This window comes from Myotis daubentonii, chromosome X (assembly GCF_963259705.1).
Source record: "Myotis daubentonii chromosome X, mMyoDau2.1, whole genome shotgun sequence".
Lineage (NCBI taxonomy): Eukaryota > Metazoa > Chordata > Mammalia > Chiroptera > Vespertilionidae > Myotis > Myotis daubentonii.
In genome coordinates, this window is record NC_081861.1 from 31,302,784 (window position 1) to 31,363,731 (window position 60,948).

The window sequence follows — 60,948 nt, forward strand, 5'->3', positions numbered from 1 at the left end:
TATGAATGGACTTGGAAAGCATTATGCTAAGCGAAGTAAGTCAGTCAGAGAAAGATAAATATCACCTGATCTCACTCATTTGTAGAATATAATGAACAACATAAACTGATGAACAAAAACAGAGCCAGAGACAGAGAAGCATCGATCAGACCGTCAAACCTCAGCGGGAAGGCAGAGATCAACCAAAGTACTTGTATGCATGCATATAAGCATAACCAATGGACACAGACACTAGGGCAGTGATGGCGAACCTTTTGAGCTTGGCGTGTCAGCATTTTGAAAAACCCTAACTTAACTCTGGTGCCGTGTCACATATAGAAATACTAGGGGCCCGGTGCACGAAATTCGTGCACTGGGTGTGTGTGTGGGGGGGAGTGTCCCTCAGCCCAGCCTGCCCCCTCTCACATACTGGGAGCCCTCAGGCGTTGACCCCCATCACCCTCCAATCACAGGATAGGCCCCTTGCCCAGGCCTGCAGTGGCAGCGGGGGGTGGGGGGGGGCGCGATCGTGCGGGCTCCGCCCCTGCCTTTGCAGGATGCCTCTGGCCTAGGCGTCCGGCCCGGGCAGCGGGGACCCACAGCTGCAGCGGCCCCGCGATCGTGGGCTTCGCTTTAGGCCCAGGCAAGGGGTCCCTAGCTCCCGGGACTGCCAGCTTTGACCGTGCCCAGCTCCCATCGCTGGCTCCACCCCTACTTCCTGCTATCACTGGCCAGGGCGGAAAAGGCACCGATCATGGCTGGGGGGCAGGGCCCCCCAGCTCTTAGCTCCCCCCTGGGTTTCCGATCACTGTCAGTGGCAGGGGGCTTCTTCCTGCTTTCCCTTTCGCCTCCCTGCATTGTGCCTACATATGCAAATTAGCTGCCATCTTGTTGGCAGTTAACTGCCAATCTTAGTTGGCAGTTAATTTGCATATAGCCCTGATTAGCCAATGAAAAGGGTATCGTCGTACGCCAATTACCATTTTTCTCTTTTATTAGATAGGATTTTATATTTGCAACCATAGTAAAACAAAGACTTATATTTTTGATATTTATTTTATATATTTATATGCCATTTAACAAAGAAAAATCAACCAAAAAAATGAGTTCACGTGTCACCTCTGACATGCATGCCATAGGTTAGCCATCACTGCACTAGGGGGTTGAGGGCAGGAGTGGGTGGGCAATGGGGGGGATAAGGACACATATGTAATACCTTAATCAATAAAGAAAAAAAAAGGTTTGTCTCAGGTTTCTGCCCCTTCCCTCACCTGCTTGCCATCCTCATTATAGGCTTTAATGCAGATCTGGGCCTTCCTGCATTGGAAACATGGGGTAGTAATGGTGTCTGAATGGGTGTGGTTTGGCTGCCCCTCCCCATCCTTGCACTGGCCTCTGGCCTTGGCCCTGGCCACAGCATCATGCTGTCTCACTAGGGGGTTCTCTTCTCTGCTCCACCTCCTCATCCTAGCTGAACTGACCCCAAGTGGTCCTTAGAGGAATACAGATGACTGGCCTGTGGTGTTTATGGCTCCTCTGGTTGGAAAGGGTCACATTTGCCTCATTTCCAAGACAGCACGAAAAAGTAGGACCAAAACATCTGACTATGTTGTGCTATGTGCCCAGCTACAGTAGTGGAAATGACTGCCTGGCACTGAATTGCCACAAACTCTCCCCTGGGTCCTCCGTGTTAACTTACAAGCACACTGGCTGGCCAAGGGCTGGATCCACTCTGTTGCCCTCATTAGCCCAGACTTCTCCCTTAACCAATCAAAGGGATCCCGTGTTCTGGGATGTTACATTTATTTTTCAGCCTCTGCAAATGTGTAGATTATGCTTTCTATTCTGTTTATGAATTTTCTATTATTATTTTCTCTGCCTCCTCTCTCTACCCATAGCAGGGGCTGAGTATAAGGGAGACAGACAATGGAAGATGAGGGCCACTCCACCAAGGGCTGGTCACCCTTGTCCCTCTACCCATCTGTGGTGCCAGGATGCTGCATTGCACATTTTGGGGTGGGTGTGGCACCTATGTACAACATGATGGGTGCTGTGACTGCGTGTTTGTGTCCCCCTAAATAAATATGTTAAAAATATAATCCCAAAAGTGATGATGATAGGAGGTGGGACCTTTGGGAGGTGTGTAGGTTATGAGGGTGGAGCCCTCATGATGGGATTAGTGCCCTTGTAAGAAGAAGCTGGAGTTTGCTTCTTGTCCATAACCCTCTAGTCTCCAACATGTGAGGATACAACAAGAAGGCCTGAACTGCCAGCACCTTGATCTTGGGCTTCTGTGAAATATCAATGTTCATTGTTTAAGCTGATTCATCTGTGGCACTTCTTTTTATTTAAATATATTTTATTGATTTTTTACAGAGAGGAAGGGAGTGGGATAGAGAGCTAGAAACATCGATGAGAGAGAAACATCGATCAGCTGCCTCCTGCAAACTGCCTACTGGGTATGTGCCCGCAACCAAGGTACATGCACTTGACCAGAATTGAACCCGGGACCCTTGAGTCCGCAGGCTGACGCTCTATCCACTGAGCCAAACCGGTTAGGGCCATCTGTGGCATTTCTATTACAGAAGCCTGAACTAAGACAATTGGCCACCCAACCCAGTGGCCTTCGCAGCTGCCAGACTGACTATGCCTGGTTCTGATTTTTAAATGAGCCCCTCTGGAGTTTGGGTTCTCAACCAGAACCTGAGAAGGGGGTGGCAGCAGAGCATTGGTCTCCATTTCAAGATTCTTCTCTAATGTGCCATTTGGTAAAATGTCTCTCAGAAGCTCTTGGTCTGTCACGCAGTCAGCAAAGCCCACAAGTGGGTCATGCTTCCAAGCTCACTCTTGACTGTGAAGCAAATTGAAGTCTGACGGAGTCAAAATCCCATTCTCAGTTTGACTTGATTCTGTGTGATTTGACAAACGTTTACTAAAGGAGTCACTGCTCTAGGCTAGGCCGGGTGGCACTACCAGGTACAAAGATAAGTCTTGGTTCCTGTCCTCAGGGACCTTGCAGTTGAGATAGAGAGATGGGTAGGAGGGGCAGAGACCATTTCAGTCCAGCATAATAAGAGCACTAAGACCCCTTCACAAAGAGGTGATTCCTGGCCAGGCGTTTAAAGGCTCAATCATTTTTCCAGGTGGACAAAATGAGGAGGGTGACTCTGGGTGATAGAACATGAGCAAAGGTGTAAAAGCAAGAGTAGCCATGTGAGTTTGGGGACCTGCAGCTGTTTCAGCATACTTGTTTTACTTTTGCCTCCCAGTGCCTGGCACCTAGCTGGTGCTCAGATGTTGGGTGAATGACTGCTCCTCCTTGATCCTGGGATATTGCATGCATCTGTGGGAGTTCTGGTCCCATGCCCCTGCTAGACTGCAAGCTGGTTGAAGATGGGTCTGTGAGAGAAATGAACACAGGGTGACACAGAGGGTTGGGCAATGAGCTGGTCTAGAACGCAGGTCTCCTCACCTCCCAGCCAGTGCTATTTTCTCTCAGTCCATACCCATCTCTCCCCTCCCTGAGCCCCTTTCAGCATTTTGAGTCAGAGCCATGCACTCTCACACTATTCCTTGGGTTGTATATGAGCTGTTTCCAGTGTGCTCTGCTTGTCTCTCCAACTGGACTGTCAGGGCCTTCAAGGCAGAGACTGGGGCCTTTTCTCTTCTGTGTTCTCTACAGTGAGTGATAAGTGTACAAAAAGGGGAAAGAAGCCAGAGTTGAAGAAATGCAGAAAAGGTCATATTTTCTCCCCACCCCTCCACTCTCTTTCTCTCCCTCCACAGAGCTGTACGGGCTCATTTTTCAAGGGCTGGTTTACTCAAACTTAGGGATTGAAAACCTCTCTGTGTCCACACCTCTGGCCCTGTCCGTACCATTTGCAGGGAAATCCACCATGCTCTCTCTTGGGGAGTGTGCTGCCAAGAAAGAGAAGGAAAATGGCCACAAACATAGCAGAAAGGTGGATTTCTCTTATTTTGCGAAGTAAATGTGTTCCTGAAATGTGTGTGGGAGTGGAATCCTGTATTTAATACATTTTGGGGTAAATCACTAGTTGAGGAAATCCTATGATGAAAAATTTTAAACTAATGACATTGAATTTTTAAATTTCATTTTTCCATAATATCTTTTGTTTATTAGAGTCTGGACCTATTCAGTTACCAATTATCTAAGAAAAATCCACCCATCGAGCAAATACCAGCACAGAGGAACACACTAATTTATAAAAAGGAATACATGTATTTTACATGCAGTAACTTATTTTTCCAAGGGAGGAATCACACCTCAACAGACCTAGTGTGTTATACTAGAACTAGAAGCTGTGTACAAATAAAAGTAGTTTTCCTCACTGTTCTTGTCCAACAGATGGTTCTGGAAATGTACTTTTGATTTCTATTTAAATCTCATTGGGGTCTACTATCTGGAATCCACAGAGTATAGTACATCAGATAGACTACATTTGGATCTCACTATTGCCATTTTGTAAGTGACCTTGGCCAAGCGACTTAGCTTTTCAAGCCCTCAGTATATGGCTATAAAATAGGGACAATCATAGCAACTACCTCATAGGGTTGTGATGCAGATGATACGTGATACTGAATGTCAAGAGTGTGGATCAATTGAACTAGGTGAAGTTGGGACTATGAGATAGGGGAGTACTCCCTCCTTAAGGTGATCCTGATGCATAGTTCCACTACCCTAGGGGGTCACTTCTCCCCATCATGCATCTAACAGTATAAACAATTTTACCCATGTGAAGGCAGATAAGGGGAGGTAGGGCACATGCGAGTTTTGACAGGCCATTGACAGATTCTCCCATGCCACTGCTGTGGGCAAGGTGTCCTCTAGGGCTGGATGACAGTCTTAATCATAACTGTAAGTGAGAGCTTGCTTGGGCAGCTCATGAGCTCAAAATAGAATGGTAGAGATACCACTGACATGCAAACCTGGAAGGCTTCTGTAGCAGGTGATGATGATCTCCCTCCCTCCCCCATCTTAGCCTCCTCCTCGAGGTCACCTGCGGCTGCAGGAGAAGGCTCTTTCCAGCAGGCCCATGCTTCTCACATCCAGCGCCTGCAGCTTCTCTGCCAGAGAGAGGGCTTTCTCCAGCATTTGGGGAGCTAGGCCAGCTACACACAGAAACCCGATCCCAGGGCAGCTTTCAATGATGGGGAATGGAAATCAGTGGAGAAATGCCCTAGCCCCCCACCCCCACCCCAGCCAAGCAATCCAGAAGGACATTTCTGAGGAGTGTCCCCCTGCAGGATGGAGCCCTAGTTGCCCCCTGGCCACCTGCTGTTTAATGCCATTTTCTTTGTTTTTTCTCCCCTTTCTCCCTTTAGCTACTTCCACACGTGTGCCTCACGTGAGCACCTCCCCAATACAATAGCTAAACCTGAGTCCTTGTCTCCGGGTCTGTTTTTGAGGGGACTCAAACTAAAACATGTTTTCTATCTTCTATAGTTTGCACAAGAGCCAGGTGAATGGGAAAGAGGACCGTGAGAAAAACTCATTACAAAAGAAATGGAATAAGCCTACCGGACATCTGTTTTCAAAGCACTGTCTTTCACCTACATCATTGTTATTCAAAGCCCAGAGGAGCAGCTAGGGCATCACCCGAGAGCTTGTGAGAAATTCAGACCCAACCCAAGCTGACTAACTCAAATCTGCATTTTAACAAGCTCTCCAAGTGGGTGTGCGCAGAGTACTGTTTGAGAAGTCCTGCCCTACATTATCTTCCTGGGCTTGTAGTGAGTTCAATAGTGTCCACCCCCCAATTCATGTCCCCCGAGAACTTCAGAATGTGGCCTTATTTATTGATTGATTTCAGAGAGGAAGGGGGAAGAAAAGACAGAAACATCAATGATGAGAGAGAATCATTGATTGGCCACCTCCTGCACACCTCACACTGGGGATTGAGCCCAAAACCTGGGCATGTGCCCTGACCGGGAATCGAACCCTGACTTCCTGGTTCATAGGTTGACACTCAACCACTGAACCACACTGGCTGGGCCAGAATGTGGCTTTATTTAGACATAGGGTCTTTGCAGGTATAATTAGCTAAGACAAGGTCATATTGAGCAGGGTGGGCTCTACGTTCAATGACTGGTGTCCTTACAAGAAGAGAAGAGGACTCACAGAGACATACAGAGAGAAGAAGACCATGTGGCAGAGACTGGAGTTATGCTGCCTTAAGCTAAGGAACACCAGGAGCCACCTGGAGCTAGAAGAGGCAAGGAAGGATCCTCCACTAGAACCTTTAGAGCAGCGGTTCTCAACCTGTGGGTTGAGACCCCTTTGGCGGTCGAACAACCCTTTCACAGGGGTCGCCTAAGACCACCCTGCATATCAGATATTTACATTACGATTCATAACAGTAGCAACATTACAGTTATGAAGTAGCAACGAAAATAATTTTATGGTTGGGTCACAACATGAGGAACTGTATTTAAAGGGCCAGAAGGTTGAGAACCACTGATTTAGAGGAAGTGTGGCCCTGCAGATACTTTGGTTTTGAACTTCTAGCCTCCAGACTGTGAGAGAATACATTTCTGTTGTTTTAAGCCACCAAGTTTATGGTACTTTGATACCATGGCCCTAGGAAACTAATATACGGTATTATTATTCCCAATTTTGCAACCACAATAGTGGCAAAGCCAGGACTTGATCTGGGCACAGTTTGTATTGCTGATTCAACACCCCTCAATAGGTGCCAGGCCCAGGAGATCTCTGGCAGCATTTCCAGGGCCCTGTTATTAATACTACCCTTGCTCCTCGTTGTTATCCAGGTCTTGGAGGCAGGTGCAGGGACACATTGCTCAGGTGAGCAGATGACACGAGGCTGGGAGGGTTGGTTAATATACTGAATTGGGACTCAGCAAGATACAGACAGATTAGAACAAGGACCCAATAACATTAGATGATGGAACTACACAGGGATGAGGGGAAAGCTCCACACTTAGGTTACAAAGAGAAACCACACAGAAACAGGGCAGGGAAAGCTAGCTTGACAGATGTTCTGATGGCAACAAAACTTGGGGCTGGTGGGTGGGTAGTTTGAGTGATGTCAAGTTCAGCTGGAGCTGAGAGTGTGAGACAGCGACAAAGGAAAATGGCCTTCAGCTGCGTCAATAGAAATGGCATGCCCCCAATATGCAGTGACAGCATACTCAGTTTATACATTGAGCTGCTCTCACCACCCAGGAGGACTAGGTCAAGGGGGACCACTTTTATTTTCATATTTTATTTTTTTAATCTTCACCTAAGGCAGTGGTCGGCAAACTCATTAGTCAACAGAGCCAAATATCAACAGTACAACGATTGAAATTTCTTTTGAGAGCCAAATTTTTTAAACTTAAACTATATAGGTAGATACATTGTTATTAACTTAATTAGGGTGCTCCTAAGGCTTAGAAGAGCCACACTCAAGGGGCCAAAGAGCCGCATGTGGCTCGCAAGCTGCAGTTTGCCGACCACGGGCCTAAGGATGTGTTTTCATTGATTTTTAGAGAGAAGGGAAGGAGGAGGGAGGCGGGGGGGAACATTGATGTAAGAGAGAAACATTGGTCGGCTACCTTCCGTACACATCCCCGACCAGGGATGGAAACCACAACCTGGGAATGTGCCCTGACCAGGAATTGAACACATGACCTTCCAGTATACAGGACGATGCTCTACCAATTGAAGATTGGTGAAGATTCAAAAATGAAACAGTGATAATAGCTGCCATTTACTAAGTGTTTCCTGTGTACCAGACACAGGACTAGGTGAAGTGCATAAGACAGACATTATCCCTTTCCTTAGGAAGCTTACAGCCTACTGGGCAAAGACAAGCAGTATACCCCAAGGTAGAGAAACCCATATATTTATTAGAAAAACTACAAGTGCTGCAGAGGAGTGCAGGGCGCCATGAAAGGATTTACACACAGAACCTGACCCAGGCGGGGGATCAGAGAAGGTTGCCTTGGGGAAGCAGCATTATCAGCTTTGAGCCAAAGATGCAAGGTGACTAAATGTTGCCAAGGGAGCGATGGCATATTTTAAACAGAGGGCAGCAGGTTCAAAGGCCCTGGGGTGCAGTTGAAGAAGAGGGAGAAGAGTAGCATTAAAGGATGTGACTTGTTTAGATGAGGGTCTTGGAGACATTGTTTTGGCTATGTTGTGAGGGGCAAGAGTGGGTGCTGGGAGACCAATCAGGAAGGGGTCATGGTCATAGCCTCTTGTGTCGATTTCCTATGGCTGCTGTAACAAAGTACTGTAGTCCCGCCTTATCTGTGGGGCATATATTCCAAGACCCCCAGTGGATGCCTGAAACCACGGCTAGTATTAAACTCTACATATATATACTATGCTTTTTCATATACATACATACAGACAGACATACTTTTTCACTTACAGGAAGCACATTACAGCTTCTCTTTGTTATATCCAAGTTACCAGCATCCTTACTTTTGTGTTTGGGGGCCATTATTAAGTAAAATAAAGGTTACTTGAACACAAGCACTGTGATATCACTACAGTTGATCTGATAACCCTGATGGGTACTGAATAACAGGTGGGGGAGTGTATACAGTGTGGACTCTGGACAAAGGGATGATTCACATCCTGGGCAGAATAGAGCCAGACTGAGTGATAGTCATCACGCTACTCAGGAAGGCACACAATTTAAAACATTAATTTTTTCTTTCTGGAAATTTTTATTTAATATTTTCAGACCTAAGTTGACAGTGGGTAACTGAAACAGCGGAATATGAAATCACAGATAAGCCATAAACTTAGTGGCTTAAAACAACACACATATATCCTTTTACAATTGTGGAGATCAGAAGTCCAAAATGGGTCTCACTGGGCTAAAACCAAGATGTCAGAAGGGCTGTGTTCCTTCTGGAGGCCTATTTTGGCTTTTAGAGGTACCCACATTCCTTGGCTCATGACACCTTTCCATCTTCAAAGCCAGCAATGGCCTATCAAGTCTTTCTCATGCCCCATCATGCTGAATCTGACTCTCCTGCCTCCCTCTTTCACTTATAAGGACCCCCATGATTATATTGGGTCCATGCTCATTATCTGGGATAATGCCTAAATCTCCCTGTTTTAAGTCAGCTCATTAGCAACCATAAGTCCCCCTTGTCACATAACATGACACATTCACAGTTTCTAGGTATTACGATGTAAACATCTTTGGGGGGCATTGTTCTGCCACCCACACACCCCGATTTACATACATTACTACATTTACTCCTCCCCCAAGAGATTGTTATTATTAATCCCTTTTTTAAAAAAGTATTTTTATTGATTTCAGAGAGGGAGAGAGAGAGAGAGAGAGAGAGAGAGAGAGAGAGAGAAACATCAATGGTGAGAGAGAATCATTGATCGGCTGCCTCCTGCATGCTCCCCCCTGGGGACTGAGCCCTCAACCCAGGCATGTGCCCTGAACGAGAATTGAACCATGACCTCCTGGTACATAGGTCGATGCTCAATTGCTGAGCCATGCCGGCTGGGCCATTAGTTCCTTTTTACAGATATGACACTGAGGCTGGGAAGTGGCAGAGTCCAGAGTCAGCCTCCTGGCTACCTGGCTGCGGATCCTGTGATCCCAGCCCTGCCCCATACTGCTCCTCCATGTGCTATGAAGACAATGTGGAGGGCACAGGCAAGCTGATTTCTAATGTGTTTCTGGCTGTTCCTGTTACACACGGCCAAGTTGTGGGCGACTGCAGAAGACAGAATCAGGTCAATAATTATGAGGAAGTAAATTACAATTTTTAGTGACTCAGTGTTACAGCTGGAAGGGATCTGAGAGGTCAGCTAGTCCATTTTCTTCTAAGGAAACCAAGGCCCAGAGAAAGGAAATAATTGAACCAAGGCCACACAGCTAATTAGTAGCCTAATAAAGAACTTTCTATTACAGTTCTCCCAACAATGGTATAGGCTGCAGCATTATGTGAGGGACTCCTCGCCACTTGAGGGGTTTGATCATCTGATGGGGATCCCAGCACAGGTGTTGCTGGCTATTGTGAAGGGTGTTCAGAGCAATTTTTTTATTAACCATAAAATGCAAACGTTTGTGAATGGTTTACTTGCGTTAATAAGTCAGAACAGTTCTTTTTTTAAAAAATGTTGGTCATTTTATTTTTTCATTTTTAAAATATTATTGAAAGTATTACATATGTCCCCTTTTTTCTCCCACTGATGCCTTATGGCTTGGCCTGCCCCATGCCCCAGATCTCCAGCACCCTATTGTCTGAGTCCATGGGTTATGCATATATGCATACAAGCTCTTTGGTTGATCTCTTCCCACCCACCCTTGCCTTCCCTCTGAGATGCGACAGTCTGTTCCACGCTTCTATGCCAGTCTGTTCCATGCTTCTATGCCTCTGGATCTATTTTGTTCAACAGTTTATTTTGTTCATTAGATTCTACATGAGTGAGATCATGTGATACTTGTCTTTCTCCGCCTGGCTTATTTCACTTAGCATAATACTCTCCAGGTACCTCCAAGCTATTAGAGCAATTCTTTCTACAGTAGTATTACTCTCACTCATTTGTTCTCTGGTGTGTGGTTTTTATAAAAATTGGGTTTATTGTTACATTACAAACATGGAGATGGTTTTCTCTTACTGACAGGCACATACATCTAGAACCTGGAGGATGCCACCTCTGCTCTCTAGGATTTTAGTTTATAATAAAGGTTGATACTATAATGATAAAAAGGATGGCTTTATTAAAGCATAATTTACATACATTAAAATTCACCTTTTTATGTGTACAGTTCAAAGAATTTTAACAAATGTGTACAGTCATGTAATCACCACCACATTCTAGATAGGAAACATTTCCATCACCTCAAAAAATTCAAAAAGTTCTCTGAGCCTCCCCTTTCTTAAGTGTTTATTCTCAAATAACTATAGACTCACAAGAAGCTGCAAAAACTGTACAGAGAGGTCCCCTGTGCTCTTCACGCAGCTGTCCCCAGCACTAACATCTTACATAACCATAGCACAATATCAAAGCCAGTGAAATAACATGGGTGCAATACCATTAGCTGGACTGTATCCCTTAAGATTTCATGAAATTTTCCATGCACTCATTTGCGTGTGTATATTTGTGTGTACAGTCCCATGTAATTTTATCACATGTATGGTTTTGCATAACCACCACCATAAAGGAACTCCCTGGAGTTACTCCTTCAGCATCACACCCATCCTCTCACTCCTCCCATCCCTGATCCCTGGCAGCCACTAATCTGTTTGTGTCCCTTTCCATAGGCATTATTGTTAAATGGAATTTTAAATCAGAAAATACATTGTTGAATACATTCACATTGGGAAAATCCAAACTATCCAGATATTTTGGAAGAATTATTTGAGACTCCTTTCTCATTTCTGAATACAATCCCTTTCTCATTTCTGAAGACAGTCCCTTTTCTGAAGACAATCTGTTAGGGTTTTCGGTAACCTAAGCTTTTGTCTATGCAGTTGCATACTGTAATGGCTAATTAAAAAAAAAAACAAATATATATATATATATATATAATTGATTTCAGAGAAGAAGGGAGGAGAAAGAGATAGAAACATTAATGATGAGAGAGAATAATTGGTCTGCTCCTCCTGCACACTCCACACTGGGGATCGAGCCCACAACCAGGGCATATGCCCTGACTGGGAATCGAACAATGACCTATTGGTTCATAGTTCAATGCTCAACCACTGAGCTACACCAGCTGGGCATGGCTAATTTTATATGTCAACTTGACTGGGACACAGGGCACCCAGATTCAACATTACTTTTGGATGTGTCTGTGAGAGTGTTTCATTGGCATTTGAATTGGTGGACTCAGTAAAGTAGATTGCCCTCCCCAATCTGGATGGGCATCATCCAATCTGCTGAAGACCTATTTAGAACAAAAAGCAAAGGAAGAAACAGTTTGCTCCCTCCCTGCCTGCTTACTTGAGCTGGACATCAGTCTTCCTCTGTCCTCAGATTGGGACTTAGACCATCTGCATCCCTGGTTATCTGGCCTTCAGACTCAGACTAGAATTACATCACTGACTCTCTTGGATCTCCAGCTTGAAAATGGCAGATCATGGGACTTCTCAGCCTCCATAATAGCAAGAGCCATATAAATGTACATATCCATATATCTCCACCTCTATCTCTATATCTACATATTCTATTGGTTTATTTCTCTGGAGAAGTCTAACACGCATACAGTACATACCTTACATGCATATGTAACAACCTACAGAAAAAGATTGTTATGTGTGTGTATATGTGTTTAACATATATTGTATCATGCATATTGTTCCACAGCTTGGTTCTTTTCATTTAACTATATACTTTGAATAACTTTCTATATCCACATATTCATGCCTCCTGCATTTAAGAAGAAAATCTCTGCATAGCATTTTGTATTATGGATGCCCCATAACTTAAATAAATTAATCCCCTTCTGGTGGACATTTAAGTTGCTTTTGGATTTTCTCTATTACAAGCAATGCTGCAATGACCAGATTTTGTGTACATGCACAAAACTAGAGAGGGGTGATATGATTTCTAGAGTGGGAGAAAAGGGGTGAATAAAGTTCAGGCTGACAGAGAATTGCCCCAAACACTGGAGTGGCAGTGGGTCCCCCATGTGAGCATCATCTTGGGCTGTTCATTCTGGAGGATGATAACCACTGGGCTTGAGGATTTTGGCAGTGCCTTTTAGCCCCAGAGTTTTGAGATCCTCTGACTCAGGCAAGGTCACATCACAGGACCAGAATTGCCTCTCTGGTCTACTAACTCCTGGGCCCAAACTCTCCTTAGCTAGCTCTTAGATCCCATGATATGAAGATCTAGGGGGCTCCCCTTATTTGGAGGAAACCATGGATTTTTTTATGAAGGCTGTTTTGAATTAATGTGCTCCAGCCCCAGAGACACCACATGCCATACTCCTGCACAGTAGATACAATGGAACCAAGAAATCATCAAGCTCTTCTCCAGCAGCAGGGGTGGTGATGAATCCCTTTACTTATAAGAAAACTAAGGCCCAGAGAGGGGAACTAATTTACCCAAGACCACACAGATAAATTAGTAGCCTAACAGAGAACTTTCTCCCTGGAGGTTGTAGGGGGTGCCTTTCAGACTATTTGTGTTCCCTGGGAGCATGAATAGGCTGGGAATGTTGTAGCAGGTCACAGTGGACTTATTAGCTCTGTGTTAAACCCTTTGCTCAGCTTTAGCTCCTGACCAGGGTGAGTCTTTTAAAAACTTGGGAATGGTTATATTGCAATGCTCTGCCTGCCTGACCCCTACCATATATGCCAAGGGAAAAACTGTTGGCCAGTGCCGTCTCCATAACCACTTATTACCAACTCACCACTCCTTGGAGTCTCCATGTTGGTGAGGAAGGCAGTGATAATTGAGGGAAGAAACAAGTACAAGAATGATTAGCATTCTAAAAGCATTTTCTGCTCTCAGAGGGTTGTTCTCATCTCCTTACTGGTTCATCACACAGATAAGAAGGGCAAGCTTTAGGTTTCATATTGCAGAGGTAGGGAAACTGAGGCCCACTGAAAGAGAGAGAGTAGTTTGCCTCAGGTCATGCATACCTCAAATTGGCCAGAGAGCTGGTGCAGGCACACTTGTTTCCTGATTCCCAGCCAAAGGCTCTTGCCAATACATTTTACTGCCACCCCTCATCTGATTGCCAGGGCCTTGTGCTCAGAGCCCAGTCTCCTGTGCCCAACTCAGAAGAGACACTGTACTATGATCACCGCTCTGTCCTGCCCTTTATGGCCAGAAGCCATGTGGACCTCTGTGACCCTGGAAGAATGAGGAAAACAGTTCAGCCAATAGAATCCAGATGTGGATTGGGGCCCATGTGTGGAAACCCACAGACTGCCCTGACCAAGTGTGGAGCAAGTCTTCGACCTATTAAACATGCAAGTGTCTGTATGCGTTGATGAGAGGGAAATTGCTGTGTGTGGTACTCATGGGAGTCTGTAGGGAATTTTAAGGAAAGCACTGGAGAGAGGAAGGCACCCTGGGCAGGAGTCTGGTGGTAGGCAAACTGAAAAAGCAAGACAGCAGAAGGCTTGACTGAAAGGCCTGGAGCAGCCCTGTTGGCCAAAGCAGAAATTTCACATGAAGGAAAAGGGGGAAGTAAGATTGGGGTAGGAGATAATTTTCCTACCCCAAGATGGCTACAAAACGATCTCCTACCTCACATGCGCTTCTGCCAATGTGGCTTCAAAATGCAGGGGCTATCTATGGTCCTCCCTCCTCCCCTGAAGCTTGGCAGGCTTGTGGCTATAGCAGAAGTAAAGCTAGGTGACTTTGGAAGCTAGGTCATAAAAGAAAATATGGCTTCCACTTTGTTTGCTGGAACACTCATTCTTTTTTAAAAAATTATTTTTACTTTTTTAATTACATCTTACATTCAATATAATTTTGCATTAGTTTTAGGTGTAGAGAATAGTGGTTAGACAATCATATACTTTACAAAGTATTCCCCTGGAAATATCAGAAGGAGCACGCACTCTTGAAGCCTCGCCCTCTCACTATGCTGTGAGGAAGCCCAAACTAACTCACATGGAAATATCACATGAAGAGTCTCAGGACTACATGGAGGGAGAGATGCCTGGCCGGTTCCCAGCTGCTGCAGCCCCATCTTCACTCCCCCTACAGTTCCAGCTCCAGTCACTCTCCGACTGCAGCCTTGGAGGGACCGTGAGCCTGGGCTGCCCAGCTGAGCCCTTCCCCAATTCCTGACCCACAGGAACCATGATATGTAATAAACTTATTGCTGTTGTCATAAGCCACTGAGGTTTAAGGTGATTTTTACACAGCAACAGACAAATGAGGGTAGTGTTGTACAAAGTGCTCTGATTTGGGAATCAGAAGACCTGGGTTCCTGGATCTACTCTTGCCAATTACTTGCTGTGTGGCCTATGGCAGTAATCTTTTCCTCTCTGAGCCTCAATTTCATTATTTGTATAAACAAGATGTTAGGAGAGGAGAAACCAAGATGGCGGCATAGGTAAACACCTGAAATTGCTGCCTCGCACAACCACTTCAAAAATACAACTAAAAGACAAAACAGACGTCACCCAGAACCACAGGAAGGCTGGCTGAGTGCAAATTCTACAACTAGAAGGAAAGAGAAAAGCACACTGAGACTCAGAGGAGGTGCGGAAGTAAAGTGCAGAGGTACGGAGGCGCACGCAGAAAGGGCTGGCAACTGAGGACTCGGTTGTCTTTTTCAATCGGGAGGGAGTCACAAGCTCCCGACTGCTCTAAACTCCAGTTCCGGGCGAGTCTCTGGGGACACAGACTGATACAGGGAGAAACTGGACTGTCTGGCATCGGGCGGAACTTGAGGGTGGCTTTCTCTCAGAGGTGCTTGCAGCGATTACCGTGGGACACTGAGACCCTGGGCCTCTTAGGGCAGGGCTGAGGATCAGCCATAGCTGTTTTCTCAGCCCTGTTGATTCCCTGAGACCCACCCCACCCAAGCTGTGAGCAGAGGCTTTTGCATATGAATGGCCTGGCCCTTTGCAATCTAAAATTACCTAACAAACTGCAGCTGGGTCAGAAAGACCCAGAACATCCAAAAGAAGGCCCAAGGCCCCACAGCAGCTTGCACTGCTTCACAGCTGGGCCTCATCTGGGCACCTCCAAACCACAAACAAAGAAGAGGAATCTGCAGATCTCTCCCATAGCTTCTGCTGGGTAGCCTCAGGCAGAGGCTAAATTAGCACCTCCTTAGAGATCCAAGCGCCAGTGTACCCAGTGGTCAGAGTGGGACCATCCAGATTACAACTCCTCAGATCCATAAGGGACACACTCAGGGGGCAGACTCAGTGAGCACCAAAGCCCCACTGAAGCTAGTCTTACCCCAGAAGGTGTCTCCAGCACAGAAGTTCTCCCACCATAGACACAGCTCATTTTCACAGCCAATTGGCCTGGAGGTCAATTCCTCCCAGTGATATCTACAACAATAAAGGCTTAACTACAACAAGACTGTGCACACAGCTCACAAAGGGGTGCACCAAGAGTGTCCACCTCAGGGAATTGGGGAGGCTGAGCCACTGGGCCCTATAGGATACCTAGCACATAAAGCCACTCTACCAACACAGGGAAGCATAAAAAATGTGGAGACAAAGAAACAGGTCACAAATGACAGAAATGGAGGAAAGCAAACTACTGGATATAGAGTTCAAAACCACGGTTATAAGGTTTTTCAAGAATTTTCTAGAAACCGCTAATAATTTAGTGAGACCCTTGATAAGTCTAGTAAGACCCTCGAGGATATGAAAAAGGACCAACTAGAAATTAAGCATACACTGACTGAAATAAAGAATATTATACAGAGATCCAACAGCAGACTAGAGGATTGCAAGAATCAAATCAGAGATTTGAAATATGAAGAAGCAGAAAACACCCAACCTGAAAAACAAAAAAGAAAAATGAATACAAAAATATGAAGATAGTGTAAGGAGCCTCTGGGACAACTTCAAGCATACCAACATCCGAATTATGGGGGTGCCAGAAGAAGAGAGAGAGCAAGATATTGAAAACCTATTTGAAGAAATAATGACAGAAAACTTCCCCTACCTGGTGAAAGAAATAGACTTACAAGTCCAGGAAGTGCAGAGAACCCCAAACAAAAGGAATCCAAAGAGGACCACACCAAGACACATCATAATTAAAATGCCAAGAGCCAAAGACAAAGAGAGAATCTTAAAAGCAGCAATAGAAAAACAATTAGTTACCTACAAGGGAGTACCCATAAGAGTGTCAGCTGATTTCTCAATAGAAACTATGCAGGCCAGAAGGGAGTGGCAAGAAATATTCAAAGTGATGAATAGCAAGAACCTACAACCAAGATTAGTCTACCCAGCAAAGCTATCATTCAGAATGGAAGGTCAGATAAAGAGCTTCACAGATAAGAAAAAGCTAAAGGAGTTCATCACCACCAAACCAGTATTATATGAAATGCTGAAAGGTATCTTTTAAGAAGAGGAAGAAGAAGAAAAAGGTAATGATAAAAATTATGAACAACAAATATATATCTATCAACAAGTGAATCTAAAAATCAAGTGAATAATCTGATGAACAGAATAAACTGGTGAATATAATAGAACCAGGGGCATAGAAAGGGAGTGGACTGACAATTCTTGGGGGGAAAGGGGTGTGGGGGGTGCAGGAAGTGACTGGACAAAAATCGTACACCTATGGATGAGGACAGTGAGGGAGGTAAGGGCTGAGGGTGGGGTGGGAACCGGGTGAAGGGGAGCTATGGGGGGGAAAAAGAGGACAACTGTAATAATGTGAACAATAAAGATTTAATTTCAGAAAACAAAATGTTAGGATACATTGATTTAGAAAGCCCTTTCTAGTTCTAAAAATTCTCTTGTGGTGATAAGCCTCTGAGAAGCTGGAGCTTTAATCATTGAGCAGAAGACAACATGCTGAGAGAGGGTTGTAGCGATTAGAATGTGTGGATGAAGATGGAGCTGGGGAATCACTGAGGTGATGAGAAACCCCCAAAGGAGATATCCGACAAGAGGAGGGAGTGGGGGTTGGGTAAGTCAGAGGCAGGCAGTCTACTGGCCAGGAGCAGAGGAAAAGCTTCAAGGGTACCAAAGAAGTTCTTCTGTTTGGAGAAAGGACCCCTCCAAGCCTTTCTATACCACACCCATCCATCCCTGTCTGCCTGAAGGACCATTTGTTTTTGAAATCTCTGCTCTGTCTCTCTGGTGGGAGAAATCCACAGGCTCACCACTTTGCTCAACTGGAACTTATATTAGATTCACTTGGTGCTCATTGCTCAGATGTCAGGGCCTTGAGCAGTATCCACCAAAGGTAGCCAAGCACAGGGGAAGATCCAGGCCAAATGCTTTTGGTGACTTCCTTTGGACCCGTTATGTTTCTGCCAGGGATACCTGATCTGGGCCCTGTTCTAGAGTCTTTAGCTGTGGAGAATTTGGGTTATATGATGCTCCCACTGCAATGGCACCTCCTGTTTGCCATTTCTGTGAAACAGAGGAAGCTCTAGCTCTTGGCTTGGGATGGTCACTTAGGAAAACAATGGGCAGGCTGGTGCCAGTGGAGATGGGGTAGGTTTGCTTCTTAGCAACAAAGGGAGCATTTGAATGGAAAAGTAGCCCCGGGTCCTTCTAGGACTGTGTCAGTTGGTTATTTCTCTCTGCTCTTAGACAGACTTCAGGCACTATTTTGCCTGTAGCCTGTGGCTAACACCTCCCCCAGAGTGAAAAGGGGCTACATTTCTGCATCTCTTGAGTGGAGGAGCTGGCATTTTCCACACTAACCCTGGCAAAGGCTCACAAGCTATTCATAGAGTTGCAGAAACTGGAAGGCTGCAGCTGGGGAGGATTATGAAGGTAGGAAGGAGAGTGTTGGGAGAGTAGAACCACTGGAAATGGGCTCCACTGTCCAGCCAGGGCTGAACACTATCTTCTCTAGAGGGGGATCAAGGACACAGCTGAAGCCTATTTGCAGCCCCCTCCCTTCTACATCCTCACATTTACTGAGCCCTTAGGATGAGCCAGGCACTGTTCTCAGCCTTCTCCATGGATTACCTCATTTAATCCTGCACAACAGCCCTGTGAGGTAGGTCTATTATTATATTTAGAGATTAAATAATAATACTTTAAAAAACTCTGAGGTACATAGAAGTTAACTAAGCTAGTAAGTGGCTCAGCCAGGATTATGAACCCAGACAGTTTGGCTCAAGAGGGCCACACCTAACTACTAGGCATTACTGCCTGTCACATGACAGCCTGGTCACATTGTCCCACCCTCTGGGGTTGCCCTCTGAGGGGTCCCTTCAAGGGTGCTTCAAATATGATAGCAGTCACTAATTTACTGAGTACTTACAATGCACTTTACGTGGCTTATCTATCTATATAAAAGGCTAATATGCTAAGCGTCCGACTGTCTGACCAGTTGCTATGACATGCACTGACCACCAGGGGGCAGACACTCAACACAGGACCTGCCATGATGCACACTGGCCATTTACAGAGAAACGGCAGTGAGGACCTGGCGCTGACAAAGCAACACTCTGCTTCCCCCAAGTGGGACACAGGTCCCACTACCACACCAGAGTGACAGCCCACCAAATCGCAGCCGACACTGCCGAGAACCCATGGCCCAAAATGCAGCCCACAGCCCAGCCCAGCCCAGAAACGTTGGCTGTGGGCACCTGGTAATGATGTCACATAGCAACATCTGGCTTCTTCTCCCTAGCAACTATCCTTGGAGTTTCTTCAGCCCAGGAACACAACTTGCTTTATAGCCAGGTGTAAATATTTTTACACTCTAACCAAATGTTTGTGAAGTGTTTTCCCGTGCCTCATCTCATTTGATCCTCACAGGAGTCCTGGATTAGGTAGATAGGAGACTCAGTGGAATCCTATTTTCTTTTCATTAGCTGGAAAATGAAGATTTAGAAACTTGACCCAACTGAAAAGAAGTAAGAAATGGTGGGCCTTGAAAATGACTTCAGGTTTTCTCACTGCACAGAATATGGTCAAACACTGCCACAGTTAAATATTTTACCCTTTGTTCTCCCTGTGTGATCTACAATAATAATCTGCTTCGTGTTGATATTTACTGCTGTGTTGCTGACAATAACCTGAAAGTGAAATTGGGGTGCTTCACTGGGCTGGAAAAAGTTTAGCTACATCAGAAAGCAGGTTTAATTAAGAAAGTTTAATATATATATAATATATATATATATGCCCGGTGCACAAAAATTTGTGCACTCGGGAGGAAGGGGGGGTCCCTCAGCCTGGCCTGTGCCCTCTCGCAGTCTGGGACCCCTCGGGAGATAACGCCCTGCTGGCTTAGGCCTGCTCCCGGGTGGCAGAGGGCAGGCCCAATCCCTAGGTGCAGCCCCTGGTGGGGCTCAGAGCAGGGCCGATTGGGGGGTTGGGGCACCGCCCCCTGTCACACTCAAGGCAGGGTCGATGGGGAGGTTGTGGCACCACCCCATCACGCACAGAGCAGGGCCAATCTGGGGGTTGGGGCGCTGCCCCCTGTCACGCACAGAGTAGGGCCGATAGGGGAGTTGGGGCACCACCCCCTCTCACACAAAGAGCAGGCGGATCAGGGGGTTGGGGCACCACCCTCTACCACCCACAGAGCAGGGCCGATCAGGGGGTTGGGGCACCGCCACTCTCACACTCAGGGCAGGGCCGATGGGGAGGTTATGGCTCTACCCTGTCACACACAGAGCAGGGCCGATCAGGGGGTTGGGGTGCCACACCCTGTCACACACAGAGCAGGGCCGATCAGGGGGTTGGGGCACTGCACCCTGTCACACACAGAGCCGCAGGGCGATCAGGGGGTTGGGGAGCTCCCCCCGTATCAGGCACAGAGCAGGGCTGATCAGGAGGTTGGAGCACCTTCCCCTGTCACGAACAGAGTAGGGCAGATAGGGAGGTTGTGGCCCCACCCCCTGTCACACACAGAGCCGCAGGGCGATCAGGGGGTTTGGGTGCTGCCCCCTGTCACACTGATCCTGGTGCCGGGAGGCCTCTTGGCTCCGCTGATCCCGGTGCTGGGAGGCCTTGCGGCTCCGCTGATCCCGGTGCTGGGAGGCATATTACCCTTTTACTATATAGGATAGAGGCCCAGTGCATGGGTGGGGCTGTCTGGTTTGCCCTGAAGGGTGTCCTGGATCAGGTTGGGGGTCCCCACTGGGGTGCTTGGCCAGCCTGGGTGAGGGGATGATGGCTGTTTGCAGCTGGTCACACACCCTTCAGGGTGGGGGTCCCCACTGGGGTGCCTGGCCAGTCTGGGTGAGGGGCTGAGGGCTGAAGCTCCCAACTGCTCCTGTTTTTCTTTTTCTTTTTTATTCTGGGCCAGCTTTAGCTCTGGCTCCAGCTCTGAGGCCTCTGCTGCTGAAAGCAGGTATCTGGTTTGTTTGGGTTCTATAATCAAAACAATGTATAACTCCAGCTCTGAGATCCTGGCTCGCTGAAAGCAGGTTTCTGGGGTTTTGTTTAGCTTCTATATTTGTTACAATGTTTCAAACTGCAGGCTCAAAGGCCGGCAAGGCAGGCAGGGAATGTTGGTTTCCTCCGTCACTGAAGCAAGCAAGCCTCATGTTAGTTTCAAGCTGCCTGGCTGCCGGCCGCCATCTTGGCTGGCAGTTAATTTGCATATCACCCTGATTAGCCAATGGGAAGGGTAGCGGTCGTATGGTAATTACCATGTTTCTCTTTTATTAGATAGGATATATATATATATAGCTAAGTTGACTCGCACATGCACAATACATATAAAGCTCTTGCTGGTGCCAATCACACCCGTGTGTTTTGATCTGTCATTACTGATCATGAATTTGGTTGACACTTCTATTATAGAGAAAGGGTGAATAGTGATATTAAAATATTTCTTCTAATTAATTGCCTTTCAATGTGCACAAATCTGTGCACCAGGTCACAAGTTTAGTATAACATTTGTGACGACCTTATGGAATAGGTATTGTTGCTGTCTTCATTCTATAGATGAGGAAACTGAGACTCCAGAAGGTTTAATAAGTACTTCAACATCAAGCTAGTAAGTAGCAGAACCAAGATTTAAATTTGAACCCAAGCCTGTCTGATTTCAAAACTCTAAGAACACATTTTACTTATTAATTAATTCATTCAACCAACCAAAATTTTTTAGACTACATGCCATATGCCAGACACTGAGCTTGGCACAGGTGGGTATACATGGTGACAATATTTCTGAATCTATCCCTCCTCCATCTTAGATTCTATCTCTTCTCTGGCTTAGCCTGCTCTGTAAAACTGTAGAATCATGAATCTAACTGCCTGGTTGACATGACTATCTCAAACAGACATGTTCAAAACAACTCTTGACTCTTCCTCCAAAGTCGCTTGTCCAAAGCCTTCCTCAGGCCCAGGGGTGGGCAAATTTTTTGACTCGAGGGCCACAATGGGTTCTTAAACTGGACCGGAGGGCCGGAACAAAAGCATGGATGGAGTGTTTGGATTCGGCCCGCGGGCTGCAGTTTGCCCACGGCTGCTCAGGCCTCTAAATGGCATCACCATTCATGCAGCTGCTCAAGCCAAAAAGTTAGAGGCTATCTCAGTATCTCCAAATGTATCCTAAGTCTTTTCACTTTTCTTCATTCCTTCTTTCCCCACCAATCCATACTCCTTCACAATAGCCCTATAAGATATGATGTCAGCATGTTCTTAAATCATCAGTCAAATCGTTGCCTTTCCTTGCTTCAAACACTCCAGTGGATTCCCAGGTGCTCATAACCCACAGGGCTCTGCCCCTGAACTGGCTCCTGTGCTGCCTCTGGGTATCCTGCCCTCTCCCTGCAACACAACCCATGCTCCTGCCCTATGTTCCTCTAATATGCTAAGCTCCTTTCTACCTTAGCTTTTACTCACATAGCTCCCTCTGCCTGGAATGTTCTTCCCCACATCTCAATTTATTTATTTATTTTTAAATATATTTTTATTGATTTCAGAAAGGAAGGGAGAGGGAGAGAGAGATAGAAACATCAACGATGAAAGAGTCATTGATTGGCTGCCTCCTGCACGCCCCCTACTGGGGATCAAGCCTGCAACCCAGGCATGTGCCCTTGACCAGAATCGAACCTGGGACCCTTCAGTCTGCAGGCCGACGCTCTATCCACTGAGTCAAACCAGCTAGATTCCCCACATCTCAATTTAAATGTTACCTCCACAGAGAGGCCTCTCATACCCAGCTTCTATAACGTAGCCACTCTTCTCTCTGCATTTCTTTTTTTTAATTTCCTACATACCTGTTTCCCCCACCCACTAGAATAAAAGTTCCATGAGAGCAAGGAGCTGACTTCTCTTATTCATCAATTTATTCACAGCATCTAAAACAGTAGCTGGCACACAGGTGCTCAATGAGAAAGAGGCAGAAGTTAGTGGATACAGCAAGGAGGGGATACACAAGGTAGTGTACAATCCTTGGGTAATGACAAAGGAACAGAAGGTAGTAAGAAACATGCTGGCCCTCCTCTGAGTGTGAGACTAGGGAGGAGGAGGTATGGGGTCCCCAAGTTTCCACTCATTAGCCAAGTCACTTAGCTGTTCTGAGCTGTAGTTCCCTCATTTAAAAATGGGAATAATGGTACTGTCACCTAACAGTGTTGTTGGGGGACTCTGCTCAAACCCTCTATGGCTTCCCATCTCCCTCTGGGTAAAAGCCAAGATTACTACAATGGCCTCCATGGTCCTGCACCTTCTGGTACCCCTCCTCCCACTTGCCCTCTGCCCTCATCTCTTACTATTATTCCTCTCACTCCTTTCTGCCAGCCTTGCCAACCTCCTCCATGTTCTGGCCTCAGGGTCTTCACCCAGATGTCCTCTTTGCCTAGAACAGCGGTTCTCAACCTGTGGGTCGCGACCCATTTGGCGGTCGAACGACCCTTTCACAGGGATCACCTAAGACCATCCTGCATATCAGATATTTACATTATGATTCATAACAGTAGCAACATTACAATTATGAAGTAGCAAAGAAAATAATTTTATGGTTGGGTCACAACATGAGGAACTGTATTTAAAGGGCCAGAAGGTTGAGAACCACTGGCCTAGAATGTTCTTCCCCCAAATACCTACAAAGGCTCAACCCTCAATTCCTTTGGGCCTAGTCTCAAATGCCCATCTCCTCAGTGAGACCTTCCATGGTCACCCCATTTGACACTGCACCCACCTGAGTACTCTTTCTCCCCCTTCTGTTTTGTTTTTCTTCATAGCACTTTCCATAGGCTGGCAGACTACCATTTACCTATTTACTTTGTGTACCTGTGTCCTCCCCAGTAGGAAACTGCTGAGTGGACACAGAAGTCACCTGCAAGCCTTCAGACCAGCCTGCAACCTCAGGCTGAGCAGCAGTGAACTTGGGAGCGGGAGCAGTCCATTCACCCTGAAATTCCTCCTTGCTCACAGCCGTTTCAGCAGCAGCCTGCTCTTCCTTTACAATCTCTTCAGGATCTCTGTAGAAGAAATAGGTTTCAGGCATGACCTCCCATGGGTGTTGATGGGAGATGGTGCCACACATGCGCAGTATGTCTTGGGCCAGCCAGCATCCACCACATCAGACCCAGTGAGTGAGCCCCCTTATGGTTGCAACGGATGACAATGTCCACATAGCTCAGAGGAGTCTGTTACTCAGAGCAATGGTGGGCAAGTTAACGTAAGATGCCTCTGTGAGAAGCTGGTGGTCAGCCCTGGAATCAGTAACCAGCAGGAGTCTCAGCTCCAGGGAGGCTGCCTGGATCTGGTTGGTGAAGGTTCCAGGAGTGAAGCGGCAATAGGAGTGGCCCCAGTGGCAGCAGCAGACTTTAGCACAGCTCGCTGGCCAGCATTCCTGGACGATATGACACTGACATCAGCGGGATTTTCAGCGGCAACAATGGCATGAACTGCCAGCAGGAGCTTCTCCCAGGTGCTCTTCAGATTTATGATGCAGAGGCCACCACTTTTCCTTTTCTAGATGTGCTGTTCCATTTGAGAGAGAGCGCCGAATCCTAACCACTAGACCACCAGGGAGCGGTTGCTGTTCCATTTGGAAGTCAAGGTTGGTGCCACCTAAGTGGGTTCAGTATGGAATCAATGTCTCTGGCTACAGCCTAAGGCCCTCTTCACAGCTGCTTAGACCAGTGGCTCTCAATCCTGGCTGCCCATTATAATCACCTAAAAAGCTTAATTTAAAAAAAAAGTCTGGCCACATCCCAGAAGAATGAAATTAGTTTTTTCCTCAGCTTTTTTGTTGTATGATTGACATATAAAAATTGTATATATTTCAGTTGTACAACATAATGTTTTATTTTTTTTAAAGTTTTTTTAAATTGATTTCAGAGAGAAAGGGAGAGGGAGAGAGAAATAGAAACATCAGTGATGAGAGAGAATCATCAATCAGCTGCCTCCTGCATAGCCCACACTGGGGATCAAGCCCACAACCATGTTTTTTAAAGATTTGCATTTATCATATGTATAGATTGTGAAATGATTACACAAAGGAGTTAACATGTACATCACTTCACATAGTTACCTTTTATTTTCGTGATGAGAACACTTAAGATTTACTCTTTTAGTGAAGTTCAAGTGTTTGAAGCTCCACAGGTGATTTTTTTTTAATTAAATCTTTATTGTTCATATTATTACATTTGTTCCTTTTTTTTCCCCCCCATAACTCCCCTCCTCCCAGTTCCTACCCTACCCTCCGCCCTCACTCCCCACCCACTGTCCTCATCCATAGGTGCACGATTTTTGTCCAGTCTCTTCCCACATCTCCCACACCCCTTTCCCCCCCAAGAATAGTCAGTCCATTCCCTTTCTATGTCCCTGATTCTATTATAATCAACAGTTTATTCTGTTCATCAGATTATTTATTCACTTGATTCTTAGATTTACTTGTTGATAGATGCATATTTGTTGTTCATAATTTGTATCTTTACCTTTTTCTTCCTCTTCCTCTTCTTAAAGGATACCTTTCAGCATTTCATATAATCCTGGTTTGGTGGTGATGAACTCCTTTAGCTTTTCCTTATCTGTGAAGCTCTTTATCTGACCTTCAATTCTGAATGATAGCTTTGCTGGATAAAGTAATCTTGGTTGTAGGTTCTTGGTATTCATCACTTTGAATATTTCTTGCCACTCCCTTCTGGCCTGCAAAGTTTCTGTTGAGAAATCAGCTGACAGTCGTATGGGTATTCCCTTGTAGGTAACTGAGTTTCTTTCTCTTGCTGTTTTTAAGATTCTCTCTTTATCTTTTGCTCTTGGCATTTTAATTATGATGTGTCTTGGTGTGGTCCTCTTTGGATTCCTTTTGTTTGGGGTTCTCCGCGCTTCTTGGACCTGTAAGTCCATTTCTTTCACCAGGTGGGGGAAGTTTTCTGTCATTATTTCTTCAAATAGGTTTTCAATATCTTGCTCTCTCTCATCTTCTGGCACCCCTATAATTCTGATGTTGGTACGCTTGAAGCTGTCCCAGAGGCTCCTTACACTATCCTCGCATTTTTGGATTCTTTTTTCATTTTGCTTTTCCGGTTGGATGTTTTTTGCTTCCTCGCATTTCAAATCATTGACTTGATTCTTGCGCTCCTCTGGTCTGCTGTCGGGCGTCTGTATAATATTCGTTATTTCAGTCTGTGTGTGCTTAATTTCTAGTTGGTTCCCCAATATAAGATCGAGGGTCTTATTAGTTTTCGTGTAGATCTCATTAAGTTTATCGGCAGCTTCTAAACAGTTCTTGAGAGACCTTAAAAGTGTGGTTCTGAACTCTATTTCTTCCATTGACAATTTTGTCCTGTTTCTTTGTCTCCGCATTTTGTTATGCTTCCTTGGTGCACCCCCTAGTGGTCTTTGTTCGCAGTCTTATAGATAAATCTTGATTGCTGTAGCTAATTCCAGGGAGGGTTTGACCTCCAGGCCAAGTGGCTATGAGATTCAGCTGTGTCAGCGGTGAGAGAACTTCTGTCCTCTAGGGAGGTGCTAATCTAGCCTTTGCCTGAGGCTATCCGGCAAATGCCTTTGCCTGAGGCTATCCGGCAAATGCCTCTGTGCAGGGCTTGGGCGGGGCGGGTCACACAGGATCAACAGGGTGGGCCGGAGAGAGCAGTTATGGCGGCTCTCAGTCCTGTCCCAAGGGGCTCTGCCTCTCTGAGTCCCAGCACCCGCTGCAAAGCTCGGAGAGAAAGCTGCACTCGCTCTGACCGAAGCCAGACAGTCCCGCTTCTCCCGCCTGAGTCTGGATCCCTAAAGACTCGCCCGGATCTGGAGCTCAGAGTCTGCGACTCCCTCCCGATTGAAAACGCCAACCGCGCCCTCCGCCGCAAGCCCGCTCCGCGCACTCCGCACCTCAGAATTTGACTTCAGCACTGCGCCTCCTCTGAGTGTCCGTATGCGTTTCTCTTTCCTCCTAGTTGTAGGACTTCCACTCAGCCAGCGCCCCTGTGGTTCTGGGTGATGTCCCTTCCGTTTTTTGGTTTCACTTTTGAAGTAGTTGTTCAAAGCAGCAAACTCCGGCGTTAACCTATGCCGCCATCTTGGTTCTCCAGAGGGCCACAGGTGATTTTAACTTGCTGTTGCAGTTAAGGGCATTGCTCTACAGCAGTGGTTCTCAACCTCGGCTGCACATTAGAATCACCTGGGAATCTTTTTAAAATCCTGATTTCTGGGCCTCATCCTCTGGAAATTCTGTTTCTTTGTTAATGGGTGGGACCACAACATTAGTAACAAAGAAACAGAATTTCCGGAGGGTGAGGCCCAGAAATCAGGATTTTAAAAAGATTCCCAGGTGATTCTAATGTGCAACCGAGGTTGAGAACCACTGCTCTATAGCTTGCTTTCCTAGGTATGGGCCAGGGCAGCAGCTACATCCCCTGGGAGATTGTGAGGAATGCAGACTCTCAGGACCCTCCCAGCTCTAAATCAGAATCTGCATTTTAATAAGGACCCCAGGTCACTTGTCCAGGTGATGATGTTTGAAAAGTACTGCCAGGCAGGAGAGTTTTCAGGGTTGTGTGTGGCCTCTTGGGTGGGAACATCTCTCCACTTCTCCATGAGTCCTAACCTAAATGCTGGCTCAGCTTTTTGCCAGGCTGGTGGTTTGACATCCTAGTGTAGATATTGTGAATACGGCCTTAGCCTAGACCAGTGGTCGGCAGACTCATTAGTCAACAGAGCCAAATATCAACAGTACAAGGAGTGAAATTTCTTTTGAGAGCCAAATTTTTTAAACTTAAACTATATAGGTAGGTACATTGTTATTAACTTAATTAGTACTCCTAAGGCTTAGGAAGAGCCACACTCAAGGGGCCAAAGAGCCACATGTGGCTCCCGAGCCGCAGTTTGCCGACCACTGGCTAGAGTCAAAACGCCATCCTGAATAGCGACAGCAGAGCAAAGGTCTCCATTTCATTGGGAAAGCTGGGGCTAGCAGAATGTTTGCTAGGAGCCCTTTCTGACCAAGTGGGAACAATAGAATAAAGAACCAGCCCTCATGGCTCTGTCATGTCCAACTAACTGCGGGGCTTGGCCTAGCAATGATTGCTAGCATTGCAAGCACTGATGATTGCCCCAGGAATGCTCTCAAAGCCGCAGTTCCCTGCGGCTCTCTCTACCAGCTCCCCAAGCACCCCAACCCCTCCCCCACAAGTGATCAAATGTATTCCAATTCTATTATTGGTTTGGTTTCTAAATGTCCGACCTATTTTGGCTCAGAGCCCTGATCTTAAGGGCTTTGCCGAGTGGGTGGAGCCAGGACCTCCCTCCTTGCCAGGGAGCGCGGCTTTGCAGGGAGCAAGACCCCCCAGGCACGCTGCCAGCACCCAGTTTGGGGAGACAAAGCCCCCTGGCTGAGGCTGCGGTGTAGAGGGCGGATCCCAAAGCGCAGAGAGGCAATTGCAGGCTCAAGGGCAACAGAGGATGGAGCCTGTTGGCTTCCAGGGCTGAGCAGACACTGCCGCCTGGTCCCCTGTCAGTCCGCGTTTCCCGCCAGGAAACGTCTTCTTACTGGAAAGACCGCTGCCTGCTGCAGCGGGTGGCAGAGTCTGAAATCAATTTGCACAAGCCCTAGGCGACAGAAAACTTGGTGTTCGTTTTTTTTGAGGCGTCCTGTCAGAACGAGAGTTTTTAAAAAGCCACCTGTCAGGTCCCAGTTCATAAACGAGCACCCCCAAGCCCACTGGAGGAAGATGAGGGTGGAGGACTCATTCTCACGGTCCCAGTTTAAACATCGCTGGAGGCTCTGGGTCGCAGGACTCGGCCACAACGGTGCCAGCTGTTTGCTGTGTAACTGAGAGCAGAGTCCTTTGAGGACACTGGGGCCATTGGGTAAACACTCTCCTAGTCTGTCCCGCAGCTGGGTGTGGACAGCGGCCTTCTTTGACCAGAGAAGCGAGGGCACCCAGCTGTTGCCCAGCCAAAGAGCTAAGGTGCCTCCTTTTTAAGGGACCCAGGCATCAGGCCCTTTCCTGAAAACATACAGTATATAAAATAATGTGCCTGGATGCTCCACACTGGCCCTTGGGCCTGTACCCACCCCCCTCCATCTTGGCAGTAGTTCCCTTGGCATGGGCATGGTCTCCACTGAAAAACTGGCTCCCTTCTGAGCTCATTCCCATCCTCTGCTTTCTTCCTCCTGTTACTTTGTTTTACTTAAATCTTCTCTTACTGCCTTCTGCTTTCTGACTGCAGCTTCTCTTCCCATTCATTCTGTCTCCCTGTCTCCTGTTTCTTTCTCATTCATTCAAAAATGCATTCATCAGCCCTAGCTGGTTTGGGTCAGTGGATAGAGCTTTGGCCTGCGGGCTGAAGAGTCCCTGGTTCGATTCCAGTCAAGGGCAGGTATCTTGATTGCAGGCTCCCCCCGCCCCTCCGCTGGGGGCCCTGGTCAGTGGGGGCTCTTGTAGGAGGCAACCAATCAATGTGTTTCTCTCACATCGATATTTCTCTGTTTTTCCCTCTCTCTTCCACTCTATCTAAAAATCAATGGAAAAATATCCTCAGGTGAGGCTTTAAAAAATTAAAAAATGCATTCATCATGTATTAAGTGCTGTAGTAGCCTGTTCAGGCTGTCATAACAAAATACCATGGACTGAGTATTAAACAACAGAAATTTATTTCTCACAGTCCTGGAAGCTAGAGGTCTGAGATCAGGATATCAGTGTGGTCAGGTTCTGGTGAGAGTCTCTTCCTGGCTTGCACACAGCCCCCTTCTCTCTGCGTCTTCACATGGCAGAGAGAAAGCGACAGAGAAAGAGATACTTCTTCCCTTCTTATAAGGGCATACAGTCTTATAGGATTAGGGCCCTCCCCTATGACCCCATTTAATCTTAATTACCTCCTAAAGACCCTATCTCCAGATATAGCAACATTGTGGGTTAAGGCTTCAACATATGCATTTGGGGGAGGGACACATTTCAGTCCATAGTAAGCACCTACAGGGATTGCTAGATCCCTAGCAGCTATAGTAGTAGGGGAGACAGATAGCAGTGTAAAGAGTCTATGACCAGTATTGTTAAAGTGTGACCAAAATGCAGTAGAAGAATGAGGGGTCAGGAATGAATAGATGCCTCAAGAAATCAAGGAGGGCTTGACAGAAGAGGTGACTTGTAAGCTGGCTCTTGAAGCATGAGTAGTTTTCCAGACAAAGAAGTGGAGGAACTGCCCTAGCTGGTTTTGCTCAGTGGATAGAGCCTTGGCCTGCAGACTGAAGGGTCCTGGGTTCGATTCCGGTCAAGGACATGTACCTCGGTTGCAGGCACATCCTCAATAGGGGGTGTGCAGGAGACAGCTGATCGATGTTTCTCTCTCATAGGTGTTTCTAACTCTCTATCCCTCTCCCTTCCTCTCTGTAAAAAATCAATAAAATATATTTTTAAAAAAAGAAGTGGAGGAACTATATTTCAGGCAAAGAGAATAGCATTTGCAAAAGTACAGACTTGTGAAAAGCCTGGTCTATATGATAAGCAGTGAAAACCTCTGTGATGCTGGAGATGAGGATGTATAGGAGGAGTGGAAGGAGATGCTAGAGATGCAAGTTGGAGCTGTCTTATGAAGTGTTCAAACCAGAGATGAGGATGGCCCCAGATAGGGCAGGGGCTGTGAGAATGGAAAGTATAGACAGAATGCAGGAGACACTGGTGAGAACAAATTGGCTGATTGAACAGCAGAGTGATGAGGAAGCAGGAGTGAAGGGTGACTCCTGGATTTCTAGATTTGGGGACTGGCACTGAGATGCAGAAGGAGGAGTAGGTCTGAGGTGGGGGTGAGAGTAGAAATAGTAAGTGTGAGTTATCTCTAGGACATCCTAAAGAGGTAGGCTGCATGCTGGGGGTGAAACACGATGGAATAAACTCTATGTAGGTCCACAAGCATGAGGAAACCATTTGATGCTGGGGAGAGAACCAAACCAAACGATTAGAGGGAATAGTGCTCTGAACTAACACAGGGCTAGGGGTAGTACCAATTTCCAACCAGCTAAAATTGGGGCATTGGGTAGAGTACACAGAAGGGTCTTGCTTTGATATTGGGGAACATTATCTCTAGACTGAGCACTGTTCTGGTCTCATCTAACAAAGCTTAATAGCAAGACCCAAAGGGATATAGCAATTTCCAAGAAACTTAACTGAATCCCAGAACAAAGTTCAAGAATATTTATAGCAGGGTTTCTCAACCTCAGAACAACTACATTTTGAGCTGGGTAATTCTTTGTTGTGGGAGCTGTCCAGTGCATTGTAAGATGTTTACCCTCATACCTGGCCTCTACTCATTGGATGCCAATAGCACTCTTCAATTATAACAATCAAGAGTGTTTCTGGACAAACAAAATAGCCTCTGGTTGAGAACCACTGATTATAGAAAAATAGGCGTATTAAATAACCCAACAAGGTAGGATTCACAGCTTGGCGTCCAATAAAAAGTTACCTGGCATGGACAGAGCTGGAACCTATGGCCCATAAGGAGCAGATAAATCAATCCATTGAAATCAAACCAGAACTAACAAAGATGTTAGAATTAGCAAATAAGAATATTAAAGCAGTTATAAGAACTGCATTCCATATGTTCAAAAAGTTAAGTAGAGACATAGAAGATATTTTTTAAATACCTCAATCAAACTTACACAGGTGAAAACTACATGTGAGGTAAAAAATACATTGGATGAGATTAATGGCTGATTAGACAATGCAGAAGAAAAGACTAGTGAACTTGAATCATAGCAATAGAAACAATTCAATATAAAACATACCTAGAAGAGAAAATGAAAAAAATAAACAGAGCATCAGTGAGCTGTAGGAAAAATTCAAGTGGCTTAATAGAAATATAATTGGAGTTTCTGAAAGAGGAAAAAGAGACAGGAGGAAGGAGAAAAATTTTATTGAAAAAAATAATGGCCAAACATTTTCCAAATTTGATGAAAATTATAAACCCAGAGATCCAAGGAACTTGGCAAAATCCAAATACTCCAATTGCAGGCAACATGAAGAAAACTACACAAAGGCATATCATAATCAGATTGCTCAAAATCAGTGATAAAGAGAACATCTTAACAGCAGCCAGAAGAAAAAGAGATTTCATGTACAAAAAACAAAGGTAAGATTTCAAATTGTAAATAATGCAAGTCAGAAGACTCTAGAACAAAATTTTTAAAGAACTGACAAAAAGACTTTCAATCAGGGATTCTATATCAGGCAAAAACTTCTTTCAAAAAGGAAGGCCAAAAAAAGACATTTCAGTCATACAAAAGCTGAAATAATTCATCACCAGCAGACACATACTACAAGAAATGGAAGGAAGATGATAACAGATTAAAATGTGGATCTACACAAAGGAAGGAAGAGCACCAGAAATAGTAACTACATGTGTAAATATATAAGATTTAAAAATTATTTAAATATCTTTGATAGTGCACTGTTTAAGCAAAAATAATAATGTAGTGTGGGGTTTATTGTATATGTAAATGGAAAATGTATGACAGCAATAACACAAAGGTTAGAAGGGGAGGAAAGGGCCTATACAATTGTAAAGTCTTTATAGTGTATGTGGTGTGGTATATATCACTTGAATATCAACTTTGATAAATTAAAGATATTTACAAATAAAAGTAATCAGTAAAGTAACAAATAAATGAGATAAAACAGAATCATAAAAAATAATAAATTAGTCCCAAAGAAGACAGAAAAAAAGGAACTAGAACAGATGGACCAAATAGAAAACAAGTAACCAAATGATAGAATTAAACCTAACTATATCAACAAATGAAATGTGAATGGTTTAAATACATGAATAAAAGGCAGAGGTCGTCAGATAGGATATAAAATCAAGAACCAATTACTTGCTTCCCACAAGTAGAGCATTTTAACTATAAAGTTAAAAATAGATTTTAAAAAGTATAATTATGGAAAAAGGTATACCATACTAACACTAATCAAAAGAAATTTGGAATGACTCTATTAACATGAGATAAAGTAGATTTTAAAGCAAAAATTATTACCAAAGTTAAAAAAGGTAATTTCATAGTGATCAAGGGTCAATTCATCAAGAGGACAACAATGCTAAGTATGCACCTAGTAATAGAGTTTCAAAATATGTGAAGCAAAAGCTGAGAGAACTATAAGTAGAAACAGAAAAGTCCACAATTGTAGTTGGATATTTCAACACTCATTTCTCAATAATTGATAGAATAGTAGACATAAATTCAGCAATGATATAGAAGATATAAATAACACTATCAACCAACTTGATCTAGATGACATTTACTATAAACACTCCACCCCATAACAGTAGAATACATATTCTTTTTAAAGGCATACAGCACATTTACCAAGACAGATAGGCCATATTCTAGGCCATAAAACAAGTTTCAAAAATTTTAAAAGAATCCAAATTAGCCCCAGCAGAATGTCTCAGTTGGTTGGAGCATAATCTCATGCACCAAAAGGTTGCAGGTTCAATTCCCAGTCAGGGTACATACCTAGGTTGTGGGTTCCATCCCCGATCAGGCAACCGATCAATGTTTCTCTCTCACATCAATGTATGTGTTTTTTCTCCTCTCTCTCCCTTCTACTCTCTCTAAAATAAATAAGCATATCCTTGGGTGAGGATTAAAAATAAAAAAGGAATCCAAGTTATACAAAGTATATTTCTGATTATAATAAATTTAAATTAGAAACCAATAACAGATTTATAGAAATTTTTCAAATATCTAAAAACTAAATCACATACTTTTAAATAATCCATGGGGTAAAAATGAAATTTAAGAGAACTTTAGAAAATATTTGAAACGAATATAAATAAAAACACAACATGTCAGAATTTTTGGAATGCACTATATGCCTATATATTGGAAATGAAAAAAAAAAAAGGTCTCAATGATTTTCTGCTTTCATCATAAAACTAGAGAAAGATAAACAAATTAAACCAAAGTAAGTAGAAGAAAGAAAATAATAAAGGTCAGAGCACATGAGAAGTCATTAGTCATTAGGGAAATGCAAACCAAAATCATAATGCGATACTATTTCACACCCACTAGGATGGTTATAAAAAAACAAAAAGTGGAAAATAAATGTTTGGGGGAAATGTACAGAAATTGAAAATCTCATACATTGATGGTGGGAATGTAAAATGGTGTAGCTGCTCTGGAAAACTCTTGGTCAACTCCTTGAAAAGTTAATTTACCCTATGATCCAACAGTTCCACTCTTAGATATATAAGAGAACTGAAAACATAGTCACAGAAAAACTTATACACAAACAATCATAGCATCATTATTCATAGTAGTCCAAAAGTGGTAACAACTAAAATGTCCATCAGCTGGTGAATAAAGAACTGTGGTATATCCATACACTGGAATGTTATTCAGCCATAAAAAGAAACAAAGTACTGAAACAGGCTAAGTTTCACGGATGAACCTTGAAAACATTATGCTAAGTGAAAGAAGCTATTCACAGAAGGTCACATATTATATGATTCTATTTATATGAAATGTATTAGGAGGCAAATTCATGTAGATAAAAAGTAGATTAATGTTTGCTAGGGGGTGAATTGGAACTGACTGCTTATAGATATGGAGTTTGTTTTGGGGTGATGGAAATGTTTGGTAATTAGATAGTGGTGATGATGGTTGCACAATTTAGTGAATATACTAACAACCACTAAGTTGTATACTTTTAAAAATATATTTTTTATTGATTTCAGAAAGGAAGGGAGAGAGATAGAAACATCAATGATGAGAGAGAATCATTGATCAGCTGCCTCCTGCACACCCCTACTGGGGATCGAGCCAGTAACCCAGCATGTGCCCTTGGCCAGAATCGAACCCGGGACTCTTCAGTCCACAGGCTGACACTCTACTGGGCCAAACTGGCTAGGATCTGAGTTGTATACTTTAAAATGGTGTATTTCATGTTATGTGAATTATATCTAAATTGTAAAAGTAGGCAAAGAAGTTGAATAGATATTTCTCCAAGGAAGATGTACAAAACCATTAAAAGATGCTCAATATCTGTGATCATTAGGGAAATACAAATAAAATCCACAGTGAGATACCATTTCACATCACTAGGATGGCTAAAATAAAAAAAAGATGAATAATAAAATGGTGAGATGAAGAAAAATAGAACCTCACACTTAGCTGGTGGGGCTGAACAGCTGCTTTGGAGAATAGTTTGGTGGTTCCTCAAAAGGTTAAATATAATAAGGTATATAAATGTCAAATCACCTATGATATACACCCTAAACTAATATAATATTCTATGCCAACTATACTTTAATTTTAAAAAGGTTAAACATAGAGTTATCATATGTCCCAGGTAAATACTCAGGCATATAGCCAAGATAATTGAAGACATACATATATAAAATATTTGTAGATGAGTGTTCATAGCAGCCTTTTTCACAATAGCCAAAATTAGACATATGACATTATTAGTACATACAACAACATGAATGGTTCTCAAAATAATTACTCTGAGTGAATGAAGTCAGCAAATAATGCATATTGTGTTATTCCATTTATATAAAATTGTAGAAAATGAAAACTATATAGTAACTGAAAGCAAATCAGTGGTTGCCTACGGAGAATGGGGAGGGGTGAAGCAAAGAATTACGAAGGGCCAGAAGAAAATTTTAGGGAGTGATAGAAACTAGATGGCAGTGATGGTTACATGGAGGTATGCATATGTCATAACATAGAAAATTGTAACAGTATTTTTACATGGCATATAAATTGTCAATTATAACTCAATAGTGATATAAACCAAAAAAGGAGTAGGTCTTCAAACAGATGAGCTGCAAGGTCCTTTCCAGCTCCATTTCATGGCATCTATTAAAGGTAACTATCCTGAAACTTTGTACCAAAATAGTGTTTTGTACTAGGGTGCCCAAATCATTGAGACAATACTGGGGATTTTGCTTGGATTACTCAGATTCATGCCTTTTGCTTCACCTTTCTGGGACTGTGTAGACATAGCTCAAAGCCCAGTGAGACGATGGAGCAGGGAAGGGCATCATCAAGCCAATGGGAAGATATCCAGGTCAGTGGAGGAAACTGGGGAAATGACAGCCTAATGAGCTCTGCTCTTTCCAATTTCTTTAAGTCTATGATTCAGAGGATTGGCTTGCCATGGACATTCCAGACCAGTGAGGCATCTCAGGGCCATGAATGCAGAGACATCCCAGGGGAGAAAACAATGGAAGACAAGATGGAAATGAGAAATGGCCTTTTTAGGTCTCTTGACCCAAGACAAGGAGTTAAGAGGATATGGAGGAAGAGGTGGAAGTGTCTTTTCCCTGCAGGAAAGGAGATTATGACTTGATGGGGTTTGAGGAAATCAATGGAAGAAACTAAAGACCTGGAATGTCAAGCCCCCAGGGATGCCTTTTAGATGGACGTGCTAGAGGGGCAGGAAGAAGGAGGTGATACCCTCCCCACCTGTTAGCAGTGAAAGCCAAGAAGGTAAGGAAAGGAAGAAAAAAAAGCCAAGAGGAATTCTTCAAAGTCATTTGTCAGCTGGGCAAAGTGCCTCAAGCAAGTGCCATGGCTGATAGATCACCTCATGGGAAGCACCAGTGGAGATGGGCCCAGTCCAGGAGTCTGTTACCCTACCCTCAGCTAGCACCTGGAGCATATGCTTTAAAGGAAGACAATTAAAACCTTAAATGCCAAAGGTGACTTCAGGCAGTATTTATACCTGGCATTTTCTTTTGATCCCAGAGGGTGATAAGTTATGAGCTTCAAGTTTAAAGCAGGGGAATTGAGTGTTCTTGTAATTTTATCCTACACAACAGAACCACAGAAACTCTTCTTATTCAGAGGAATGTAGACCTAAAATATCCTTTCTCACTTCTACCCTCATTTCTCCTGCTGCCCCTATGCCCTATGTAGCACACCTCCCTGTCCCTCTAGGCCAGGGGTGGGCAAACTTTTTGACTTGAGGGCCACAATGGGTTCTTAACCTGGACCGGAGGGCCGGAACAAAAGCATGGATGGAGTGTTTGTGTGAACTAATATAAATTCAAAGTAAACATCATTACATAAAAGGGTACGGTCTTTTTTTTTTTTTTTTTTTTTTTTTTAGTTTTATTCATTTCAAATGGCCGGATCCGGCCCACGGGCCGTAGTTTGCTCACAGCTGCTCTAAAGGCTGGTTACATTGACCAATATTATAATAATTCCTTAAATTATTAAGGAATCTCATGGTTTAAAAAGCCCCTTCCTCTCCATTATCTCATTTTTATTCTTATTCAACCCTGTGAAATAGGCATTGCTTCTCTCATTTTTTAGGAGAGGAAGTTGAGGGATCAAAATATAGATGTATAGATTAATTAATTAATTATATAATATATTTATTCAAATAATGATTGAATACCTAATATGTGTCAGACACTGGTTAGATGCTGAAGACATAGTAATGAAACCAGATAGTCACAGCCCTTGCCTTTGTGGAGCTCTGTCTAGTTGGGGGCTAGGTGGATGAGTGGAGACATTAATTCAACACAAACCTAATGGCAAACACTGAAAGATGTTATTACAGGAGAATGGGGGCCAGGGAAAGCATCTGTTGGTGAACAGTTATTAGAACTTATAGCTGAGCTGATGGTTGATGGACATTAGTCAGGAGAAGATGGGGTAGGGAGGATAGTTCCCCAAAAGGAGGGAAAAGTATTAGGAAGGCATTGTGACAATAAGGGACATGGCTTTGCAAGATAAAAAGATGGACAAGGCAAAATAGGAGTTTGGCAAGGTGGGTGGGAGCTAGATCATGCAGGGCCTTGCAGCCCATGGCCAGTAGTTGAGTCTTGATCCTCAGAGCCATGGGGAACCACAGAAGGCTTTCAAACATAGTGAGACTGGCATGACCAAACCAGTTTTTATGGAGAATTATGGGGTTTGAATGAGGATGAGACAGCAGAAGCATAGAGACTTTATAGATTTGAGAGATATTTGGAAGTAAAATCAACAGAAAATTCATGCTCTTTCTATTTCAGCGTGGCAGGGATGTGAATGGAGGTAGTGGGGTAAGTGGGTTGAATGGTGGCCCACCAAAAGATATGTCCATGTCTTAACCCCTGGAATCTGTGAATGTAAACTTGTTTGGAAAAAGGTTTTGCAGATGTAACTAAGTTAAGAATCACAAGATTAGATCATCCTGGATTATTTGAGTGGGCCTAAGTCAAGTGACATGTGTCCTTAGAAGAGAGAGAGGCAGAGGGAGATCACACAGACAGAAGAGGAGAAGGCAATGTGAAGATGATGCGGTCCCAAGCCAACGAATGCATGGGCTATCAGAAGCTGAAAGGGGCAAGGAAGAATTGTACCTTCTTGATTTCAGACTTCTGACCTCCAAAACTGAGAGAGTAAATTTCTGTTGTTTTAAGCCACTAAGTTTATGATAATTTGTTACAGCAACCACAAGAAACTAATACATGGGGTTTTGCTGTATAAAGGCTACTTTTCTTTTTCATTCTTTTTTCAAAAGTATTACCTTTTTTCAAGTTAGTATATCATTGAACTCACTCTTTATGTGTTCAGGAAATATATGAATGATGAAGTGAGAGGCCAAGAAGATCTCAGTCTGTGGCCAGGGTTAGGACCCATGTGGTGATTGATGCCAATCTCTGATCTCTTTAGGGGTACAAACTGGATTTGGGATGGAGCAAAGCTACCCCAGATTATCCCTTTGATTTTAACTTCATTATCTTAGAGTTCTAAACCCATAACCAAACTGGTCATAGACTCAATACCTAGTTTCCAACAGTCTTCTGTGGCTCAGCACATAAAGGTGCCAGATTTGAGATTGTATAATATCCCGCCTGAGGTAAGCCCAGATAAGTTTAAACAGCAAAGCTCAAGGAAGAATGGTGCAATAGCCCACTGGCCCTTGGTGATAAACCTGTTCGTTTGGGTGTGGCTATCCTAGCTCACAGGGCCTTGCTGCTTGAGGAAGGAATTTGCATGCCTCCCCTGGGGAACCAGAGTATTTATAGACTCTAGAGGAGAGGAAGGATGGAGGCTCCTGGGAGACGTCATAGAGGATGTGCAGAGGAAATGGAACTGCTCTCAAAGACCAACAAGAGAAACAGGGACCTGCATGGCTCTGGGAGAGACCAAAGGATCAGAAGCAATCTGGCAGGATGTTGGGAAAAGGGGGCAACTCTGTGGGGTTGGGATGGTGGTGGGGCAGAGAAGCAGTTCTTCACCTTCTTGGAGGATTCCTCTTAGGACTTATCTCACTAGTGAACAGTGAACTCTTTAAAGACATTTGAAACATTGCTGATTATCTGAATTCCATTGTCATATTTTTCATGGACATTATTAGTGTGTCAAATGAGGCGTATCTATGAGGGAACCTCTGATAAGAGAATCTGAGAATGCATGTAGTTTGAAAAAAGTTGGAAGAAATATATGGATGGAATAAGCATTTCTGGGACATTTGGAGCTCATTTGGGAGTGGCTGAAAGGTGCCCCGTGGAAGGATTTAGTGTGCAATGGGACTGATACAGTATTAAATGCCAAGGATGCAAATAAAGGTAGTTTGGTTATGCTACAAAATTGCTACTTCTCTAATTTTTGCAAAAGCAGTACCTTATAATGGTTAGTATCTGTGTGCTTGGGCAAAGGGCAAGTGTATAAAACAAGAACTCCATCTGTGGCCAGGGTTAGATCCAGTTTGTAGTTTGTGACCAGGATTAGGAAACATTGGACAAGGAGAGAAGTATACAGCTAAATGAAGAAACCCTAGTAAAGTCTAATAAATCCCAACAGCCAGTTTTTGTCATCCAAATGGCTATGAGCATCTCTTGACTTATAGACTAAGTTCCAGTCTAGGTTTTGCATAATTAACATCATGTTCTCTAATTAAAATGGTGCACACCCAAAATGGGTAAGTTGATTGCTGAATATATCGTAAGCATGTATTCAATGGCAAGCATTGTGCTGGCAGCTCTGGTCTGAGGCTAGTATTACCCGGATACCAAAACCAGACAAGAATGCCGCATGAAAAGAAACTTATAGAAAAATATCCCTGATGAACATAGATTTTAAAATATTCAAGAAAATATTAGTAAACCAAATTCAACAATACATTAAGAGGATCATACACTATGATCAAGTGGGATTTACTCCAGGAATGCAAGGGTGGGTCAATATCTGCAAGTCAAACAATGTGATATACCACATTAATAAAATGAAGAATAAAAATCATATGAACATGGGGGACAGGGGCAGACTAGATGGGGTCAATGGAGAAAAAGGAGGACATATGTAATACTTTCAACATTAAAACAAAATTCAAATTAAAAAACACACATATGATCATCTAAATATATGCAGAAAATGCATTTGACAAAATTCAATATTGATTTATGATTAAAAATGCTCAACAATGATTTCAGGTCAGGGACATGCCCAGATTGTGGGATCCATCCCCAATGTGGGGTGTGCAGGAGGCAGCCGATCAATGATTCTCTCTCATCATTTGTGTTTCTAACTCTCTCTCCCTTTCCCTTCCTCTCTGAAATCAATACAAATATATTTTTTTAAAAAGACAAGAAATAACAAGTGTTGGCAAGGATGTGGAGAAGAGGGAACCCTTGTGCACTGTTGGTGGGAATGTAAATGGGTGCAGTGACTATGAAAAACAGTATGGAGGTTCCTCAAAGAAATTAAGAATAGTACTACAATATAATCCAGCACTTCCACTTCTGAGTATTTATCCAAAGAAAACAAAAATATTAACTTAAAGAGATATATGCACCCCTATGCTCACTGTAGCATTTATAATATCCAAGATGTGAAAACAACCTAAGTATCCATTGATAGTTGAATGGATAAAGAAATTGTGATATCTACACTAATAAAAGAGAAAAATGGTAATTGGCGTACGATGATACCCTTTTCATTGGCTAATCAGGGCTATATGCAAATTAACTGCCAACTATGATTGGCAGGTAACTGCCAACAAGATTGGCAGGTAACTGCCAACAAGATGGCGGTTAATTTGCATATGTAGGCACAATGCAGGGAGGCGAAAGGGAAAGCAGGAAGAAGCCCCCTGCCACTGACAGTGATCGGAAACCCAGGGGGGAGCTAAGAGCTGGGGGGGCAGGGCAAAGGCGGCCCTGGGGCCGCCTTTGCCCTGCCCCCCAGCCATGATCAGAGAATCAGGTGCCTTTTCCGCCCTGGCCAGTGATAGCAGGAAGTAGGGGTGGAGCCAGCGATGGGAGCTGGGCACGGTCGAAGCTGGCAGTCCCAGGAGCTAGGGGCCCCTTGCCTGGGCCTAAAGCGAAGCCCACGATCGTGGGGCCACTGCAGCTGCGGGTCCCCGCTGCCTGGGCCGGACGCCTCAGCCAGAGGCGTCCTGCAGGGGCAGGGGTGGGGCCTGCGCGATTGCGGCATCCCCCCGCTGCCACTGCAGGTCCCCGCTGCCCGGGCCGGACGCCTAGGCCAGAGGCGTCAGGCCTGGGCAAGGGGCTGATCCTGCAATTGGAGGGTGATGGGGGTCAACGCCTAAGGGCTCCCAGTATGTGAGAGGGGGCAGGCTGGGCTGAGGGACACTCCCCCCCCCCCAGTGCACGAATTTTGTGCACCAGGCCCCTAGTACCTATATAATAGAGGTAATATGCAAATTGACCATCACTCCAAAACACAAGATGGCCACCCCCGTGTGGTCAAAGATGGACACCCCCATGTGGACACAAGATGGCCGCCATAAGATAGCCAGCAGGGGAGGGTAGTTGGGGGTGGGGGGACCAGCCCTGCAGGGGAGGGCAGTTGGGGGGGACCAGGCCTGCATGGGAGGGCAGTTAGGAGGGACCAGCCCTGCAGGGGAGGGCAGTTGTAGGGGACCAGGCCTTCAGGGGAGGGCAGTTGGAGGAACCAGGCCTGCAGGGGAGGGCAGTTGGAGGAACCAGGCCTGCAGGGGAGGGCAGTTAGGGGGACCAGGCCTGAACTGGAGGGCAGTTGGAGGAACCAGGCCTGTAGGGGAGGGCAGTTGGGGGCAACCAGGTCTTCATGGGAGGAAGGGCAGTTGGGGGGACCAGGCCTGCAGGGGAGGACAGTTGGGGGGGACCAGCCCTGCAGGAGAGGGCAGTTGGGGGGACCAGGCCTGCAGGGAAGGGCAATTGGGAGGGACCAGACCTTCAGGGGAGGGCAGTTGGGGGGACAAGGCCTACAGGGGAGGGAAGTTGGGGGGACAAGGCCTGTAGGGAGGGCAGTTGAAGGGGGGACCAGGCCTGCCGGGAAGAGTAGTTAGGGTGACCTGGCTGGCAGGGGAGGGCAGTTAGGGACAACCAAGCCAGAGGAGAGGGCAGTTGGGGGTGACCAAGCCTGCAACAGAGGATAGTTAGGGGGGATCCAGCCTATAGGGGAGGCAGTTGGGGGGACCAGGCCTGCAGGGGAGGGCAGTTGGGGGTGACCTGGCCAGCAGGGAGGGCAGTTAGGGGGACCAGGCCTGCAGGGGAGGGCAGTTAAGGGGCTACCGGGCTGGCAAGGGAGAGCAGTTAGGGGTGACCAGGCCAGCAGGGGAGAGCCGTTAGTGGTGACCATGACTGCAGGGGAGGGCAGTTAGGGGTGTCTAGCCCAGCATGGGAGCACAATTAGAGGCAATTGGGCTGGCAGGGGAGCAGTTAGGTGTCAATCAGGCTGGCAGAGGAGTGGTTCGGGGGTGATCAGGCTGGCAGGCAGAAGCAGTTAGGGGCAATCAGGGAGGCAGGCAGGCGAATGCTTGGGAGCCAGCAGTCCTGGATTGTGAGTGGGATGTCCAACTGCCCGTTAAAGCCTGATCCCACTGGGATCAGGCCTAAATGGGCAGTTGGACATTCCTCAAGGGGTCCCAGAATGGAGAGGGTGAAGGCTGGGCTGAGGGACACCCCCCCAAAGTGCATGAATTTCATGCACCGGGCCTCTAGTCCTATATAACAGACCTTGAGAGCTTGTTTGGAGGTTCTAGCAGGGGAGCGCAGCTACTCGTATACCCTTGACCGAAGACCAGTCCTCTCCTGGGGGGGGGGGAGGTCGTCCTTTTCGACCGAACGTGCAGCTTCGGGAGGGACGCACATGGATCAGTGAGGGAGGAGGGGGACACCTGCCTAGCCAGCCAGATCAGCCGAATCAACCCTGGCGATCAATGGGGTGACAGATGTCGCAGCCAGATCACCCTCACATCCGCTAGTCCTATATAATGAAAGGCTAATATGCAAATCAACCAAACGGCAGAACAAACAGTCGTTATGACACACACTGATCACCAGGGGGCAGATGCTCAATGCAGGAGCTGCTCCCTGGTGGTCAGTGAGCTCCCACAAGGGGAGCGCTGCTCAGCCAGAAGCTGGGCTCACGGCTGGTGAACACAGCAGTGGTGGTGGGAGCCTCTCCCACCTCTGTGGCAGCACTAAGGATGTCTGACTGATGGCTTAGGTCCACTCCCCGCAGGCCTAAGCCAGCAGTCAGACATCCCCGAAGGGCTCCCGGACTGTGAGAGGGTGCAGGCTGGGCTGAGGGAAACTCCCTGCCCCCCTCAGTGCATGAATTTCATGCACCGGGCTTCTAGTTAAGTCATAAAAAAACGATGAAATCTTGCCATTTGTGACAATGTGGATGGACCTTGAGGGCACTATGCTAAGTGAAATAAGTCAAATAGAGAAAGACAAATACTGTATGATCTTTCGCATATGTGGAATCTAAAAATAAAACATTAAAACAAGCTCATAGATACAGAAAACAGAGAGTTAGTTGCTAGTGGTGGGGGATGGAGGTGGGAGAAATGGGTAAAAAGGTAAAAAGGTAAAAAGAAAAAAGAAATACTGTGCATTACTGAGCAAGAGCAACAATAACAACCACAGCAAAACAAATCTAGCCCAAATTTTAAAAAAAAACCCTATTAAGATGATAAAATTTTAATTAAAAGAAATCTCAACTCTAGTCAGTAGAATTAGAAATACAAATAGTTAGTAGTGAGGCAGTGAAAATTCATGTTCTCTACTGGTGCTTAACCAAGCAAAACTCATTTGTCATGGCATCAACTGAGGCATCAACTAAGCAGCTGGCCTCTTTTGCTGTTTTTCAAGTTCCTGTTAAGTAGCTCCAGAGAGCCGAAACCGGTTTGGCTCAGTGGATAGAGCGTCGGCCTGCGGACTGAGAGGTCCCGGGTTCGATTCCGGTCAAGGGCATGTACCTGGGTTGCGGGCACATCCCCAGTGGGAGATGTGCAGGAGGCAGCTGATTGATGTTTCTCTCTCATCGATGTTTCTGACTTTGTCTCTCTCCCTTCCTCTCTGTAGAAAATCAATAAAATATATTAAAAAAAAAAAAAGTAGCTCCAGAGAATAGTGGCTTTGAGGCTCTTCTTCAATACTTTTTGCTGTTACTGAACTTCTTTGCTCATTAATTTAGCTTATGTCGTAGGGAACAAATTGGATGAACGATATTGGGGAAACTCTATTTATGAAGTGCTCCAGAAGGGCTATATTGTGGAATAAAGGGCCTATGCCCAAATAAAGCCCATTTAGAGTGCCTTTCCAGCCTGCTGGGGCACTGCTCAGCTGGTAAGGTCTCTATGCTGGGAAGGCACAGAGGGAAAAACAGGAGATCAGAGTTACTTAGACCTAGATCCCAGCCCTGACTTTGCCACCAGCTTTCTGTACAACCTTGGGCAAGTCATTTTTTTTTCTGGGCCTCAGTTTCTCCATATGCATAATGAGGTTTGGGGCTCTTTCTATTATGAGATTTCTCTGATTACTGGCTAGGCTCATCATTCTCCAGATATCCTCTTTCCACTCCACTTTTTATATTACTCCAGTAAAAACAAGACCTACAATTGGGGGTGGAGGGAGTTCACAATTTTGTTATTTCTAACTTCTAGTATTGACTCATCTAAGAACATGTTGGCCAAGTTGTAAAGATTTTGCCTAAATAAAAGTATCCAATTATTTGACATTTGATATGCAGCATAAACCCACAGTATGATTGTATGGTTCCTTCCTGCATTCAATGAACAGTAATTGGACATTTTCTTTGGGCACCAATACGGCTGGTGAGAACACATAGTCTTACTATTTCATAGTATTAATAAGACATATACACAAATACTTATGAGAATATGTGACATTTATATAATGCTTACGTAATAGGAAAACCAAGCACTGTGCTAAGTACTTTATAGGTATTGATTTATTTAATCCTTCCAATAACCCAGGGAGCTAGGTCGTAACCCCTTTTTTAGGTGAGAAACCCACCCTCAGAAAGGCCACATAATTTGCCTGAAGTTACCTATTTAGTGACAGAGCTGCCTTATTCCAGAACCAATGTTGCTTAACCTCCATGCCTCACTGTTTCCTAATTTGATTCAAGACAGTATAAGTTAGGTGTTAGAAGTGCAAATCAAATGATATATGGACCCAGGTAAGTGAGAATTTGCTTCTGGAAGCCCAGTGAGGAAAAAGTGTGGGCCTTGAAATTAGGCAGGCCTGGAAAAATTACTTAACCTCTATTAGCCTCAATTGCCTCATGTGTAAAATGGGGCTGATAAGGAATAGAACTACTTCATAGGTGTGGGGATTAAATGAGTTAATATATGTAAAGTATTCATAACAGTACTTGACACATGGCATATGCTCAATAAATTTTAGCTATATGATCATCATCATCATGTGTGGGGACATGCAGAGAGAAATGGGCTGCAACAGGATTGCACTCTGAGGCTTCAGTGGCTGGACCTTCATGTTAAAAGTTGGGTTATAAGTTGCCAGAGGGAATCCCTTTTGAGTTGACTTTGAAGCATGGTGGACTCTATGTAAAGCAGTGATATGAAAGTCACTAAAGTGTCTCCTTGCTCAAAAGAGTGGAACCTGATATTACCTTGGGGTAGGACATTGTGTCCCAAAGGCCCTGCTAAAATGAAAACTATACCTTGGAGGCAAAACCTCAAATCACTATTATTAACTCCCTAGTTCAAGTGTATTCATCAGATTAGCTCCAGCAGAGATTGGCACTTTGGGGAAATAAGGCAGGGAAAGTGTAGCTCTAACCACTTAGCAAATAGTTTCTATACACCCTCGTGAAGGTATCATTGCATATTAATGTTTCTATTAACTTAGTTATGGGGGACACTCATTTGGGGGTGCAGGGATTGGAGCATCATGGTTCCTAAAAATAACCTTACAAGGGTTTATTCCCATTAGCACAGTGATTTCAGGTACATTATCTCATTTAATCCCAGAGCAACACTGAAGGGGGAAAGGCAGAGATGATCATTTCCATGAGACCTGGTAAGTTTAGGTGATGACAGTATGGCCCTATAGCACAGAAGAGTGGACACTAGAGGCCAGGTGGTTTCCCTCCTGGTTGGAAGATTCTTTCCAGGGAAATAGCATGGGGAAGATGATCTCAGCCTCCAATGCCCGCTGTCCATAGGAAGATGCTCTGCTTCACATCTCTGCCTTTTTCCTACTGGAATGTAGCTAATGAACCACAGGCTATTAACACGAACCCTGTTTTACTCCCTTTCCACTACCTTGATTTAGGCAAAAGGGATGTTTTTGAAATTTTTATTCATATATTCAAAAGTATGTATTGAGTACCATGTCCCAGGGGATATGGTGATATAGCTGTGAACAATGTGGAGAGCCCTCTCTTGTGGAGCTGACAATTATGGTGGAGACTGATTGTAAATAAATTGTGCATGTGCTGGATTGTTTTAACATTTCAAACATATTTTAAATGTGTCATGGTCTCTCATATATTTTTAAAATATATATTTTATTGTTGACAGTATTACAGACGTCCCCTATTTTCCCCACTCTTTGCCCCCCTCCACGCAGCCTCTACTCCACCCCAGGCCTTCACCACTCTATTGTCTGTGTCTATGGGCTATGCATATATGCATACAAATTCCTTGTTTAATCTCTGATGGCACACATACACATTGTCCAATGTATTTTTTGTGTAAATCTGGACTTAACACTTCAAGCAAACTGCCTGGCCAGCTGAAATGTAGAAACACCTTTCAATTTAGTCTTTTAACATGTGTTGAGTGCCACCTATGTGCTGAGTCCAATGTTGGGGACTTTGGAGAGATGCAGAAGAATGAGAAGACAGGGTCCCATCTTTTTTTTTTAAATATATTTTATTGATTTTTTACAGAGAGGAAGGGAGAGAGAGAGTTAGAAACATCGATGAGAGAGAAACATCGATCAGCTGCCTCCTGCACATCTCCTACTGGGGATATGCCCGCAACCCAGGTACATGCCCCTGACCGGAATCGAACCAGGGACCCTTCAGTCCGCAGGCTGACGCTCTATCCACTGAGCCAAACCGGTTTCAGCAGACAGGGTCCCATCTTAGAGGGTTCCCAGTCCAGTGAATGAGGCAGCCTCTTCCCTTGGGAGTTCCCAGGCTGTAGGAGCTGACAGTCTAGTCTGGGAAGGCAAACAACCGCCAGGACCCACTTACAAAGGGGAATCCCAAGGACAGGCAAAGTGAATCCAGTCTAGACTGTTTGGAGTTGGGTAGACTGCCCTGGTCTCGCAATGATAGGGAACAGGAAAGGGAACGCCATAGCAGCTACTGTGTGTCCCTGCAGTGAGGAGAAACCTAAGGGCAGCCCCTCCTGGAGTGTTTGTTATCCTGGCAAGTCTTCTGGGTAAGATGAGATTTGAGGTGCGGCTACAAGAATGAAGAACACAGGGGCTGGGTGGGCTGAGTGGTGGCATTCCAGGTAGAGGGTGCCTCCTGGGGCCATTGGGCAATTAAGCAGTCTTGGGCACAAGGCTGGGCAGTCATAATCAATCAAAGTTGGTGGAAGTTTCAGAGGAGATAGGAGGGCCGAGCCTTTGCTGATGGAAAACGGTAGGGAGAGGGAGAGGGTCAGAGATGTTCCCGGTAAGTTTGGGCAGCCTGGGCCGGGTCCTTCTCGGAGCGTCCAGGATCCTTGACAGCTGTTGAGGAAGCGGGGTGAGAAAGGGTTAAGTGTGCCCCTCTACCGCCTCAAATTCTTCCTGTGTTTGAAATCCTTCAGGTCTCTCAAACCCTCTGGCCCCAGCCAGGCAGGCATTGTCTGGGAAGCATTTGTGGGTTGTCAGAGCGCAGTGCAGCCTTTGTTGTGGGGCCACCTCTAGGTTCCCTCTGGCGCCCAGGCTGGGGCTGCAGAGTGCGTGCCTGGAGGGGGGCGGTGCGGGAGGCTCGCCCCCTCTCCCTCTTCCTGGCCCCCCCTCCAGCCCTCCGGATGACCACATGACCAAGTGGGCTCTCTGCCAAGCTCCAGGCTACAAAATGCAGCTCCTAGAGTGAGCAGGGAGCATTCTCACTGGCAGCCTGGACCACGGGCAGCTGGAGCCGCGGCCGAGCAGCCAGCCACTTTGGAGAGAGCTCGCTGCCTTCCCGGAGCCTCTGAAGCCAGCTTGGCGGCGCTGCCCGCTCCAGGGAGGGAGAGGCTGCAGGAGAGGGCAGGCGGCAAGCGCGCACGGCCGGCCAGCCTGCGGCGCGGCCCGGGAACCCCGCGAGCTCCGCGCCCACCAGCCCGCACGAGCCGGGGCGAGCGCCTTTCTTGGCCTGCTGACGCCCGACTTCTCCGCCTCCCCGCCTCCTGGCCAGGCCGGAGGAGCAGCATGAATCTGCGACTGTGCGTGCAGGCGCTCCTGCTGCTCTGGCTCTCCCTGACCGCGGTGTGTGGAGGTGAGTGCGTGCCTCCGGTAGCCCGCGCTTCCCTCCTGCTCTCCCGCTGCCTATGCCGCGCTCTCCGCCTCCGGGAGCCCGGCGCCCGCCAGGCGCGGCCACAGACTGACAGGGCGCCCAGGGCAGGGACCCATCGCCTTGCCCCTCCAGGCTGCCCCTCACAGTCCGAGAAGCTCAGGGCCCCTGGCGTGCTCCCCGGGTCCCGCGCTCCACATCCCATGTGGTGGAGGGTGGCGGGGGCACGTCCCTCTCCCCTCGTGGGTCAATGAAGTGAACTGACCTGAGCCCGGTGGGCTGGGCTCCCTCGTTCAAGGTTTTCTAGACCCTGGAGGTTTGGAACCACCGGTGGTCTCGTCCTAGGGGGCAAGATACTGGAGATGATGTGCCAAGATGCAGACGTGACACTTGTTGCATAGGCAGGAGCGGAGCTGCGGGGGAGTGGAGCCCAGCTGTTGCTCCTTCAGCTGCATGTGGGCAGAGGCAGCCTCCCCTTGGCCACGCTGGTCCTCTCCACACTTACTCCAATGTCCTGTCTGGTCTCTTCTGCTCCTGCGCAGGAGGTCCACAGACTCTGTTCTTCGATATCCTGGCTCAGCCTCCCCTTTGCCCCAGGTACAGGCATGCTTCACCTTAGTGCCCTGTCTCCTGGCGCCAAACCGGGAAACAGTGCCTAACGTGATGCCTCCACACAGCTCAGGGAGGGGGAGTCCTTTTACCCCCACCTGCACCACATGCCCAGCCTGGCACACTTGGCACTGGCGCTCCCTTGCCCTCCCCGAGCCCTAGCAGTCCCACCCCGGGCTGCCTGTCCTCTGTGTGTCAGTGTGTCCTGAGGCTGCCAGCTCCCACCTCCAGCTGCCACAGTCCTGTGATCTGGCTGTCACTGCTGCTGCCTGCCCGGCACCACAGAAAGAAAGGCCAAGACCGGGTGGATTAAAGCCTGTGCTAGGACTGGAGGGAGTCACAGGAGGTGGGAGCAGAGGGGGACAGAAGACAGGGCAGCAAGTTTCCTCCAGGAAGAGCACTTGGTCCCAGACCCTCCGGAGCAGGACAATGGCCTGCAGCCCAGGAACCTCTGAGGGGCCCGATGGGGCTCTAGCTCTCTCTCTTTGTAGGTCCCCTCCTTTCTCTGCTCTTGTCTTATGACACTGCCCTGGCCCTGGAGCACTGCCTGGCTCCTCAGAAAGGCACGTTGGTTGGGTCTGGCATTGCCTGCCTTCAGCTAGCTGTCCGGTGGTCTTCCTCTCAGGGCCAGAGCTCTGGGTCAGCCACCTCCTTGATACGAAGGGAGCAGGCTTTTTCCTTAGAAACTCCTGTCAGGCAGTCAATGGCAGGAAGAGAGCAAAATATATGAATGAAAGACACCACCTGGGCCTCCTCTATGAGCCTACCATCCAGTGTAGTTGGCAAGACAAGACACCCACCTGACACCACTACTGCTAAATAGTCCAAGGTGATGCCTTCGGGGAAGAAAGAATGGCTGCAGAGAGGGTGTTCCAGAGGAAGCTGGGTTTGCCTGATCTGCGTAGCTGGTGCTTCCCCAGAAGCTATGGGGAGACTCTTGGCCAACTGACTACCACTAGTGCCCTTTTGGGATCCAGCTGTTAGGGCAGTACTGGTAAAGGGGAGAGCTGGTTTCAGAGGAAGGGGACACTACATCTGGCCCAGACCCTGTCACTTCTTGCTTGAATTCACTCTTCTTCATTAGGCTATCTAGCTTTTATCTATCCTGATTTGGGTCAATTCATTGTTTTCACCTTTTGCTTAAGCCTAGCACAGCAAACACCCAGGGCGTTCATTGCCTTCTCCACCCCATAACCTCTCCTGGAGCCAAGGATGGGCACCTCCGTACAGGTGGCAACCAGCCAAGGATCTAGGTACCCATGTCTTGTTCCTCCTGCTTTCTGTCCTGGGTCAGAAACAGGAACCCCAGAACCTCCTTTCCCGTGGCCAAGACTTGTCTGCTTTCCCCACCCAGAGTCCCCAGGCAAAGTCCCAGGCCTGAAAACCTTACTTTCTCCACAATACACTCTGTCCTGAGTTGGAATGCCCCCCACCCCTCCACCCAGTACACACATACTCCTCCACTGCCTCCTGACCTGGGATACACTTTGCTCTTCTGAGTCTGAGAGCTGCTGGGCCAGGGCCAAGTGTTCCTTGTTCTCTGTCTGAGTACCTTTCTTTCTCTCCTTCTCCTTCTCCTCCCCCTTTCCAGGCCTAGCTCAACGCCTGCAGTCACAGTGATAGTATGAGAACAGCCTGCTGTACCCCACCCACTTAGGGCAGGGCAATCATGGCTCCATCCCCAGTTCCTATGTGCTAAGCATCCATGTAACCTGAGTCAGGCCTCTTAGTGGCACAGGACTAACGCAAGTGGAAGGCCAGGCTGCCAGAGCGTAAGATGTCCAAGGGTGGCAAAGCTGGCATGAGAAGATCACTCAGGGCACTGGGATGGGGGTTGGGCAAACGCAGGAGGCTTCATCCTGGGGACACATGCAGGACCCTGAGTAGTGGAGGGGGACATAGCTAGCAGGGTCCCCACAAGAGCACCCATGTGGGCTTTTAAAGCCATCACAAGATAGGCTAGATGACAAGAGGAAAAACAGGTGCATCATTCCTGGTGAGGCTGGTGTTCCTGAAAGCCACACATACCTCATTGTGCATTGGCAGGCCTGGATTTCAGGCTGCTGGAAAATCAAACCCTGTTCATTGCTGACTGTGGTTCTCAGCGCAGAGATGTTGGGGCTTCATTGCTGGTGGCACTTTGGAGAGTGATGGCTCTAGTGCCTCTAGCCTGGAGATTCTTTGGAGGATTGCTCCAGCCTCCTGGTAAGTAGCAAATGAGTTGGAAGAGACCAAGTGCACTGAGAAAGGCCCCCATTTTTAAAGGGGAATTCTTTTGTATAACCAGGACCTCTGCAATGATGAGAGTTAACAGCCTTTAAAAATCCCTTTGGACAGGATAAAGCCTGGGTTTCAGGTGTCCGCTTATCTTAGGGTGAGCCAGACTCAGAATCAAAAGTAGGAAACAGGTGGGTGATGGGATCAGGGTGCGGGAGGAGCTGCAGACTTCTGGTTACAAGGACAGTGAGCCGCCCCACCCGATGGGATGCAAAATGCCAGGGGCTTCTGAGTGGCTGATCTCCAGGGCCTGGCTGAGTGCTCAGTCAGCTCAGGGAGTTCCTGCAGGCTTAGAGTCTAGACTTCTCCCTGGCCAGAGTCTGAAGCACCATCCTTGTTTCCCATCCTGTTTCTCTGCCACCCTCTCCCCTTAGGACCCATCATCCCTACCCTCCCACCAACACTCACAGTCCTGGGTGCTGAGCATTTGGAGATGATGCACTCCCCAATCCAGGCAACATGCCTCTCTTCTCCATGCCTACTGTACCCCTGGGCCATAGCCTGTGCCATTGCCCCATGCCCACTCCACCCCCAGTAGTTGGCAGGGATGCAAGAACCAAGGTCTCGCTTACATTGTCAAAGCTCCTAGGGTCTTTCCCTGTGCCTGGCCACACTCTCAGCACAGTCCTTCCTGCCCTGAGTATTTCTCTGGCACTGCATCCTCATCAACATTATTCTCATCAGCCTCAGTGCACAAGGAGAGCCTGGAGGGGACCCCAAAGCACAGGGAAGAAGCTGAAGCAGCTCCAGTAGGGGACTTAGTGAAGGTCCTTCTCTCCTCCCTGCCCCCCTGGCCCAGACCCTTTGCCAGTGTAGCTAAGAGGGTAGATAGCTCTATGGCAGTCGGAAGCGACCTCCTGGCCCCTGTCCATGCCTACTGCCCTAAAGAGGAAGTCTAATTTGTATTTTAATTCTCATTAGGTGATGGGTTTAGGGGAGGAGTTGACATATTAACCCACCCCAACCAGAAGCATAGAAGTGTGGCTGGTAAACAGCAGGGTTGTAATGGGCCTGTGACTTTTCTCCCGGTGTGTGTGTGGAGGACTAGATTGTGTGTGTGTGTGTGTGTGTGTGTGTGTGTGTGTGTGTGTGTGTGTGTGTGTAGAGAGAGAGAGAGAGAGAGGAGAGAGAGAGAGAGAGAGCGAGCAGCGGGCCCCAAAAGCCTGGGCAGGGAGGGCCCTAAGAACAAACTCACCTACTTTCAACCCAAGAGGAGGTTCAACAATTGGAAATTGTGTGCAAGTGGAGGAGGAATCACAAGAGCCAAGGAACCAAGGAAGGATCAAGGAACCAAGGAAGGATCCTGGAGGCAGGGAGGAGGGAAAGGAGGAATGGCCAGGGGCATCCAATGAGGTGGAGGGTTATATGGAAACTGTAAACTAGTGGTAGGGATTCTTAGATGGGTGGAACTGGGCTCCAGGGAGAGAGATATAGCTGAAGGTAAATCCAATGATGTTGGGGAAGAGAGGCTGGGATTTCTGATCACTGCTTCGGAAGCCATATTTCTGCAGGCTAGCCCCCTACTAGGCATTGCATGAGCACCCTGCCAGACTGCCTCTTGCCCAGCACCATCTCATCTCCCTGCTCTGCCATTTCCAGTCTTCCTTGGTTAGACTGCAGTCTCTATGAGAGCGGGCCCATGTGCCTTCTACTTCATGGAAACCAGGAACACCCAACACCACTTGAAGTCTACTGCCAGGGCTTGGTCTGGCATCAGAAGGCTTCTACTCTAAGCCCAATGTGGACAGATGCAGAGCAGGGTCCAAGAGAGCAGAAGAGAAGCCACCTGGGATTGAAATGGCAGGAATTTGCATCAGGTAGAGGATTGGCCTGTGATATGAAAGGAGATAGGGCATCTGGAGGGGAGGTGCCGACTGCAGCAGCTCAGTCCCCTCCTCATGCACAGACTTGCTGCTTCAGGTGGCCATTCACTCATTTGTTCATTCATTCATTCATTCATTCATTCATTCATTTATTCATGTAATATTTATTGGTCTCCAAATCTGGTCACAGGCTGAGTAGAACCAGCATAAGGCACACATAAGAGTCAGAGGACTTCCCCTCCCCCAGCCATTCCCACAGGGCGGCCACAGGAGATGTGAGCCCAGGAGATGCCTAAACACTGGTGAGATGCCAGGGGTGAGGTATGAGATCTCCAGTACTCAAAAGTGGGCCATCTCAGCCCTAGGTGGTTTGGCTCAGCAGAAAGAGTGTCAGCCTGGGGACTAAAGGGTCTCGGGTTCAATTCTGGTCAAGGGCATGCACCTAGGTTTCAGGCTTGATCCCCAGTCCTGGTTGGGATGTGTCTCTCTCACATCAATGTTTCCCTCTTTGTCTCTCTCTCCCTTCCACTCTCTCTAAAAGCCAATGGAAAAATATCCTCAGGTGAGGATTAAAAAAAAAAAGTGGGGCATCGCATAGCAAAGGACCTAGGAGTACAATGACATGATGTTCCAGATTTGGCTTTAAAGTACTTCAGCAAAGAAAAAAAAAAGGGATAACAAAGGCATACATGACTCCCTCTTGCATCTGGGTGATGGGTACGTGGTGGCGGCGGCATTCATTTCACTGATGTGTCGTGTGCTTGAAATGTCTCTAGTGTAGCAGTTGCCAGGGGGTTTTATTGCCTGCTGTGCCCCAGCCAAGTACAGGCACAGTGTCCCCAACTGCACCCCCAATTATGTTCTCAACAAAGAACAAGTTTGTGCCTGCCAAAAACATGACAGGACTGTCAAAAGGACATAAACTCAGTTCAATAACTGTCAAGATGTGAGGTAGGTTCCGTTTCCCCCAGGACAGTGTAAAAATTGCAAATTGTTCATCAAGATAGAAGACAAAAACAAAGAAAAGCTTTGAGGAATGCCGCCTCATGGAAAGATTGTCCCCTGCCACAGGCCTGTGGTCTGCGGTCCTCTGCTTATTTGAACCAGCCTTCCTGCTAACAGGCTTTCTCCTTCTTGCAGGGCCCCTGCCACAGCCTTCTGCCGGGAAGGGGCTGGAGGAAGGCAATATTCACCACCTGGTGCAGCCCAGAGCGTCCAGGAATGGACCAGGGCCCTGGCAGGGAGGTCGGAGAAAATTCCGCCGCCAGCGGCCACGCCTCTCTCATAAGGGCCCCATGCCTTTCTGAAGCAGGTACTTGAGCCTCTGGTCAGTGGGTGGTGTGGGAGGGCTGGGGGAGGATCAGCCTGGAAGCTGGGTGACCCTGTGCTCATCATTGGTCAGACACCCGCCCCAAGAAATCCTGGCATCACACACAACGGGACTTACAGGGCACCCATCTCACCCCCTCATTTTGCAGGAAAGGAGACCGAGGCCCAGAGAGGGGCTTGTCACTTGGAAGCCAATCTCCTGGCTTCCCAGGAGTTGGGTGTTGGCTCCCCTCCACCCTGGGGTTGGGTAGGCTGACCTAGTTGGAGAGTTCTAGAAGTCCTAAGGGATCTTGATGAGCTGTGGATCCTCACCAGAGAGCTGGAGGAGGGAGGGGGCAGAGAGCCTTGGGGGCAGCAGGCAGAGAATTAGAAGAGTTGCCCAGGGAAGGAGAGAAAATCAAAGGTGACAGCAGAGAGAGCAGTGCCTAAGTCTGTTTCTGAGGCCTGGCCTGTTGTCTCTTTCCCTGTAGCAGGATAAGGTGGCACCAACTCAGAGGCTTTGGGCTTTTTTAGGGTTGTGAGGAGGGGGCAGAACGAAGGCTGTCTCTTCTCCTTTCCCCAGGTGATCCCTTTGACAGAAACATGTCAATGATTTCTCTCTGGTCATTTTTTGTCTCTTTAGGACTGAAGGGGCCCTCAAGTACTTCCCCCCTGCACTTCTCTCTACTCCATAGATTGGTCTGCTTCTCTGGAGCCCTTATATCCATTCGCCTCTCATCTTGCACACGTCCTAGCTGCTGATGGTCCCAGCTCTTCTCACCCACCAGCCTCCCTGAATGACGTGGCCCTTCTCTGGACTGACTTTGGAGACCCAGCACTGGAAGGCCGTCCTTTTTCTGGATCTCGTCCTGCTTTAGTATCCACCTCTCCCACCTAATACCCCAACCTACAAGCAGCCCTCCCTTCCTCAGGTTTGCCCTGGGGGCTGCATGGAAACACTCCCTTCTTCAATGGGCTCCAGCAGATCCCAGGTTTTCACGCCAGTTAGACCTTTAGCAGGCCTCCAGAGGGAAGTAAAGAGATGAGCAATGAGAGACTCTAGTTAGAGGTCAGGCGCTTTGGCATGCAGACAGGGTGCCTTGGGGGCATTGGAGTATGTGTGTGTGGGGGGGGGGTTGGTGCTCTGGTGAAGGGGAGGGGTGTAGCATTGGAGAAGAGGAGGAATAGCTTTATGGCTTCTTTCTCAAGAGGCAAAGGAGAGAGACACACAGCACTCTGTCACTTCTCTCATCTGTGTCTTCTAACACTCCCCCAACTCACTGCTCCCTAACTTCCTCTACCCACCCCTCACCAGCAAGTTCAAGCTCTAGCTCAGGAGGGGAGGGCGATGGGCCTGAGGTGGCTCCATACTCTCCCAGGAGCAAAAGCCAAGCAGACATGTTTTTGCCAAGAATCACAGAATATCAGAGTCAAAAGGAATCTTGCAGATCACTAAGCTCTGCCTCCTTATGCAAACTCCTGCAAAGACAGAGGCCTAGAGAGGGACAGTGACCCACTGAGGGTCACTGCATAGCCAGAATGAGGACCTAGGTCTCCCAAGTCCCACTTGATGATGTCCTCTTCCCTGTTGATGTCTTTTCAAAATGTATTAAGTGCCTTTTCTTGGGGTTGGGGCTGGGGCCGGCTGGGAGGGGAGAGGATAGTGGACTGTGAACTGCCCCACGGTGGCAGTGGTGTGGGGACAGAGCTGCTCCAGCCTTCCTGGCCTGCCTCTGCTGCTTCATTCCCCAACCTGGGCTGAAAAATTCCTTAACTGGCCAGCTGACCCCATTCCGTCAGCACTCCCAGACCCCCGATGTTTTCATAGGGGCAGCTCAGGCACTGAGATTAACAGTCCAACCACAGCACTGGTTTTCAGGAGCTTGGAGTTGGCCTTGAGTAATTGGACTCAATAGCCTTCCCTTCATGTTGACTGGACTTTCTTTCCCAGTGGCCTTCCCTTTGTGGGAGGGGGAGGGAGAGAAGAAAGAAGGGAAGGAAGAGGTGAAGGAGAGAAGGAAGGATGGGAGGAAGTATAGGTCTGAGCAAGCTTCCTTCTCAGAGGCCTCCCAGGAGTGAAGGAAAGGGGAGACAAGAGCCTGACAGCCACATATGTATGTTTGGGGAGAGGGGGAGTCAGGGCCCCTGAGTCCCACAATAACCCTTATGTTGCCTACCCGCCTCTCACCCTTACCTCTGCTGCTGCTAATGCTACTGCTGCTGCTGCTTTAAGGCCCACCCTGGGAGCCCATCTGGGCACTTGCCTCCCCCCACACCCCTCAGACTCAGAGTAGGGGCTGGCCAGTGTCCAGAAAGCCTCTTCTGCCACTGATGCCCCCACCAGGGGCTGGGCCTTCTTCGCCCTCTTCCTCTCTGTATCTCCTGACTCATCAGCTGCCCAGCCCCATGGGGAAGGGAGGAAGGCGGGACATGGCAGTGGAGGGCAGTGAGGGGCTGGGGGCCTGTCTTATTTAAAGTGGTTGTGTATGATTCTTATACTAATTTATACAAAGATATTAAGGCCCTTTTCATTAAGAAATTGTCCCCTTCCCATAGTTGTGTTCACTGTGTTTGTAAAGATTGTTCTATGTAAATATGTCTTTATAATAAAGAGTTAAAGATGATAATTTGCCCTTACTCATGGAGGTCATGTTCAGGAGAGCCCTTACTGTCCCCTGAGGTCCATGATTGTCCCCAGGCCCACATGTTGCACATGCAAGGCAGTACGCTTGCATCCCAAATCGGTTCCAGGTCAAATGGCCACAAACCAATTTGCCACAAACTCACAAAAGGAATCTCTAGGCTTAACGGCCGGTTCACATAAAATTCAGTCCACTTTGAAGTGTTTTGGCATCAGTTTGGGTGTCCCAATTTTTTTTTGCAGTGTCATCAAAAAGGATTTTTAGAAAGCAATTGTATTTAAGAACATTCTGGTTAAAGGTGGGATTTCTACTAAAAGTTGTTTTGTATCCTTGGTGGGTGTCTTCTACTTTTTGAACACTTTTGGGACCTTTTAGCCAGTTTGCCTCTCTTGAAAAATGTTATGTTTCCTGCAATAAATACATTTGGTAATGACTTTGTATGTATCATTTTATGTTTCACAAAGTAGAGGTGCTTGATGAATGAGATAGCATGAAAAAGAAGATGCAAGCAGTCCGATACAATTCTGCCCCATCTGTCTCACTTCATGCTTGTTACCAAAATGCCAATACCTCGAAGAACACAAAGGAACATTCGGTACATGCTAATTCAGTTAATCAACTCCTTAGGTGCAAACAGGCATGTAGGATGCAGTCAAACCCAGCAAGGAAGAGCCGGGAGTGATAAAAAAAAAAATGCACTCAATACATCTTGTGGGAAATGCTGTAGATTTGACAAGTATTTAGTAGTAGAAATATACAATTTTAAGAGAAGGTTTTCAGCAAACTTGCTAAAAAGTCATAACACTGCTCAATAGGAGATAAAATAGAAAAAGCCATCCACCAGCATACAAAACGATCTCATCATCGACAAAATGCTGCGGATTGTGACAGATTTAAAAATATGACATTATGGTGGAAGTGCCTCTTAAGAAAATTGGTACAAAGTGACTTCTTTCAAAATTACTACTTTGACTTTTAGGCAAACTGGTTGTCAGAGTCATTGGTTTTAGGCAAGGAGGTTTTGGGTGGGCTGGCTTTATGCTGATTTGTCTGTTATCTCCCAATCACCCCCAAAGCTCCAGTTTCACATGAAACCAAGAGGAAGGGGGAGGTGACAGGGCAGGACAACTTACTACTGACCCATATGTGTGTAGCCCTTTAACAGTTTAGTGCTTAAAAAAACAAACAAACATCAACTCGGGTGTGACCATGGAAACAGAGATTGAAGTGATGCACTCTGAAGATGGTGAAGGGTTTGCAAGTCAAGGCCACTAGAAGCTGAAAAGGGCAAGGAAATTATTTTCCCCTCAGAGCCTCCAGAGGGAACCAGCCCTGTTGACACCCTGACTTTAACCCAGTGGAACTGAAAACAACAACAACACACACAAAAAAATCAATCCATTTTATCATCCTAACAATTGGGCAACAAAGACCATGATACCCATTTTGCAAATGAGAAAACAGGCTCAGAAAGGTGAAGTGACTTGCCCAAAGGCTCCCAGCCAGTAAGTGGATCTAAAATCTGGACCTCGAATTCTAGAATGCACTCTTCCTATGGTACTATAGGAGGTCCCCTAATTAGAGAGCAGAGTTAAGTACAAAGCATGTTTGGTATTCTCAGTAGGTGCAAGAGAAATGGATGGCTGGTGGGATCAGAGAAAGGTTAATGGAGGCTGACCAACTAACACTGGCTCCCGAAGGCCCAGTTGAATCTGGTTAAGTTGGCAGGAGGATGCTGGGCAGTGGAGATGGGGACATGATGGGGAGAAGCCACCAGTGTCCTCGGGCACATGTAATCAACTGGATGCTAGTGGGTGACTGGAAGTCTGAGCTCCTTGGGGCAGAGGGTGAGGGGGAAGAGAACTGGTGTCACACCAAAAGAAGGCAGAACATACGGGTCGCCACCCTTTGGCAATATCTTGACTTGTCCAAATAAATACAATAGAATGAATAGGGGTTTGCAGAGGAGCCCGGCTGCTGTGGCTCAGTGGTTGAGCGTGGATCTATGTACCACGAGGGTCACCATTCGATTCCAGGTCAGGGCACATGCCTGGGTTGCGGGCTCGATCCCCAGTGTGAGGCGTGCAGGAGATTCTCTCTCATCACTGATATTTCTATCTCTCTCTTCCTTTCCCTTCTTCTCTGAAATCAATAAAAATATATTTTTAAAAAGTAAATGCAGAGAAAATAAAAGGAGCTCACTTAACTGTTTCTGGACCATACGTCCTGGACCTAGAGGTTGAGGGGGCAGAGAACCTAAAAGCAATGATGCTTCAAATCCATTAGGAAATTAGGCAGCCTCGGAAATGACAGAGATTACAGAGGCAAACAGACTGAGACCACACACAGTTTTTCAGGCCCCGGGTGTGGTGGAAAACGAGTCCTACCCACTTTGAAGCCTAGCACTTCAGATTCTCCCACAGGCCCTGGCTGATTCGGTATCCCCAAATGGGGCTGGGCTTCTCTGTCACAGAGGGAACTGTGGGACCTGGCCTGAGTGGCTTTTCTGAGATGCTTATATAATTCTATTTTTCAGGCCTAAAGGTTATTTAACCGAAATTTCTTAATCCAGAGTTTCTTTCTGATAGAGTGAGCCTCTGCCAGCTAAATGGCAACAAGAATGGCAACGTGAATGGCAACGTGCATGGCAGCAAAGGACTTACTGCTTTCTGCTCCCGGCCCTAGAAGGGGCTGCTGACTCAGCCAGCATTTCTCTGGAACCCCCCAAATGGAAGGCCTCTCCAGGGTTCCTTTGAAAAAGTCCATTTTCTTTTCCTACTGGCCAGTGCTCAGAGAGGGAGCCTGGCAAGGGACTTCCCTTGCTGCTACCTTGAACTTCAGCCAAAGGCTGGAGCTGCATCCAGAACATTTCCTTGAATGTTGAAAATCAGGGGTCAGCAAACTTTTCCTGTAAGAGGCCAGATAGTACGTTTTTTTTGTTTGTTTGTTTTTTTACTTTGTGGATCATTTGGTCTCTGTGCCAACTACTCGAGTCAGCCGTTGTCGTACAAAAGCAGCCATAGACAAAGAGTAAGTGAATGGGTGTGGCTGTGTTCCAACAAAACTTTATTTAGAAAAACAGGTGTTGGAACACAGTTTGCTGAAACCTGTCTCAGATGAAGCCCTTCAACTCAGCCCTTGAACTCTTGCCTAGGGCCCAAAGGGAGACTTCCATTCTGCAGTGAGGTCTAAAATTAAGGAAATTTAATAAACTGGTTATGAGTTGGCCTCCAGGCCATGCTAACCGATAATAATTATACTAACAAAGGAAATGACTTTCGGTGAAAGGGGGAAGTCTGGAGTTGCTGTGGGTGGAAATTAGGCTCTTCCATGGCATCGTGAGGGGAAAAGTCCAACAGAGTCAGATCAGAGTTCCAATCCTAGTGATATCAGGTGAAGTGAGGGGCTCCTCTTCCCCACTGGGTGCTGCTGGGGGTGGAGTTCTTACATATTGAGAAAAGAAATGTTCTGAGATTCACATGGGAGAATGAATGATTTTTATTTGTATGGAATTAAATCCTTGTGTTTCCAAAGTCCCATTTCCCTTAGCCCAGTCATAGAAGTGTAGATGGGGTTTCAGTAAAGCTAGAAGTAAAGCCAG

General features: G+C 46.5%; 1 protein-coding gene and 1 pseudogene across 1 annotated transcript; one reads left to right on the top strand and one right to left on the bottom strand.

Moving 5' to 3' along the window:
- Positions 1-23,785: 23,785 nt before the first annotated feature.
- LOC132223449 (small ribosomal subunit protein uS2-like) lies at positions 23,786-24,592 on the bottom strand (annotated as a pseudogene).
- Positions 24,593-48,285: 23,693 nt separating this feature from the next.
- APLN (apelin) lies at positions 48,286-57,781 on the top strand. The gene is made up of 3 exons (XM_059678972.1): positions 48,286-48,673; positions 54,538-54,709; positions 55,349-57,781. Exons 1-2 carry the CDS (start codon positions 48,607-48,609, stop codon positions 54,702-54,704), a joined length of 234 nt encoding a protein of 77 aa, XP_059534955.1. The 5' UTR covers positions 48,286-48,606; the 3' UTR covers positions 54,705-54,709; positions 55,349-57,781.
- Positions 57,782-60,948: the final 3,167 nt, after the last annotated feature.

Coding starts and splice junctions, on each gene's coding strand:
- APLN (XM_059678972.1), top strand. CDS start 48,607: ATGAATCTGCGACTGTGCGTGCAGGCGCTCCTGCTGCTCTGGCTCTCC. Junction 48,674..54,537: donor CCTGACCGCGGTGTGTGGAG/GTGAGTGCGTGC, acceptor TCCTTCTTGCAG/GGCCCCTGCCACAGCCTTCT.